Raw genomic sequence first — 60948 nt, 5'->3', positions numbered from 1 at the left:
AGACATGTGCATGGACATAAACACAATGGGCAGGCCACCAACAGATGTGCCTCCACGTCTAGTCGACGAATATGCCTGGTAGTATGCAACCTTGGGTATTTGCTGACTGTGAAAGCTTGGAGAAAACTGAAAAGGCCTGTTCTCATCATCACTGAAAACCCGGATTCTAGCCACAATGAGGCCATGGCTTGAAGCTTCACGGAAAGCAGCTGAGGCTTTGAAGCCTTGAGTATGCACTCAGGGAGGAAAAGAAAACAAGGAGATAACAGGGTAGCAACAAAAAGAAGAACATGAAGACTTTAACCAGCATATCAGACCCATTTCATCATTTCATCCATGGGTCCAACATCCAGTGAGTTAAGATGAAAAAATACTTGTCAGAATAGGGCATAAAACACAACAAACTCATCCAATATTTAATCAGTAATCATCAAAACAGAACAACCCAACAAGCAGAAATGAAAAATCACTACGAATCAGACCTGGACAGTCTGAAAAAAAATGGAAAATATACAAAAAAACAAATGGTCATACCTGGAAATCTCCCTTCTCAGCTCTGTGTCCTGAACTCCCCAACAACTCCACGCTCCTATGTTCTTAGCTTCTTCTTCAAGTTCCCCCTCTACTCTTTCCCTCCAAACTCTCAGAAAAACTCCTTCTCTCCTCCTCAACAGCTGTTCTCCCTCCCATATTCACCAGTCAGCAAGCATGGCTTGCCCAACCACTCTCCCTGCTGCTGCAAGCCTACTGCAGCCAACATCGAGCCCTCCACTTCATGGCTACCCGTCCCATCTGGCCGGGATTCATGGTCAGAGAAGGGAGAGGGATGGGGGGGGGGGGGGTCCCCCTCACACCTCAAAAGAATAACCAAACTCCTCTCTAATAGCCCAAAAGCTCTTCTGAATATCCTCCAACAAGTGTCTCCACCCCATTGCATTTCCAACTCACTACCTGATTCACTAACCACCCAACCGGGAAGCAGCATCTGGCTCTTTAAGAGCCCTCCACTTGGCAAGAAGTGTGACCTGCAGCAAATGAAAAAAACAAGCCCCATATGGGGGTCTACAGAGGGCTTCTATATGGGGCTTCACCAACTGCAATAAGAGAAGAAACCATTGACGGGGGAGATGAAGATTGCAGATTGAGAAAAATGACAATTTTGCCTTCAATCACGTGAAGATCATATGTCATTTCATAAAAAAATGTAATGTCATGACTCAAAAAATATACAATACATACCATTATAAAACATGATTGGTACATTGCTCGATTTTAAATTTGAGGGGATAATATGCAAAACATGGTATATGTTCGTGAGGGGATAAAGTATAATAAACCCTATAAAAAATCATATTAAAATATAATGGGATCATATTTGATGCAAAGTAATAAGACTAAATATGTATACACGACATGATACAATTGATCACATTTTTTTCTAGACATAAAACATTTACAAACATATTTTAAAATTTTGAAAATATGTTAAAAGTGGGTTTTCAGATAGATTTTTATTTTATAAAATAATAGAAAACAGTCTTTAAACAGGATTTTCAATAACTATTTTTCATGTTTTAAAAAACAGTTGGCAAACATGGCTATAATTATTTTTAAAAATAAAATTTAAAATTTAAGGACATAAGATAAGTATTGTATAATAATTTTTATTTTTATATAAAAGTTTTTATTTTTGAAAGCAAAAAATAGGAAAAATATCCTAACAAATCCAAATAAAAATATTATTATTTTTTATTTTCTTAATATGAAAATACAATGTATCAAAACATTAATGGTTATGTTAGTGGATGATGCAAAATTAATATTTGTTTCATTTTTAAAGGGTACAATATTGGGAAAATTTTTCTAAGGAAATACTAATGGAAACGACACCGTTTTATGAGCATCCTCAAAACGCACCGTTTTGGGTCTCTGTCCAAACACCAAAATTTCTTGGATTCTCTCCCCGCCTCCCAGGAGTGCTGCATCCTTGGCTCTCTCGCAGAGGCCTTATCTCTCTCTCTCTCAATTAGCAACCATGCGGTCAACAGCATCATCACTGATGTCTCCTCTCACCCTCTCAACGGCTTTCTCTCCTCGTTCTTCTCAGCTGCATCCCCGTTGTCTCCATTTCCTCTCTCACTCGCTTCCCATTTTCTACAAATTCAAGAGTCCCCACAGTTTCTGCCCAAAATCCCAGAACCGCCCTATTTTCCTTGTTCGAAACTGCGCTTCCATCACCGCAAAACCCTCTTCTCAGTTTCGGAAGAAATCTGCCGATTCCGAGCAGGATGAGAAGCTTCGCTCTCTGCGTGAGCTGTTCTCGAAGCCCGGAATTGGAATTGATGCGTATATTATCCCTTCCCAGGACGCCCACCAGGTTCAGTTCATGTTTTCTCGGTAGTTTGTTTTGCGGGTTCTGTGGTTTTGATGGCGATTTCATGTTGATTTTTTGGTGGGGTTTGTTTGGTTGCCCGGAAAATGTTGGCAAAGAAATAAAAAAATTAACACTTTGGATTTTGCATCACGATTTTTATTGAATGGTTTAAGTTATTGTGTAATTGTAGTGTTTTTTTATGGCGTGTTGGTGTCGATTTTCAATTCGGGTTTGTCTGGTTTCTGAGACGAGGTGGGAAAAAAAAAGGTACTGTAAAATTTTCAGAGAGGGGAACCTCCTCTAATCAGGTTCAACTCGCGCGTGTGTGCTTTTTCATTTTTTTTTTAATTGTGGGTTTTATGATTGAAATGGTATTTTTTTTTTAATTGAATTTGGAGTGGGGTGTTTGGTTGTTTAGAAAATGAAGGAAAAGCGAATAAAATTAAAATTTTGAATTGTACTTGTTGATCTTTATTGACTAAAAACTTTTAAGTTATTATGAAGTTTTAGTTTTTACTGTGCTATACTCATGTTGAGTTGTATTGGGGTTTGTTTGGTTTATAAGGAAAGGTGGGAAAAGAAAAAGATTGTTTGAGAAAAGGTAGGAAAAGGAAGAAATTGTCTTGAGAAAAGTTGAGGAAAAAGAAAAGAAATAATAATAGAACAGGAAGCTTCAGTCATCAGGTTCATCATGCTTTTTTCCCCTTATTTTCCCAAAGAAGAAGAGGAAGAAGAAGAGAATGTTTTTGTGTGTTTTATAGTTTTATTGGTGCTTTAATGTTGAACTTTGTGTGGCATTCACTTGGTTTCTTAGAAAAGATTGAAAAAAAATAAGAAATCACTGTTTCTGAATTTTAGTTTGCGATTTTATTGATTATGTTGGTGCTTATCAATTTTATTGTTTATTTTTTATTTATTTTTATTGATTATGTCTGTGAATTAGTGTTAAAATTCAATTGGGAGTTTTTGGCTTATGAAAAAAGATGGGAATAGGACATAATTGTAATTTTGAAACACCTTCACTTGTTAGGTACAACTTTATGATTTTGCTTCATAATCTTTTGTTTGTCTTGTTTTACTGTCTGTAGGTTTTCTAATAAGAAACAAACATATTCATTTATTCAATGGTAAATACAGAGAAGGATAAACAATCCTTCCAAGATGTAGAATTGCTGCTCCAAAGCTAAAATCATCCACATAAACAAAAGAAAAGACAGTGTATATATACTAAAGAAACTTTATTCACTCAAGGGGTAGGAAATCTCCAACACAGGAGACCAAGTGCTTTGCTTCTTGCCTGGATGATTCATTAGTTGAACAAGAAACCTAAGAGAAGGAGCATCCCACCTCATTAGTAATATGTATGATTTTGTGGATCCAGTTTAGCCTCTCTCCTTTTTAGACACCAAAGAAATTACCATATTAAATCTCCCTCTATAGTTAGATTGGATCGGCACAAAGCTTTGACATGCACCAGGGCCTCAAATAATGCTAATATCTTCACTTCAATAGCTGAACCCATTCCTGCAGGGTTAGAGCACACTTTTAGTACTGTTCCTGAATGATCTTTTATGACTCCTCTGATACCTAATGGCCTAGGATTTCCCAAAAAACACCTATCAAACTTTAACTTTAATGAACCTATAGGAGAGGGTACCAACCAATCATAAGTCTTCATATTCGATCTCTTTGAGTTGCAGACATTCTTCCAATCTAGCTATATAAGATACAAAGGAATACCAACAAAAGGCTTAGTGATTGAGGCTCACAGGGAATGGAAAGAGTAAATCGAACCCTAAATAGCCTCCACAAATCTCCATCAATCCTTAAATATCCTAGCACTCCTCTCCAACCATAAAAACCACATCAAGGATAAGATAGCCAATTGCCAAAGAATCTGATAGGCCTCGTATATGTTATGTGTATTCCAGAAAAGGGAAGAGAAGTGTACTGCAAACTGGCAGTTAGTGTTAACAGTCCTTGTACAGGCTGTGTAACACTCTTGGTACAGGCTGGAATAGCTTAAATAGGAAAATATGGAATTGGTTAGGATAGCTGGCTGTTCTGGGAGTTTGGGGGGAGAGTGATAGCATCTCGAATAGCTATCTTGTATCAGTCTGGCCCTGTTCTTGAAATTCTTGAAATTCAATAATATCACTAATAAATTTTTCCTTCATTAGATACCTATCAGAATCTTCCCTTTTGGCAGGCTACCAAAGACTTTAAAAGAGATTCCTAATGTCTTTGCTATGTCTCCAGGAGGTACCCAATCAATCATAGCAATATGGAACAATCCATGCCAAAATTCCAATGCTATGGGACAATGAAGAAATAGATGATCAAATGATTTATTACTCTTCAAACACATAAGTCATAAGATATTGGTCCAGGTTGAGAGCTTTGTAGGGCCTCCTCAATTGAAGCAAGCAGTTGGTATCAACCTTTTTAGTAGCTTCAAGTCATGCAAAAACCTTAACCAGGATATGTTGATTTGGCATGTCTACCATCTTTTAAGTGTTTTGAGCCATTATTTTGAACTTTTTGATTTTGGGGGTCCATCAATATATTTTTTCTGTTCTTTTCTTGGTGGTTTGGAGCTACTTGACTTTTAGTAAAAAAACTATATGAGGAGAAGAAATTAAAGCCTGTAATCTTTACCGCTTTCTTCCTTGGGATCTGAAAAGAGAAAATTTCACTTATTAGGTTTAATTTATTATTATTTTTAATTAACTTACCAGTTTGTCTGGGTTTTTAATGGTCTGTTATTGCTGAATTATAATTGGGTTTAACTATTTTGAGCAATTGTTTTTAAATTTGGTGTTTTGGAGTTTCTAATAATGGTAGATTTTGAAAAGGCTTGTGTCAATGTCTTATAGAATTACAGGATGTCTGTTTTTATATTTATTTTTCCACATACCCTTTTAAATTTTTCATGGAGTTCTTGTTTGATAAATTTATGAATGCAACAATGACACAATCCAATAATTTAATAACATGGGAATTTTATCCAAATAGTTCTTTAAGTTGAGCGTTGCGTGGCCAATGATAGATCTGGTCTATCCCTCATTTGACTTCTATTTTAAGCCTAACCTCAGATTAGTGCAAATCAAGCTTGGGGCATGCATCCTAATCCTGAATCCTTTTCATTTTCAGGATTCTAAGAAATAACATTAAAAATGCTTGTCTTACTTTTTACCATTATACTGTTAATTGCATCTCTGTTTAGTGATATTTTTACCTTCAATTGCTAAGGGAACAAATTAAGCCTCCAGTTCCACTTGGAGGTTTATCTGGATTCATGTTCTTTGGTTCCATTTACCACATAGTACTTGTGGTCGTTGAGTCAACTGGATATTTAATTCTGAAGCACTTCTATTTTGGCTTCTAGAGTGAGTTCATTGCTGAATGTTATATGAGGAGGGCCTACATATCAGGGTTTACTGGCAGTGCTGGTACTGCTGTTGTCACAAAGGATAAAGCAGCTCTTTGGACAGATGGGCGTTATTTTCTCCAGGTTTGGGAAAAAAGAACTATAAATTTACTTTTTAGACATTCTGCTGAGTTAGCTATATATATCATGGTCTCAAAGCTTTATTTATTTCTATTTTACTTTTGGGAGGTCTGTCAAATTTTTGTAGTTTCTATTTATTTTTCTCTTATTAACATTTTGATATCTTGTAGCTTGAGGGATATTAATTTTATTGGTAATTTTCTCTCTTGGTTATGACTAGGCAGAGAAGCAGTTAAGCTCTAATTGGATTCTTATGCGGGCTGGTAACTATGGAGTTCCTACAACCAGTGAATGGCTTAATGATGTTTTGGCTCCTGGTTGCAGAATTGGCATTGATCCTGTGAGTAACATTCAGACCTCCTAAAAATGGTGCTCCTTGTTATTATGTGCTTCTGATTGAAGTACATGTTTTATTTTTTATTTTTATTTTTAACTATCTTTACCTTGAAAATGTGGATTTTAACCCTTACTTTTCATCAATAAGATGAAGCCTGTGTTAGATGTATCATTTACATATGTCAGGATTTGGTAAAAAGCATTCAGAAGCATGCTTTATGCGTCTCATTATTTCCTTTTGCACCAAATAGTGTTGATCAAGGTTCATTGTAGGCCCCTCTTGTGTCACCAGCTAGTTTCCTAGGAATTTGGCATACCTTGATCAGCTGTGCTTTGATTGATATGGCTGATCCCAAATAGTTGGGACAAACCTTGCTGGTCCCAGTGGAGGTCAATTAGTTAATGGAAAAATTCTCATCTCTGCCTTCTTGATAACTGGCACTATTTGTTAGTATACCTTCATTTTTGTTAGCTCTAACATAGTTTCAAAACCTTGATTATTGGGAAGCCATGAGTTCAAACCGGCTGCTTGTTTATTTTCCCTATTTATTGAACCTACAAGCAAGCTTAAAGAGGTTGCCTGTGTAGTGGAGTGTTAGTGCTTTAACCCTAGTTGGCTTAACATACATTATAGGCCCACTATCTTATGGCTTTGGCTTTTGAGTCAAATAGATGGCTTAAAATTATTCATTCATTTTTCTTCTCTCTTATGCATCTATTTTTATCCTTTTTTCTTTTTTTAAAAAAAAATTATTAGCTGTAAAGTAATTTATTTTTTATTTTTATTCTTTACTTGCTTCTGTCTGATGCCACCTTCTCTTTGATTTTGTGAAGGGAGCAGTTTCTTTTTTCTTCTGATGCTGCAGAGGAATTGAAAGAGGCCATTGCTAAGAAGAATCATGAATTGGTTTACCTATATGATTTAAATCTTGTGGATGAAATATGGAAAGAATCAAGGCCGGAGCCTCCAAGAAAACCAATTAGAGTGCATGAGCTGACATATGCTGGTTTAGATGTCTCATCAAAATTGTCTTCCCTGAGGTCTGAACTCATTGATGCTGGTTGTTCTGCTATTGTTGTTTCTATGCTTGATGAAGTTTCTTGGCTGTTAAACTTGGTAATCCTTCTGACCAACTTTCTTAGATATGTTATAATAACCCTGACTTCTATCCCTGGGATGGTTTCAAATTCTGTTTAACAAAGTTCAAAGCTGGCTGCTTGAGAAATAGTCTAGGATACAGGACCGCCTTTATGGCATACGGGATTTCATTTTTTTAAATCCGGTCTATTCATTAAAGGCAAATTTTATGAGTTATTATTCAGAAGTGGTTTGTGTTTTGATCCTTTAATCTTTAATTTAAATAATACTCTCAATTTTGTTTGCAGAGAGGAAATGATGTTCCAAACTCACCTGTTATGTATGCATACTTAATTGTGGAGATTGATGGGGCAAAATTATTTATTGATGATTCTAAAGTCAGCCCAGAAGTGATGGATCACTTGAAGAATGCAGGCGTAGAGTTGAGACCATATGAATCCATTCTAGCTGAAATAAAGAAGTAAGTTTGGGAGCTCAAAACTTTTTGTCAGTGTCAAAATTTGTGCAGTGTTGATGAACACTTGCATATTGTTATGCTCAAGTGATTATTCTACTTCGGTACCTATGAAAGTAGCTTATTTTCCATATATAGTGGATACCTCAGAGTCTCACCGGACTCTAACTTTGGATGTGCTCTAGAGGTTTGTAACTGTGGCTAGGACACTACCATTGGTGTAAAATTTCTGAGGCTGATACAAGGTGTTGGACTGCAACTTAGTGGCTGTGAATAAAACTAGCAACAAGTATATTTGTGCATGAAAGATGCTAATTGCATTTGTGTCTTGTGTATAACACCAAGGATTTGCCGTCATTGGGTTATTTTTTTCAGAGAGGCCTGATATCTAACATATAGTGGGTTGGACAGATTTCATAGTTTCATTAACTAAAACATGATTTTCTTCTTCAGTTTGGCAGCGAAAGGGGCACACCTCTGGTTGGATACGTCTTCTGTTAATGCTGCTATTGTCAACACCTACGAGGCTGCTTGTGACCAGTATTCTGGGAGCCTTGATAATAAGAGGAAAAATAAGTCTGAGGCCTATGGAGTCGCCAATGGTCAATCTGGGGTGCCCACTGGAGTTTATAAGATTTCACCTATTTTGCTGGCGAAGGCTGTGAAAAATCAGGCTGAATTAGAAGGGATGCGCAATTCTCATCTAAGGTGAATCAAATATTCCCCCAGAACATGATTTCTTTGTGTTGAATTTCTCCGGCTATTTGGAAACTTATTTATGCTATCAACTTCTAGCCATTAAGTTTCTAAGCTCAGGAATGAGTGTCAGACTGTAAACGATAATGCCCCTTAAATTAAAGTTTAAAAAGCATAGTTGTTGGTAGTTCTGGATATCGAACATGTAAATAAGCTAGGCTTTATTTTGTAATCCCCTTTATGGCAAATCAGAAAGGATTGATTTATTGTTGCTTAATGGCATAATTCATGTTTTTGTTTAAACAGTATGTTGGTCATACTGTACCTTAAATTTAAGTTTTAAAAATGGAGTTGATATGGTAGTTTTGGATAATAAATATGGAAACTATCAAGGATTTATGCATTTAGTAAGGATTAATTTACTGGTTCAATTTATTGTTTTTCTCAATTAGTCCTTTGGAGCAGAACATCAATGAAATTTTTTTCTTGCAGATATGAATTATTTTGTTAGTAGTTATCATCAATACTGCATGAGCTACTATAGAGTTAAGCTTATTGCTTTTCATTGTAGCTTTAATTCCAGTCGACTTTTTTATCACAGAAAATGTTTTCTGGTTTATTCTTAATTCTCTGGTCCTCTTTGTGTAATCTCCTTGGGATGCATTTTGTAAGGAGATCCTTTTTCCTATCAGAGTTTCTAAGGAGATTTTTAGATACTCATTGGCCATTAGACAGGTCAAAATCTCATCAGCCTTTCAGGAGCCTTCCATTAAATCCCTGTTTAGGGAAAGGAAAGCCCTAGCAAGGACTTGATGGGAGCTGGAAATCTTTCTTCACTCATGAATTTTGTCTCCTTCAGTGAGTATTTGGGTTTGCCTGTGGATGGGTTTGAGAAGGAATTTGCCTCTCTTTTGATGAAGTTAGAAGGCAGAAAAATGGTCTTACACAGGGGGGGATGTAGAGGGGTGGGCTTTAGGTACTAAGGGGGACCCTTGTCTACATCTCGTTTTGATAGGGAGCTTCAGAAGTTGGAGAGCTTGATTAACTACTCCCAGTGAAGTGGCAAAGAGAGAAAGAGCCGGAAAGTGGTTTCCGAGGGTTCAAGCTAGAGTTGGGAAAAGTGGTTCGAAGGATGGGTCAAGACTAACTCTGTTTTCCCCTGGTGTTAGCAGTTATGTTTTGGCTGCATGTTGGTTGGTCACTTGGGTGCCATTTGTTTTTCTTGTCTTCAGGCCATGCCTTTGTATTGGGTAGTGTCTGTATGTTTTTCCTTCTCTTACCTCTCAGCTGTTTTGTATACTCCATGTGCACTTGATGCGCCTTTTCCATGCGCTTTTTAATATATTTTGCCTTTTTACGTATATATATATATAACAAAAAAAAAAAACTCAGGAAGTACACGTCGTGTGATGTCTTCTCTTCAGGGATGCAGCTGCTCTTGCACAGTTTTGGTCCTGGCTGGAAGAAGAAATCCTTAAGGGTGTGCTATTGACAGAGGTAGATGTTGCAGACAAACTTCTTCAATTCCGTTCTATGCAGGCTGGTTTCTTGGATACAAGCTTTGATACTATAAGTGGTACGCTAACTTCTATATTCATTATATTTTTTACCCTTGTTGAAGAATCCAATTTCAATATCAGAGATTCTTCATCATTGGTAAAGGATCTTGTAACTTTCAACCAAGTTTCCAAACGAATGATAACAAATCAAAGCTTTCTACTGGAAATAGAATATCTTACTCTACATATAGATACATACATATTATTGTTATTTTCATCTTTCAAGAGTTGGATTTTAGAATTTGATTTATGGAAATGTGTCAATAGAACTTGCAAAATGTATGATCTATATGAGGGATGCTATATCAAACCTTTCTTCAGCTATTGCCTCGTTGGTCCTGTCATGGAAATGCTAGATCCCTGCATCATGGCATACTGGCTTAGGATATGATTTCATTTTTGAGACATTTGGCTGTTCTCTTTTGTGTTCCCTTTAATTAGGGGAGGGGAAGGGATGAGAAGGAAGGGAGGGGACAAAATTTTTGATATTTTCTTAGTTCTTTTGGTTGGTCTATGAGTTAGAAGAGCACAAAGTGAAATACGGGGGCCACCCAAATTGTCCTCATGCAACAGGTTTGATTTAAGGGAAAATTTTACTCGGCAAGATGTTTACAATATTCTTACTCATGTTACAAGAGCTTTACAAAACAAAAATGTCATTTTAAAAAGAAAATTGTTCTTGTTCCTTTTTTTCCTTATTTCATTTTCCATTCCTTTCTCCTTTTCAGTGATGAACCAAAAAGATTGTTCATCCTTTCTTGGAATTATTGTTCTAAAATGTACTTGCCCTTGTAATATTGGGTTAGATTGCATTGATGAATTTGTACTTCCCAAACAAAAAGTTTAAATTCAAATCTTGGTTGAAATTCCATCATGATTTTAAGGCATGGTTTGGGAAATGTGGTAATTCACACCCTAGTGAACAAGGAAATTTATATTTCATGCAATTAGTGGATTAGATTGGGTTAAACCCTATGTACAAAATCTTCTTTGAGTTTACCAAACAAAGATCAGTATCCCAATTATGCTTTCACTCCTGTTGACCAATAGCCTTGCAAAAGTCTTGACTTTGAAAGGGACTTTAGATCTCTATGTGGATTGTTTGGAGAGAAATGAATTGAAGGTGATAGGTTGGACAAGGTTAAGAGGAAAATTTTTATTGTAAATTAGTTTGAAGATGAATAGAAGATTTCAGAATTAGAAGAACCGAAAAAATGGTAAGGAGCGTGAAGGTACATGTGGAGAGGAAGACTTTCTGGGTTAGGGCAGAGGATGAGGTCGGAGGAATTTGGTGTTCGATAACAGAGCACAACAGAGGCTCTGTTTTTGTCTTAGGTTTTGAGAAGGAGGAGGTTAGTTGGTTGGTAGAACCGCTAACAAAGACCATTGAGATGAAGATTTGTATGGGACTCAATAGAAAATTTAGAGGAAAAACCAGAGTACATCTTCTGGAGGTTTGTTTCAATGTTCATGGCAGGTTTATAAGATTATCAGAGTTCGCCTCTAATAGGAAGTCAACCTTTCAGGTAATACCTGAGGGAGATAATGGCAGGGGATGGGAACTTTTAAAGTTTGCGTTGAACTCAATGTTGGTGGTCCCCTCTTCGAGTTTTGTTGAAAAGGGAAGGCAGAGCAGGGAATGAAGGATATTGCACAAAAATGTGGGTCCCCTGCAACGGTCCTATGCAAAGGTTGTCAGAGACGAAGGCCCGAGGAAGGGCGGCCTCGTTCCAGTTGGGAGATGGGCGAGGGCTGTGGTGTGCGAATGTCAAGAAGGTGATGTCAATTGGACTGAGGCCGGCCGGGCCATGGCGAGAAGGCTAGGGCACAAAGGCGTGGTGACAATCGTCCCATTTGCCAGAGGAAAAGGGTTGTTTTTTGTAGAAACCTTAGAGGAAGCTGTATCACTACACGAATCAAGGTCCATCAGGATTAAGGGCGGAATTACAGTCTCGTTGAGAAGATGGTCGTCGAAGGAAAATTCAGAAGTAGAGGGGAGATTCAAGGAAGGTTGGATAGAGTTAAGGGGTTTACCATTCCATTTATGGTCTGAGGTTCACTTGAAGAAAATTATGGAGCAGTGGGGGACGGTGATAGAGATCGATTGGCGAACTCTGAAACTTTTTGATCTTAGCAAAGCAAGGGTGAAAGTGGTAATGAAAGAACGATCGGTTCTCCCGGCTTTGGTTGAGGTGGTAGACGGGGGTTGGGACTTCACTATTTCAGTCGCAGTAGCCGTGAAGAATGAAGGTTGGCAGGTTAGAGAGATGGGTGAGTCAACTCGGCAATCGGCTGAGACTCACATGGGGACAGGTGGCAGCAAGTGGGTAGAGGAAGGTAGATCAACGGCTGATAAGGGGTCCTATCTTGGGGTAGTTGACAGAACGTTGGAGTGGAGAAGTGGGCAAAAGGCGGAGAACGCTCCTGGGAGGACACGTGGGAAGAACAAGACGTTAGTGGGATACAGTTGGTCCCATCCTCCATTGCAATCGGATTCAAAAAGTCAAAGAGCTGAATCTGATGGGCCAAAGCAGGTTGGAGGGGCCAAAGCCCAGTCAAGCCTCCAGGATGGGTTTCGGGCCTCCAATGTTAAGTCTAGAGCCCATCTTTTTAGTAAGCCCAGCCTACGGTCTGAAATAGAAGTGGGCTGGAAAAAGGAAACCAATGGGGAAAGGCCCGTTTCAGTTGTTGGGCCAAGAAAAGGGAGACCATCAAGGCAGGCAGTCGAAGGGCCCTTTTCACAGTGCTCACTTCTCTGCAAAGGGGAAGGAGAAGGTGGATCGCAAGGATCCTGTAGATCAACAGAGGGAATCCGCGATGAAACACGGTTCAAGGAAGCTGTTGAATGCTCCGCTTCCATCAAGATCTGAATGTCGACAAGGGGAGCGAAGCCGAAGCGACCCACTCACGACTGAGAGATCGACGCTTCTCAGTGATAATCTTCCAATGGAAGACGACTTCGACGTGGGAACACAGCTGGTTCAAGGATGTTCCGCAGAAGGACCGACGCCAACGAAGGAACACGCGGAGCAGAGAAATCTTCTTAGGGTTCTTTGTCTGTCAAAGGGGAAGGAGAAGATGCGCAATACTGATAAAGGAGGAGACGGAGCAGGTTTTAAGGGATTTGTGGGTTGTTCTCATAGTTCAGTCATGGATCACCCTTCTAATCCCGCATCCAGAGAAAAAGGGCTCAACTTTGAGGGGAACTGTGGAATGACGGAAATGGAAATTCTTGAGGTATCTTCTCACCTTTTTTCTTAGCCTTATCTGCCTTTTCACTCTCCCCTCTCCGGTGTGACTCCTCCACACCCGAGCTCTTCTGCCATCGATCTCTCCATTCCAGCTTTTCAAGCCAGTTTCTACGAAAAACCGAGTGTTACCTGAATTTTTTTCAAAAAATGATGTCGCTATGACCTCTAGTATTGGATGTGTTGGCATCCCTAACCGTGATGTGGCGGTGCCCCAGCTGCCTAGATTGGATCTGTTGTCTGAAAGCTGTGTCAAGTCCAATCCTAGTTCGCATCTTGGGGCCCCTATTCTGGGCACAGCTAGCCAGGGAGACAATGAGTTCTCTCAGATGGATGGGTTCCAAATTGAAGGTCTTTCCCCTAGCAAAATGGCTAAAGTATGTGAGGTCTTAAACTCCTTGGATATTAAAGTGTATTCAAGGCGAAAGAACAGAGTCGCCATAGACAGTTGAGTTCTGTTGTCCTTGATTAGGTGCTATAGGGTCAGTGAGGTGGTGTTATGAAGATCATAAGTTGGAATATCAGGGGGTTGGGATCTAGGAAAAAGAGAAGGGTGGTTAAGGATTTTTTGCACCTTCAGAATCCGGATGTAGTGATGTTACAGGAAACAAAAAGAGAGGTGTGCGATAGAAGGTTTGTAGGAAGTGTCTGGTCGGTTAAGAATAAAGAGTGGGCTGCTCTCCCGGCGTGTGGGGCTTCAGGAGGGATTTTAATCATTTGGGACTCAAAGAAAATGAGCAGTGAGGATGTGGTAATTGGATCTTTTTCTGTCTCAGTCAAGTTCTTGTTGGATGGATGTGGTCCATTGTGGTTATCCGCTATTTATGGCCCAAACAGCCCCTTAATTAGGAAGGATTTTTGGATGGAGCTATCAGACCTTTATGGCCTTACTTCTCCTTCATGGTGTGTAGGTGGTGATTTCAATGTTATAAGGAGAAGTTCAGAAAAACTGGGTGGATCTAGATTCACTTCTAGCATGAGGGACTTTGATGGCTTTATAAGAGAAAGTGATTACATGATCCCCCATTACGAAATGCCTCTTTTACTTGGTCAAATATGCAAGAGTCACCAGTGTGTAAGAGATTGGATCGGTTTCTCTATTCAAATGAGTGGGAGTTCTCATTTCCTCAAAGCCTTCAAGAAGTTCTCCCTAGATGGACATCAGATCATTGGCCGATTGTATTAGATACCAACCCTTTCAAGTGGGGTCCTACACCTTTTAGGTTTGAGAATATGTGGTTGCAACATCATAGTTTCAAAGAGAGCTTTAGCAGTTGGTGGAGAGAATTTGAAGGAAATGGTTGGGAAGGTCACAAGTTCATGAGGAAGCTACAATTTGTTAAGGCAAAATTGAAAGATTGGAATAAGAATACTTTTGGAATGCTTAAGGAAAGGAAGAAAACCATATTGGATGAAATAGCTATCATTGATGCCAATGAACAAGAAGGGACTTTCTCTTTTGATCTAGCCGTTCAAAGAGCTGTAAGAAAATTGGAGCTAGAGGAAATAATAATGAGGGAAGAAATTCATTGGAGACAAAAAGCCAAGGTAAAATGGGTTAAAGACAGGGACTGCAACTCAAAGCTGTTCCACAAAGTGGCTAACGGGAGACGAAACAGGAATTTCATCAAATTATTGGAGAATGAAAGGGGTTTGGTGTTGGACAATTCCGAGAGCATCACAGAGGAGATACTACTTTATTTCAAAAAGCTATACTCGAGTCCTCCAGGTGAGTTGTGGAGTGTAGAGGGTATCGAGTGGTCCCCTATATCAGAAGAGAGCGCCTCTAGGTTGGATTCCCCTTTCTCCGAAGTAGAGATCTATAATGCCATCTTTCAGTTAGATAGGGATAAGGCGCCGAGGCCTGATGGTTTCACCATAGCAGTGTTTCAGGATTGTTGGGATGTGATCAAGGATGACTTAGTGAGGGTGTTTGCAGAGTTTCACAATAGCGGGATTATTAATCAAAACACCAATGCATCCTTCATAGTTCTGTTGCCCAAAAAGAGTCAGTCAAAGAAGATCTCGGATTTTAGACCTATCAGCCTGATCACTTGTCTCTATAAGGTAATAGCAAAAGTCTTGTCAGGGCGTCTAAGAGGAGTACTACAGGAGACCATCCACTACACTCAAGGTGCTTTTGTTAAAGGGAGGCAAATTCTGGATGCAGTTCTTATAGCCAATGAGATTGTGGATGAGAAAAGGCGATCATGGGAGGAAGGAGTTGTATTCAAGATAGACTTCGAAAAGGCTTATGACCATGTTAAATGGGATTTTTTGGATCATGTGTTGGAGAAGAAGGGATTTAGTCCTAAATGGAGGAAATGGATGAGAGGTTGTTTGTCGTCGGTCTCTTATGCTATTCTAGTGAATGGTAATGCTAAAGGGTGGGTCAAGGCATCTAGAGGTTTAAGGCAAGGTGACCCTTTATCCTCTTTCCTGTTCACTATTGTTGCAGATGTGTTGAGTAGAATGTTGTTGAAAGCTGAAGAAAGAAGTTTGCTGGAGGGCTTCTGGGTAGGTAGAAATAGGTGTAGGGTGTCTCATCTGCAATTCGCAGACGATACCATCTTCTTTGCTAACTCTAGTGAGGAAGAATTGCAAACTCTTAAGAGTTTATTGTTAGCATTTGGTCAAGTTTCTGGGCTTAAAGTCAATCTTGATAAGAGTAATCTATTTGGTATCAACCTGGATCAGGATCATCTTTCTAGGTTAGCATTGTTGCTTGATTGCAAGGCTTCAGATTGGCCTATACTTTATCTGGGTCTTCCTTTGGGAGGGAATCCAACTGCTTGTGGTTTCTGGGACCCAGTGATTGAGAGAATTTCTAGGAGATTAGACGGGTGGCAAAAGGCTTACTTATCTTTCGGTGGTAGGATTACTCTCCTACACTCATGTCTTTCCCATATCCCTAGCTACTTTCTTTCTCTGTTTAAGATTCCTGCTTCAGTGGCTGCAAAAATTGAGAGGATGCAAATGAACTTTCTTTGGTCAGGGATTGGGGAAGGCAAAAGAGACCATCTTGTTAGATGGGATGTTGTGTGTAAGCTGAGGGTAAAAGGGGGTTTGGGGATTGGGAAGATTCCTTTAAGGAATCGCGCTCTTTTAGGGAAATGGTTGTGGAGGTATCCTAGGGAGAGTACAGCTCTATGGCATCAGGTCATTCTTAGCATATACGGGACACACTCAAATGGTTGGGATGCCAACACTTTAGTCAGGTGGTCACATCGTTGCCTTGGAAGGCCATTGCACAAGTCTTTCAGGATTTTTCCAAGTATACTCGGTTGGTCGTAGGAAACGGGGAAAGAATTCGCTTTTGGGAAAATTTATGGTGGGGGGACCAAATCTTCAAAGACCAATATCCAAGACTATTTAGAGTAGTAATGGATAAAAGTGTTCCCATATTTTCAATTCTTGGTTCAGATCGCCCTTTCTCATGGAACTTTAATTTTCGTCGTAGTCTAACCGATTATGAGATAGAAGATCTAGAACGCCTCATGTGTTCTATTGATTGTATGAATTTATCCACCTTCGCTTCAGATGCGAGATCTTGGTCCTTATTGTCTTCAGGACTGTTTACAGTCAAGTCCTTCTTTACAGCCTTATCCCAATCATCTGATTCATCTCCTTTGATCCCTTATAAGTTTGTATGGAAATCTCAAGTTCCCTTCAAAGTTAAGGCCTTTGTCTGGCTTGTGGCACACAAGAAGGTAAATACCAACGACTTGCTACAATTGAGGAGACCCCACAAAGCTCTTAGCCCTGACATCTGTAAGTTGTGTATGGGGCAAGGAGAATTTGCAGATCACCTATTCCTTCATTGTTCTGTGACTTTGGGGTTGTGGCACAGACTTTTTCAGCTAGCCAAGATGGATTGGGTCCCTCCGAAAAGCATATTAGACATGATGTTCATCAATTATAAAGGCTTTGGCAAATCCAAGAGAGGGTTGGTTTTGTGGCAAAATGCGTGCATAGCTTTAATTTGGGTTGTGTGGCGGGAAATGAATGCTAGGATATTTGAGGACAAAGTTAGGAATTCAGAGAATCTTTGGGACTCCATTCATTTCATCGCTTCGTTTTGGGCTTTTTGCTCAACGGGGTTTAAGGGCATTCCCCTTAACATTTTACAACTAGATTGGCTAGCAGTGTGTAGGTCCAATGAGACGGTGTAGTGTCATGTTATCTTATTGTGTTGTTTAGTTTTTAATTCTGGCGGGAGGATTTCTCATCCTCCTTATGTACTATTTTATCTTATCAATATATTCATGTGTGGTTTCCTATCAAAAAAAAAAAAAAATATGCTTTCACTCCTTGCAGAAAATGTGATTGGATATCGGCATAAATCCATTGTTCTTACCTTTGATGTAGAAGATAATGCTATGATTCTATGATATATCTCTTGCAGTCATGCAAAAGCATGTTGGCTACAACTTTTAATAGAGAAATCTTTTCCACTACAGAATCTGCATTAAGAATTCATAAATGATGATGCTTAATCACCATATTTTGGACTCTAATTTGATAAATGTTGTACTGGTTCTTCCTTTCAACTTCACCGGTCATGGATAGAATGATTTTTGCAGCTTCGGGTGCAAATGGTGCCATCATACATTACAAACCAAATCCAGATAGTTGTAGCATTGTGGATGTGAAGAAAATGTTCCTATTAGACAGTGGAGCTCAATATATTGATGGAACAACTGATATAACCAGGACAGTGCATTTTGGCGAACCTACTCCACGGCAAAAAGAATGCTTCACCCGAGTTTTACAGGTGCCGCATCTTCTAAAACTTTCTTAAATGTATAATATGGACACATACTATTTAATAAAAGATGAAGTCTTATGGTTGCTCATGGTACATTTCTTAAATAAAAAAAAGGAAAATGGATGATGTTGAATTGTTGGTTAAGAAATTTCAAGTATTAAGCCCTCCATGTGCATGTGGGAGATGTGCTTATATGCATGTTCATGTATTTAAAATTATGTTATTTGTTTAATACTTTACAGGAAATCACTCTTGTTGTCCCACTAGTTTGTATATAGAATATTTTATTAGTTTTAAAATTGTTTTTTTTTTTTGGTTAATTTCTTTTGACCAAAAAAAAAAAGACCGGTCACTGGACAATTCAGACAAATGGCCGTCAGGTATCTTATGGCTTTGTGATATTCTAGCATCATGTCATGGATTGAATATACTATTAGTGCTTTTTCATTTTGAGATTACTCCAACCCAGCAGTGATCCATAAGTGGGACCTTTTAAACGGTTCAATCACAGTATATGATCATCCTATTTGTGCTGCTATGTCATTTGAAGTCACTATATGACAGTGTTCTGTGAACAATTTTGGCGTTTAAGAATTTAGTTAGTTTGATGGTTTCTGATGGTGTCAATTGCAGGGTCATATAGCTCTTGATCAGGCAGTATTCCCTGAAAATACTCCTGGTTTTGTATTGGATGCATTTGCCCGGTCCTTTCTGTGGAAGATTGGACTTGATTACCGGCATGGTACTTCTCATTTCAGTTTACTTGTGCAGTTGAAATATTTTTCCCTGTCAGTAGTTTGTATTCAATTGAAATTTGTGCTTATTTATTGTTTCTGTTTTAATCTTGTGTGGTAGGGACTGGGCATGGTGTAGGAGCTGCATTGAATGTTCATGAAGGCCCTCAAAGTATTAGCTTTCGATTTGGAAATATGACTCCTTTACAGAAAGGCATGATTGTTAGCAATGAACCTGGCTATTATGAAGACCATGCCTTTGGTATTCGGATCGAGGTATGCAAATAAATTTCTCTTCAGTTGTTGCTTCTATTTTCCATCCTGGTAATTGGTGTTCTTTACCTTGTTTTTTTGGCATTCTGTTATAATTCTGTGATCTAAGTTTTCCTTGTAATGCAGAATCTCCTTTGTGTTAAAGAGATGGACACCCCAAATCGTTTTGGAGGAATCGGATATTTGGGATTTGAAAAGCTCACATTTGTTCCAATTCAGGTATGATCAATGTCCTTACAAGAAAACTGGTAAAACATTGATTTGCTAGTAAACACCTTGTAAATTTTGGTCTGGTTGAGAATCAAAGAACTTTGCAGGCCTGCAGATTTGTACTAGGACCAATTCCCAGTTCATTTTAAGATCATTTCTCAAACATATTGGGTGCTTATGCTCTATGAATCCGAATAACATTTTATGGTTCTGTCATGCAGAATGAATTGGTCGAGTTATCTCTACTCTCCAACGCCGAGATTGATTGGCTCAACGATTACCATTCAGAAGTCTGGGAGAAGGTAAGTGGCCATCAAGTTTTCAGCCACTATTCATCCTGTAGGGTATTAGTACCTCCTCTGATTTTATCAGAAAGGAATTCTCAAAACACTACATAAACTTTTATAGATGGGTTTTCTATGGATCTTCAGAAAATATGATCTCTTCCTCACAGTGCAAAATCCCTTATTTTGTGTCATAGGTATCACCATTACTGGATGGTTCTGCACGTCAATGGCTTTGGGACAACACACGGCCACTTGCCAAACAGTAATCGAATCTGGTCTTCATCCCTTTCTTGAACTTCTGCAAACTCATGGCAGGTTTCTGCCATATCAAACTGTTGGTATAGATAATGTGGAAGGATGGAATGAACAATAATAGGCTATGGCAATCAAGTCTGTACAGACCATTGCATTGCAGGAATTATCTGATCTGAAATTTGTATGAAAAACCATGGTGGGGGTAGGTAAAATTATTCTAATATTAATAATTACTTGTATTGGAAACTAGAGGAATCCTTCTTCTAGCTTTTTCATTATCCACTAGTAGGGTTTTTTTTTAACAGTCTTGCAAAATATGTTAGATGTGGTGGAGAGAGAGAGAGAGAGAGAGAGAGGTTTAACTTCATCTTGTGTTTATGGGTTCTTGAAATGGGTTCTTCTGGGTACTTTACCCACCTAGAAATCCCAGGACTAGGAATATTTCCCCTGAAAGAAGGGGTCAGAGCTGTTGAGTTAATGCTTTTGAAGAAAGATGAAGCTTCTCTTGAATGTTGGAGTTAAGGCCCTGTTTGGGATGGTTTCATGTTTTTGGTTTTAATTGGAAGCTGAGACTCAAGTCAAAGTCACTATTTTTAAAAGACAATATAAGAACTTTTTATACCAGTCAAAATAGGTTTTTACAAGAAGTAATGTTATTGTGCTTTTCATATTAAACTATATTTTTTAAGCCATAGGTTTTGTTTGGCATGGAAGTTCTTATTAAACTTAGAAAAGTAACTTTTTAATTTCTTGGAAGTCACATTCAAATGGGGTCTTAGATCATTTTGAGAATGATAATAGAACATGGTTGCAGTATATAATATGGAAAAGAATTAGAATTAATTGATTGGTTAAAGGGGATGAAATAATTTTTAAATTTATTAAGTATAATATTTTTTATGTTTTTATTCCATGAGATACCGAATCTTAACATAAATATCTTTAACCATTTCAAGAGTTCTTATGCGTAGGTTTAAAAAAGAAAGTGGTTATTTTTATAAGTTTGAAAATGTTCTTATTCAAAGTGTTTTTAATAAAAGTGTTTTTTCATCAAATGTTTTTAGAAAAATCACTAACAGAATATTTCTCTAAAAAAACATTGCTATTAACTTTCAACATTATGATTGATTTTTAAAAATTTTAGAAGTGTTTTTAAAATTTTACTAAATACCCCCATAATTTTTTAAAAGCAATTTTTAGGTTGAAGAGATTGCTAAAATGCCTGGCAAACGGAGTCTAAAGAGACTGGTATTCACAAGATTAAGAATCCAGTAATGCCTACAACTCAGAGTGGAGAAGAGTGAGGAGCACAAAGCAGAGATGTGACTGTGTCACTGTGATCCATTCTCTGCGCCGTCTCTATCAATCCCTAACCCTAATTCTGAAATCTGAAGAAACAAAATGGCACCCAAGAGACAGTTTCTTCCTCTCCTTCTCCTCCTTTCTCTCTCAGCTTTCTTCCTCTACTCTCATTACCACTCCTCTCTCCACCTCTACCTCTCTTCCCACTCCTTAAACCCTAATCCTCACCTCAATCTTCCCTCAAATCTCAATCCACCGCTAAACTCAATTCCCAGTCCCTCTAATTTCTCTTTCATTCTCAAAGTCCTCACCTTCGACCGCCTCTCCTCCCTTTCCCGCTGCCTCCGCTCTCTTGCCGCCGCCCACTACGGCCGCGACACCGTCCACCTCCACATCTATGTTGACCATTTTCCTCACGCGGACAATGTCGGCAAGTCTGAGCTGTTGTTGGATCAGAAGCTGGACGAATCGCGCCGGATTCTGGAGTTCATTGACGGGTTCGATTGGAAATTTGGGCAGAAGGTGGTGCATTACCGGACTGGGAATGTGGGGTTGCAGGCGCAATGGTTGGAGGCGTGGTGGCCCAGCTCCGATCACGAGTTTGCCTTCGTTGTGGAGGATGATTTGGAGGTCTCGCCTCTTTATTACAAGTTTTTGAAGGCTTTGATTCAGAATTATTACTACAATTCCTCCAATTTCAGTCCTTCGATTTATGGGGCTTCGCTGCAACGACCAAGGTTTGTTCCAGGTACCATTTTATGTAGAAAATTGAGGAAAAACGAGCGGAATATTTCAATTTTTTTTGGATGCCTGGAAATTCAAGCGTTTGTTTGTGAGTTTTGTTCTTCATTGGGTGGAATTGAATTCATTGATGATTTGCTGTGTAGCTTGTTAGATCCTAGATAATTTCAAGATTAAAGAAAAGGAAAGGAAATCAACATTTTGATCTGGAATAGTGAACGTTTTCAGCTGTAAATGGGGGAAAGGAATTTCATAGATCAAGCAGTCTCTGGGTTGGGGCTCTTATGTCAATAGTCTCTAGTAACAACCTCTTGGTCTGGGAAAAATTCATGTGGTAGGGGTAGTCAATAACGTGAAATTATAAAAGAAACTCTGTTAATTATGAAGGGAGGAAAAATCAGATGGAAGTAAGGATGCTGAGGAGGTGAGAGAGGAGCAATTTAGTTTTCCATGCATCCTGAACCACAAATAGTTGCTTCTAGAAGAGCTCATGATCTCTAATTTGAGCTACAATGGTGGTTAAAGAAAATACAGAGAGAAGCTCACAATCTCAATATGAGCTAGGAAAGTAGAGGGAAGCTCACTATTGCTAAACTGAGCTAGGATAGCGGAGGGAAACTCAATGGTCTCTAAAGTAAGCGGTAGAAGAACAGACCCACCAAGTTAGCTCAATTGGTCTGGGTGAACACTGGGAAGTGTGGTTCTAGTAAGTGATATATAGTCTTTAGGTTGAATCCTGCCAATGATGATATCCCAAATTTACTTAGTATTAGTTGTTGCGGGGTGGATTGCACCCCGAGGTTTGGGTCCCCATAGAAAGTCCTAAGGGCTTGGCCATGGAAGGATCCTCGGTTATCAAAATATAAAAAGTGGTAGAAGAACAGGAAGAAGAAGGCCATGATGTAATCTCGTAGGCCTCTTGGAACACAGAATTGTGCAGAGGCTCCACATAAGAAGGGCCAGTTGGCCTTAATTCATCCTCGGTTATCAAAATATAAAAAGTGGTAGAAGAACAGGAAGAAGAAAGCTATGATGTAATCTCGTAGGCCTCTTGGAACACAGAATTGTGCAGAGGTTCCACATAAGAAGGGCCAGTTGGCCTTAATTCTTCAAAACAATCTCCTGAACAGAGCAGAACCCAGGAAGCCTAATAGAAAATTTTTGCTTTTTCTTTCTTATTTTGGTGCCTAATGTACACCACCTGTGTACATAGGATGCACCCTTTTTTGTTAGGTGCTGCTTAATATATCTCCTGTTTGCCTATTTATTAAAAAAGAAAAAAAGGAAAGAAACAATAGCAACAACCACCCTGGAAGCCCAGTTTGAGGTTACAACCTTTGGATTGCCTAGTTCTGTGCTGCAAGAACAGTCTTGTTATCTGTCAATTATGTGATGACTAATGTGAGGCTGTATCGAATGGAAAATCCAACTAATAATTTTATATAATAAAAAGTATTTCAAACAAATCAAAATATTGTTTCTTGGCCAAACAGAACTTGTTCCTGGAAAGGGAGGTCCTAGAGTAGAAAGGAGTAAACATCAATTGCATTCTTGATTTTCCCAAACCATTGAAGTGCAGGGCAGGGTATTCATGTACATGCATGTTGGCCAGAATCATTGGAAACATTTATGATATTATGAGTTCAGTAGATAATTCTTTTTTTTTTTTTTTCTTTTTAAAACCATAGAGTTTTTCCATCTTACCATATGATTGTGTCATATTCTTGTTGAGGAGGGAATGCAATTGTATCAAATATACCATTGCTGTTATGATTATATCAAGGCATAGTTGGATCAGCTCTTTCTGGTAGCAATGCTCTGTACGGTATGCTTTCATTGTTCATTTGATCCTTGGCCTCATTGATTGTCTTTCTTTTCCCCGTTTCTATTTCGTGTATAAATGTGCCAGCTGGATTTCATTTTTTGATGAAACAAATTCTTATCTTTTTATGCTTCCCTTTCCTACTCTATTCGCAGGAAATCATTTTTCCTACCAGCCTTACACTTTGTATGTCTGATTTTTGATATTAAAGCTTTTTTTTTCCTGTTGCCTGTAATTGATTAAAATGGTTGCTGACTACAGGTAAGCACGGAAACAAAATTCAATTGGATGATGAAACACATATTTTCTTGTACCAGCTGGTTGGCACTTGGGGTCAGCTTCTCTTTCCAAAACCTTGGAAAGAGTTCCGTTTATGGTATGATATACACAAGGCCAAGGGCATCAAGCCATTTCTGCAGGGGATGGTAATTTTTTTTGTCTTTCTCATTGTATTCTTATTTAGTTAATTTTTATTTTTTCATGAAGTGAAGATAAAAAAATCCAAGCATATTTATCAATTTGAATCACAATTTTCTGATAAGAACTGAAATTTATATACAGGTAACAACAGGATGGTACAAGAAGATGGGTGAGAGAATTTGGACTCCTTGGTTTATTAGTTTTATTCATTCTCGTGGTTATTTTAACATCTACACAAACTTTCTACATGAAAGAGCACTCAGTGTCTCTCATAGAGATGCTGGTGTCAACTATGGGAAAACAGCTGGTCCAGATTCATATTTACTCGACGAAAGTTCACTTGATATTGATCTTCTGGAGATGCAACCTCTGACTAAGCTAAAGTGGTATGATTTCTGTTTCAAAGAAGTACATCCTGGAACAGTTGTAAGGAGTTTTGAAGAACTCGGATCTGTTCTTCACTCTCTGCAAAAACAGGATACCATTATACTTGTGAGCCTGTTTGGAGCATCTGAAAGAGTCATAAGGAATTTGCTGTGCCACTTTGAGAGTTTCAATATTCAGAACTACATTTTTATGGGCCCGAATTCGGACTTCCTTCTTGATCTTGCTAGAAGGGGTCATCCTGTGATTGATGTGGACCAATTTCTCAGCAGTGTCAGAGCTCATAAAATGAAGACTCTCCAAGATTCTGATATGGAGGTCAAGAAGTATATCTTAGTAAAGGCGTATGTAATCCAGAAGTGTCTGGAGTCTGGGTACAATTCTTGGGTGGTTGATGGGAACATGCTTTTTCTCAGCAGTGCCCCGTTTCTTGATTTCATTGATGCTACCTATGACTTCCATGCTGGGAAGACCCCAGAAATTTTATTTGTCCGGAGCTCATCTTCTGCCCGGAAGATTTGGGTCGATGATTTTATTCACAAAGTGGCACTAATGGTGGATTCTGTTCTGGGAATGGGAAGAGGTCGAATACCAACAACAGAAGGTAAAACATTTGTGTATATAGTGGGAGAGTTGTTCAAACAGGAGGGCATGAGGATTAAATGGGTCGATGAGGGAACACTGGGTTTAGAGATTGATTCCAGAAATGCTAATCAGACCTCTCAGGGGAATGGAAAAAAGATGGTTTTCTGGTCCCCGGAAATAGGCTCAGATATGATTCAGAAACGGCTTGAAGAATTGGGTCTGTGGATCATAGATAGTGACTCTTCTTGTACGGCTGTTGTATGTCACCAATCATAGCATCTGGTTAAAGTTGTAATTTTGAAGCCCCACTATTTTTTTTGGTTCGTAGAAGCATGAATATTGTTCATATTCTTTTCACGCCCCCATTTGAAGTTATTGAATCTTTTTGGTAACTGTTGAGAGAGAGAAAGAAGAAAGACCTTAATTCTCATTAATGTAATCATCTACTTACAATTAAGAAATATATATATATATATATATATATATATATATATATATATATATATATATATATATATATATATACAAGGCTAGGAGTCCTAACTACCATACATGTGTCCTATATTAACAAGAAATGTTATACACTATAAATACATTATATTCAACACTCCCCCTCAAGTTGGAGCATATACGTCATATGCACCAAGTTTGTTACAAATATATTTAATCTTAGGACCTCTGAGAGATTTAGTGAAGATGTCAGCTAGTCGATTATTTGAATTAACAAAACTTGTAGCAACACATCCTGATGCGATCTTCTCTCTAATGAAATGACAGTCAACTTCAATATGTTTAGTCCTTTCATGAAAGACTGGATTGGATGCAAAATGTAATGCGGCCTAGTTATCACATATGAGTTTCATCTGTTCATCCTTTCCAAATCTCAACTCTCGAAGAAGATGTCTCAACCATATGAGTTCACATGTTGCCAAAGCCATAGCTCGATACTCGGCTTTAGCGTTAGATCTGGCCACTACATCTTGTTTCTTACTCTTCCAAGATATTAGATTACCTCTAATAAAAACACAGTACCCTGAAGTGGAACGTCTATCTGTGGGTGAGCCAGCCCAATTTGCATCTGTGTAACCAACAACCTGAGTATGACCTCTGTTCTCGTACAACACACCTTGGCCTGGTGTACTTTTGATATATCGAAGAATGCGGATTACGGCATCCCAATGGCTATCACATGGTGACTGTAGGAATTGACTAACAACACTCACAGGAAAAGAAATGTCTGGACGAGTAATGGTGAGATAGTTCAATTTACCCACGAGCCGTCGATATCTCCCGGGGTCTCCTAAAGGCTCCCCCTGTCCTGGTACAAGTTTGACATTCGGATCCATAGGTGTGTCTATCGGTTTACAGTCTAACATACCGATTTCTTCCAGGATGTCTAAAGCATACTTCCTTTGGGAAAGGACCACAACAGAACTGGATTGAGCTATCTCAATTCCTAAGAAATACTTGAGTTTCCCCAAGTTTTTGGTATGAAAGTGGGTAAAAAGGTGTTGCTTTAGTTTCTAAATACCATCCTGATCACTACCAGATAAATACACTGCCCCAAAGAGTTATGATGATAGAAAACTGAATGGTCTGCTGTACTGCGAAGCATGCCAAACTCTTGAACAACAGAACTAAAACGGCCAAACCATGCTTGACGAGATTGTTTCAAGCCATATAGAGAACGGCGTAACCTGCATACTAAACCAGACTCCCCCTGAGCAACAAAATTAGGAGGTTGCTCCATATAAACTTCCTCGGCAAGATCACCATAAAGGAAGACATTTTTAATATCCAATTGATAAAGAGGCCAAGAACACATGGCAGTCATGGAGAGAAGCAGACGGACAGAAGCAATCTTGGCAACAGGAGAGAATGTGTCACCATAATCAGAACCATAAACCTGAGTATAGCCTTTAGCAACTAAGCGGGCCTTAAGGCGATCAACTTGACCATCAGGACCAACCTTAACTGCGTAGACCCAACGACAGCCAACGGTAGATTTACCAGAAGGTAAAACAACAAGATCCCAAGTGCCATTAGAGTGCAGAGCAGCCATTTCATCCACCATTGCCTGTCGCCAGCTTGGATGGGAAAGAGCTTCATGGGTGCTCTTTGGAAGAGAAACAGAGGATATAGCAGAAACAAAAGCAGAATAGGGTGAAGATAATCGATGATAACTCAAAAAATTGTAAATAGGATGAGGATTACAAGTAGAGCGAGTACCTTTCCAAACAGCAATGGGCAAGTCATTAGGAGAAGGCAGAGCCGGGGCAGGTGAAGCCGAAGGGATAGGGAGTGAGTCAGCAGGTGCCTCAGCAAAAGGGAGAGGAGCAACGACATGAGGGCGACGATGATAAACTTGAAGTGGTCGAGGAGGCATAGCATCAGGTGGGGAGACAATGGGAATAGGCAAGACTTCAGAAACAGGAAGAGACTCAGAAGTGGTGGAAAAGAATGGTGAGTCCTCAAAGAAGGTGACATCAGCGGAGATAAAGTATCGATGAGTTTCAAGGGAATAACAATGATAACCCTTCTGAAGTTTGGAGTATCCCAAGAAGAGACACTTCATGGCTTTGGCGGAAAGCTTGTCCTGTCCAGGAGTGAGAATATGAACAAAACAAGTACAACCAAAGACACGAGGAGGAAGGAAATAAAGTGGTTGGTCAGGGAAGAGAAAGGAGTGAGGAATCTGATCATGTAAGACAGAGGAGGGCATACGATTAATCAAATAACAAGCGGTAAGAACAGCGTCCCCCCAAAAACGAAAAGGAACATTACTATGGAGGAGGAGAGTACGAGCTGTCTCAACAAGATGTCGATTCTTGCGTTCAGCTACCCCATTTTGTTGAGGAGTATGAGCACAAGAAGACTGATGAAGAATCCCATGATGAGACATAAACGAAGTAAATGGGCTGAAAAATATTCCTTGGCATTGTCACTGTGTAACACACGAATAGAAATATTGAACTGGGTTTGGATTTCAGCATAAAATTTTTGGAAAATAGAGAATAATTCAGTTCGATTTTTCATTAAAAATAACCAAGTACATCGAGAATAGTCATCAATGAAAGTGACAAAATACTGAAATCCTAAAGTAAACGCAGTCCGACAAGGACCCCAAACATCAGTGTGGACAAGCTCAAAAGGAGACTTTGCCCGATTATTCAAACGCTTTGGGAACGAGACACGAGTATGTTTCCCAAGCTGACATGACTCACACGGAAGCGACGATAAAGTGGAAAAACGAGGGACCATCTTCTGGAACTTGGAGAGACTAGGGTGGCCCAGACGATTGTGAATGAGGAGAGGAGCATCAGTGGAAATGCAAACTGCAGGAGATGAATCTGAGGTGAGGTGATAGAGGCCTTGAGACTCACGTCCTATGCCAATCGTCTTCCCCGTACTCCGATCCTGCAAGGTCACAAATTTATCAGAAAAGGTAATAGAGCAATTAAGAGTACGAGTGATTTTGCTGATGGAAATAAGATTAAAAGGACATTCAGGAGTATAAAGGACAGAAGTGAGAGGTAGAGAGGGCAGAGGAAGGGCCAAACCAATACCTTTAGCCACAGTTTGAGAACCATTAGCTAAGGTAACAGTAGGTAAAGCAGAGGTAGTAGTAATAGAGGAGAAAAGATCCTTATTACCAGATAAGTGATCAGAAGCTCCAGAATCTAGAATCCAGGGTCCAAGAGAAGATGTGTGGGTAAGGCAGGCAGAGGCATTACCAGGCTGGGCAAAAGAGGCAACAGAAGCCTGAGATGCGGAAGAGCTCGGAGGCTGAGGCAGCGGAGAATCAGAGGACTGGGCCACATGGGCAGTGCGAGGAGGTCGTCCATGTAACTGATAGCAACGATCGCGAGTGTGGCCAAGTTTATGGCAATAGGTGCAATGAGGACGTTGACCTCTACCTCGGGTACCATTGCGGCCTCCTCGAGAGCTAGTTTGAGAAACTAATACAGAAGAATCTGAAGTGCTATCAAATGGCAAAGTTTGAGTGGAGGAGATACGGAGGAGGCGAGCAAACACATTATCCAAGGACGGAACTGATGAACTACCAAGAATCTGATCGCGGACAGGCTCAAGATCTGGACGGAGGCCAATAAGAGTAAGAACCATGAAGAACTTGTCAAGCTGTGTTTGTTGAGCCTCAACATCAGGAGTAAGAGGCATCACAATCAAGAACTCCTCCTTAAGAGAGGCAATCTGGCCAATATAAGTAGATAGATCCAAGTCCTGTTGGTTGATATGGACAATAGTAGAAGCCACCTTATAAAGACGCTGGATATCATTCGTATATAATCCTTTGGCTTGAGTCCAAAATTTAAAACAAGTTTTGTAGGCCCGAAGATGAAGAAGAATCTTGGGATCAACCGATTGCCATAATACACTACATAACTGTGCATCTATCTTCCTCCACTGTACACGGTCAACCTCAGGGATATTTGCCTCCCGTGTAATCAAGTGATCCTCATATCCTTGACCCATAAACCAAAGTTCAACAGAGGCAAACCAGGAAAGATAATTGTCACTGCCAACCAATTTCTCCGAAGTAATCATAGGAGATCCAGATATAACAACGGAAAAAAATGGAATTTTTAGTAGTCATATCTACTTATCTGGAGAATGAAGTATGTTTGGATCGAAGAGAGCCCTAATACGGCTTTAGATTGCGGTGTGGCACCACCGAAAAAGGGAAACGGCCTCAGATCGCGGCGTGGTACCACCAGAAAGGTAGAAGAACACTTCCCAAGGCACGTGCAGGGATTGGAGTGGAGAAAAAGTAGTCGGAGCTTCGCCGGAAAGATTGTTTGGAGGGTCGACGGAGACAAAAATCCCCAAAAGAGGTACGTGCAGGGCTCGAATGGGAGAACCAGGGAGGTAGGGAGGCTGGTCGGCGTTAGGCGAAGCTGGAGGAGGAGGCGCGTCGCCGGAAAAGGCCTCACGCGCCCTCATGCGCCGGCGCGTGAGATGTAGCTACCGGTCGGAAAATTGCGCGTGGACAGCGCGTGGATGCTCTTTTGGTGCCGGTGCCTTCACAAAAGTTGGAGATCTCGTCCAGGCGCTCCTTCTGGTATGGTCAGTGTCGGAAAAATACGTCGCCGGAAAGTTCGCCGGAAAAGTTCGCCGGCGATGAGTGGTTTCTGTCGTCGATCCGACTGACCGGAAAGTATTGGGAGATGAGGAAGGTGACCGGAATGAAACACGGTCACCGAAAGGTTTCCCAGAGTTGATGACACAGGAAACAGGAAAGAATTAGGTTTTCTTCCTTGGCTCTGATACCATGTTGAGAGAGAGAGAAAGAAGAAAGACCTTAATTCTCATTAATGTAATCATCTACTTACAATTGAGAAATATATATATATACAAGGCTAGCAGTCCTAACTACCATACATGTGTCCTATATTAATAAGGAAATGTTATACACTATAAATACATTATATTCAACAGTAACAATTACCGCTCGTGATCGATGTGTTATAATTCTGCATTGCTATCTTCTTTGGGGTATAAGTCAATAGACAGTTTTATGTATTATAATGGATGAGATAATATTATTTATAAAGTTGATTCATGAAAGTTAAATATGAAAATTAAGTTTTTTAAGCTTATGATTCATTAAGGTACCATGCAACCACATTGAATAGAAAAGCTTGTTTTATTTCTGTCATATCAAACTGCTGGTATAGATCATGTGGAGCTATTGAATGAACAGTAGGCTATGGCAATCAAGTCTCTGCAGAACACTCCATTGCAGGAATTATGTGATATGAAAGTTGTATGAGAAACCATGGGGGGGTGGGGGAAGGGGGGTGGTAGGTCAAATTATTCCAATATTCATAATTATTTGTTTTGGAAACCGGAGAAATCCTTCTTCTAGCTTTTCCATTCTCCACTTGTAGGAATTCTTTTTACAGCCTTGTCAAATATGTTGGATGGTGGAGGAGAGAGAGGTCGATTCAACTTCATCTTCTGTTTGTGGAGCTGGTCTTATTGAAATGGGTTCTTCTGGGTAGCTAGAGTCGGTTCCCTTCAGTTCTTGCCTACCTAGAAATCCCTGCACTGGGTCAGAACTGTTGAGTTAATGCTCCACATAAAGAAGAGTACGAGTCATTACGAAGTTTTAGGCTTAGAAAACAAATTTGGTAGAGATTGTTGTATTTGATCCTTGTGCTGAAAAATTGAGAGCATAGGTGATTCTAATTATGTCTCAGGTGTTCTTTTCATTTCATTTCGGTAAGACCCAACTCAGTTTCCGTACTTTTTATTAATGAAATCTCTTTGGTGAAGGATTTGGCATAAAAAGGGTAACCAGTTTCAATCTGATATTTTCAGCCTTCTAACTATTCAATGGAAAGTTGGATGAAGATCGACATTCTACAATGTCAAAAGCTATTAAAAGTTGCTCTTCTGATCAAACAAATGGTGCTTTACTGTAAGGAAGTGGAATCACCATTAGAGGTTACCTTGCATGTGCTCGGCTTTCTTTCCCCCTTCCTGAATCAAGATCATCATAACATTTTCTGTGGATTTGTGTCGGATGTAGAAATTTCTGCATACATGTTTGATATTGCAGCAGAGAAGTAAGCCTTTGCCTGGGGCCTCTTGATCTGGAAAAATATGTAGGCAAAGCTCAAAACACTTTTTATTTTCACCTGATACTCTATTTCACTGCCAAGAAAATGGAAGAAAGGAAAAAAACCATTTGAAGAATGATGAAGCTTGCCTTGAATGTTGGGGTCAGGAGGTCATTCTCCATGGTGAATGGTTCAACCACCAAAGTTACAGATTTTGCAAATTCAAAACCTCTCAACTGCATGGCAATGGTAGAAGGGCTAGGGAAAATTAAATATCCTGACTGAGTAGAAGGGCTAGAGAGTGGAAACATTTCAACATATTACCTGAGCTTCCCTTCCTATTGCATCCATTTCTGTGAGAACAGCTGCCCTTGCTCTTGGATCATTGCACAGATGGCCTAGATTTTCATACTGCAGAAATGCATTTCAAAACAATCACAAAACATTAGAAAATCTTTCCCAAACACAAGGACACAAAGAAGTAAAAAAAATTTATTCTGTCATCTCACACAGACAAAACTGCATTCAGTTTCTCCATGACACATAATACAGAGAATGAAACACCTTGGACATTGTAGGATTTGTAATCCAATGGTTCTTCCCCCATAAGAATGAGTTGTCAGTTGATGGGTGCTTTAAACAACGAAAATACCTTTCAATATTGCCACAAACCAACTACAGGTTTTGGGCCGACAAGAACAAGGGTATTTGAAAATGCAGGAAAATCCAAGTGAGAAATATGTGTGGTACAGAGGAGACCCCAGTAAGCAATAAAATGATAACCACATTTCAGTGCATCATTTTGTTAATAGAGAAAGCAGCCACCTACAACTTTGGTGCAACATCAAGGCTCAAACAATATCAAGAAGAATTCCTGGAGCAAGAGATCAATCTCAAAGTGCAAGCATTTTCAAAAGGGTGTAGTATAAGAAAGAAATCACCTTGATGGCTTCAGATGTGGCCCAATCTTTCAACACATCTGGGTCAACTGAGACTATGGCTACTAAACAGGAGTTCAAGCTATCACCTAAAATCAATTAAGCAGTCAGCAAAGAGAACTTAGCTGGGGAGGGCCCGATCTGCAAGTAAACTCCATCTGCCTTACCATAGATAAAACATTGGGAAACAAATTTGCACTTGGCATATACATTCTCAATTTTCTCTGGTGCTATATATTCACCCTGTGCCAGCTTGAAGATGTTCTTTTTCCTGTCATAAGTTGGCCATCAATTTTCGCTAAGAGGCTAAAATTTCATAACTTAAAGTTGGCATGTTCCTGCTCTTCACAAAGTTTCTTTTGTAAGCACTAGTGTGGTTATTTGATTGCACCACAATAATACTTCAACAGTAATACATTAATATGATACTTTACACACTATTACCAACTCAAAAAAAATATCAGTGTCATTAATTTGATCAGTGTTTTATGTTTCACAAACCAAACCATACCCAGAAATAGGTTTAGAAAACTCTTGAGTCTTTCATGTTGAAGTTGCTCTGAGGGAAAACATAATTTAGATAGGTAAGAACTAGAAACTATGTAGTTAAATTTCTCATCTAAAACAAGCAGTATTGGTATCAAGTCCTTTAAATGTGATAGATTGTAAAATCTCACCTATCAATAATCTTAAGGCGACCTCCAGGCAACCATAACCCAATGTCTCCTGTATGCAGCCAACCATCTCCATCAATTACTTCCTTCCTGTCAAAGTAACTGGAGTCAGGTAGATCCATTATTTACACATGAGTGACAATTGCAAGAAATATGTGTATTTGATAAGCAATACAAGAAATAGAAATATAAGAAAGTTGAGTACGTCTGGACTTCATCTTTGTAGTAGCCTTGGAAGAGAACGGGACCCCTGACACATATTTCACCGCGAGGATAGGGCTGATCCTCAGAGGTGTAATTCATTTCAGGAACATCCACAAGCTTTATTTCTGAAAGAGGAAAAGGGCAGGGAGCAACCAGAATCCACACAACTCAGTGAATAAGTTCATTAGTTGTGAATACCATTTTCTTAAAGACATCCAGCAATTAGATTCAAATTACATCCCAATTTAAAGTGGGGGTTTGGATGCTGTTTGAAATTGCAATCTTTACATTTTTTTCCCCTATAGCATTTGAAGTAAACCTATTGAATCCGTTGGTTTGCAATTGAGTCTCTTTGCTTTTTCTCCAACCACAGTCTCTGCTTTTTCGTCAACCTCATTTAACAGTAAGTTTATTTAGGTTTCTATGAAATGATAATCCCATTTTTCTTGTTAGAATAATGGTGATTATTCCACTTGAATAACAAATTAACATAGATGCCATGAAAAATAGAAAATGGACCATTTCATATGCATATATGCAGTATCCATATGCCCCTCAAGGAACATCATGTTGTTTCTCATGGACTATGCACTATATTTTGTTCCTTTTTTTATATTCTTAAGACATAGGTTGACAGCTCACCACAAGCAGGATTAGGAGATCCAACATGACCAGATAAGTTGTCACCCTTATCCATACAGCTTATGAGACAAGAGGTCTCGGTCATTCCATAGCCTTCAATTACTTGGCAACCAAAGCATCTGTATGGGTACATTCATTATGGAACAATAAAACATAATTAGTCACTACTGATATTTTGTTTTTCCTTCTAGAAAACAAGAAACAATAACAATAACTTTTAAACAGGTAACTGTGGAATAATGGATTTATCACAACTTTTAAACAAGCAACCATGCAATAATTCATTATCCTCAGAAGAATAATCAACTTACACTCTCAGAAAGTCCATGACATCAGGAGACAAAGGTGAAGCACCTGAACCCAAAAAATGGACTCTTCCTCCAAGCATTCCCTTTATTTTGCTGAATACCAATCTGTCCCACATGGGTGATGGGTTTCGGCCTAAGACAGTGGTGTAACATATTAGTAGCAAAAGCAGCAATACCACATGCTACACATGCATGACAGCTTAGAAATGCTTATCACATGGTATATCTATATATGGTGTGGACATTCTGATTATTTGTATAGGTATCAGCACATTGGTTGGAAGATTTGCTCAGACTTTACATATAGCAACTAACAGAGATTAACAAGAATATCTCTGGCCTCCAGAACATTTCAAGGAGAGTAGAAAGGGGAAAAATACAAATCGTAAGCAGAAGGCACCTTGTATCCAAATTAGCTTGAAGCATTCCTTTCTTAAAATTCAATTGATGGTATGAATTTTCCGAATCCAGTTTGTGTTGAATTCAGCCAAAAGTCCCATCCAATGAAGATATAATGCCTTTTGCCTTAAAGCTGCCACTCCTCTACTATTATGAGCATTCCCCTTTCAATCTTTAAATTGTGATATTTCAAAATTTAAGACCTCATACTCCAATCAAAGAGATTTATTTTGATAAATTGACAATTCTGGACAGGGATCATATTGTTGATCTCAAAAAATTGGGACAAGGCACCATAAATATTCCCTCTAATAAATTTAATATCATCGACACTTTGTAAGCCACCAATATAGAGACCATAAGACCCAAATATCCCAAACAAAAATATTATATACATCTCTCTATTTGTGAATTTAGTTTGCAATTACAGCAACAAATTAAGAAATAAACCCAATACTTTCCACCCATGTTCTAGAGCTATTTAAAACTTTATTTCCCAATGCACTCTGTTTGAACCCTAAATTCATCACAGCTGTCTGGGAGAAAGAAACTACACATAGTAGGTCATACCTACTGCCACTGCCCACTACTGAAATTAAGAATCCTTACCTCTTCTAGAGGGAATTATCCAGATTTCCCATCCAAGACTTTGTAGGTGCCAGGTTACTTGACCTTGGTTTTGCCACTTGAGAACACTACACTGGGGGACCTAAATATGAGTTCTTGGAGGAATTTCTTGATGAAAAACACAACAAATCAACACTAATGGTGCAATCCTTGGAGGGATTGGAAGAGTCCAGGGGTTACAATCTCCTTCACTTAAATTATATACCCTACAGTGTTTTTGGATATTACGATCATAGCAAAAAAGAGGAGACAACTAGGCTGTTGATAAAGTCTAGGGGATCGTACCAGAAACCTGGGTGATGAAGATAAAGATGTTCACTTATGCATTTATGTAAGTGTAAATATAAGAAGTCATAATGTTTTATTTTGTTATCTACTTTAGGGTTCTCAGTGATCTTAAACATTTTAAACTTTTGATTTATAATATTCATAATTATTTGGAATTTCTCTCTTCTACTTCTATTTCTCTGCTCAAAATTCTTCTCTACTGTCTTACATCAATTGGTATCAAGGCAAGGTTGATTTTGGATGCCTTTTGTGATGGTTATACTCACAACTATACTGCAACAATTTGGAATTCTTGGCATTAAACCATAGGCAATAAACAATTGCTCAGGTCTAGTTTGTGCATGTTTTGCACCAAGGAATTTTCACAACTAAACTACAAGTATTAAATAACCTATAACCAAGGTTGATTTTGGATATGTTTTAGCTGTTTGAATCTTCGCACCAATCTAAGGGTTCAATTACTCCATTAAGTCTCATGGGGTAATTTTCCTACTACTTAGAAACTTGTGCTTTTAGTTTAGTTCTTTGGTCTAACAAATAACGTGTTAGGATTCTTACCTTTATTTTCTTACTTCTTTTTACCTATTACCTTACTTAAAAGAAAAAAAAAATTATTTACCCTTAGTTATTTCATACCTATTTTGTATCTTGTGTCCTTTTGAGAGTCATTGCATAGTCCTCTATTTGAGTTTAATTCCAATTGTGTGCATCCAGTCTAGACATAATTTATTATTAATTTAATTCACATATATTTCAATATTACTTTATTTTTCTTTGTTCTCATTTTTTTCCTCACCTTTGTTTTCAGCAAACATGAAGGTCACTGAATTAGAACAATCCCATTTGACCATTCAGGGGGATGTTCAAAATCTCACAACTATTGTGACAACCTTACAAGTCAATATAGAAGAGATGAAGATATTTTGACCAAACTTGTTGTGGCCTAAGTCATTTGTTAAAAGATCCTGGAAAGCGTTATGAGGAGAAAACAATAAATGAGTCTACAATGAGACAACTCTAATCAATCCCCAAATCAAAGAAGATTTAGGGATTCCCTAGCAGGTTTGCTAACCACAAGAAAAGCCACCCACAAACAAAAATCTAGTTTAGAGCCCTAGACGAGGATGATATGATGATGTTTATGAGGATGAAGCTTTTGGTGCCCCAATACCTATTAATGAAGATAGGAGAGAGTCTTGGTCACAATTTGTCAATTAAGGTCCTAGGAATACCCTTAGGCACTGGGAACCTCAAGTTAGATACCATTGTCAACAATTTTGCATTTACCTCCACAATACCATTATGACCAATCTAGATTATATCCACAATTAGGTAGGTGATATCACCAAGGAGGTCAAGGTAGAGGTGCTAGAGTTTGATGGTAGGTTAGATCCTGATGTGTTTCTTAGTTGGTCAGCAATCTTGAAGACAATTTTGATTGCACGGCATGACCAACACTCAACATGTTGGTTCTGCTAAGATGAAATTGGTACGGTCTGCTAAGCATTATTGGCAATCAGTCTTACATGACATCAACCATTTAGATCAAGAGCCTATTACTGTGTGGAAAGAAATGAAGTTAAGATCAACAGAGAAGTCCTCTTATCCTACATCACTGAGATTTGAATCTTGCCTTCATCATGTTGAGATTTTATAGTTATGAAGGAGGGCTCCCTCTTTCTTTTTAGCCCATTATCACCTTTTCACCAAAAAAATGATAAAATAAAATAAAAGACAAAGGAGAAAATAAGCAGCTTTATGCTATAATATGAAATGGCTTCAGATATCAATGCACATACCACTTATTATGACTTGCTTTTTGGAATTATAGGCAGCATTAAATAGCGTCTTCCTTAGAACCCCAGAAGTTTGCACAGCATTCATGATCCTATGACAATCAACAGAATTAGATACAGATGAATGACCATGCAAAATGCAACCAAGTAAATAATTTAAGCAGTAATCAGCCATGATCTCACCCAGAATATATCCTGTTGTATAATCGAGGAACACTACAAAATATTGTTGGTCTCAAAGCAGCTAAATCATCCATTAATTTTAAATTGTCCTGCACACAAAAGCAACTGATCATACATAAAGTTTGCACAAAGACTAAACCAAAACATTTTAAACTCTAGTGAAGCAATTAAATATGTATTTAACTATGTGATTACGAGTTGTGTTTACTTGGGATCAATTTTTAGATTTACAGTCTGCCACCTCACAACTCTTTGGGTGTGAATTACTAAAGAATTCCTTGGTGTTCTATGATTATGTCAGATCACAAGCAATGTCCAGTTCACAACCATATGGACACCCCCTCAAGTTTGAAGGCTGCTCTCTAGGTAACCTAAGGCAGATGAGGATTTGTATCTCATTTAGAGATCATAGGGACAGTATGGTCAAAGCTTTCTCCAATCCAGCTAGTTTTGGTTTGGTCATTGATATGGATATCCTTGCTTCACTGGTAGGTTTAAATTTTAATCAAAGTGTCCTTCTTGGGTGTTAGATACCTTCAGGTAGAGTGGGATTCATCTATCATTCTATCTTGGGTGTCATAGGATAGGAAAGGACCTTAGAATTTTGATTCTTGGATTTGCAAGATTACAAACCTTCAAGAGGTCCAGGGTGCTTCTTTGATTCATAGCCTAGGTATAAAAATGCAGTGGATTGCTAGGCTAAGAAAAGAGCCACCTCAAAGGAACTTGCAGGGGACTCCTCCCCCTAAAGTATATCATCATCTATTGGTGATTCTGTAGGTTTTAGGGCGTCTTATTTTCACTTAGGAAGTTTTTTATTTTTTGTCCTTTTCCTTGTCTGGCTTGAAAAAACAGCTTATCCTTCTTTGTAATAATTGTCCCTTCTCTTTTTTTATTCCTTGTGTCAACAAAAGCTTTAACAAATTGATGCAATGACATAAAAACAAAACTATCCACAAATAGAGGCACAAGGTCTTAGAATGGTTTGGCTAACCATTCCTATATCTATAGATGAAAGATAATAAATCCACTTTGTCATAAAGAACTTTATAGAGGAAAGGGAGGATAGATACAAACCCTTAGTCACAAAACAATTTAATGTTTTCTACTCCTAGCATCTATACTCTAAATTTAAGCCCCAAAACATCTCATGTTTTCCCACTCCATTGGGTATCTTTTATCACTTCTTTACATATTTACCTACTAGTATAGAATCTTTATATACAAGTTTCCATCTCATAACTTTTTCCCTCAATGATTTAAAATGTTTATAAAGATACTTGTTTTCTTTATCCAATAAACACACTTATTTCCATAAGGAAATATCAAAATAAGAAATATTCTATACAATATCCTCCACTAAAAGGAATTGTCAACAGAATAGGAATTTGAGAAAATTTCCATCTTTTCATAATACATGCCTACATTTGTCTCTTCTATACATGCCTTTTCCCTTGACTCGTTCCATGTCAATAAAAATTCGAAATGCCTTTACCTTTTTAGAACAGGTCTAAGTCAAATAGCAATGATTTGAAGCACTTCTTTTGATCCTATTTCGAAAGGCCAAAGCCTCAATTACATTGATATGCAAAATGCTCAATGTAAAGTGAGCAGCATACTTTGACTCATTCAATATGTTGTCATTGAGTAATTAATCAATGCACTCCATTTAGAAACTTGTTTGAACCACATGCATTACAAACTTAACTTTTGAGAAAAGAAATAACAAACAAGATTACTTCATCTCCAGTTGTAGGTCCATGGAACTTAATCTTCCGAATTCTTAGTCCATGTCACAAATCCCTTATGTGCCATAAACACTCCTTGTTTGCCTTTTACTAGATATCCATGGATCCAAACACTTCAGACATTCATTGTTTCCACCTTGTATAATCAAATAAGAATATAAAAGGCTACACTTACTCTAAATTCAATGAGTATATGATCCATTTATCACGTGCCAATAAGAAAACAACAAATTCCGACTTTATTTTTCATTCTATTATGAATTTTGGATATTATTGTACCATCTTTATGTTCAAATTAGCAAAGCTAAATCCCAAGTCTTAGATCTTCCCCTTAGCTATTCTAGAAATCTTCACCATAGCTCTAATTGTGTTAGTGGAAGCTTTAATGCCTCGTATTAGTGCAACAACATAAAGATAAAATAATCCACACACATTACAAACACATGGCTTTAATGTGGTTTGGCTAACTATGATTACATCAATAGATGAGAGATAAAATCCACTCTACTATAGAGAATGTTAAATAGGAAAGAAAAAACAAATACAAAACTCAATTTCAAAACACACACATATTTTCTTATTCCTACTATCTACACCTTGAACTTGAGTCCCAAAACATCATTTGTCTTCTTGCTTTACAAGGTGTCTCCTATCTATTCTTCACATTCCTATGGTCTTTACATGCACATTTTCATCTTATAACTTTTTCCTTTATTTTTTTTTGATAAGTAAGCACAGAATATATTATCAGGAGGCAAAATAGCCGCAAAGCATACAGGGAGTATACGAGGCGACTAAGGCCTCCCAACCAAAAAAGAACAAAACACCCCAACCCCTAAGTGGAGGCTAACCACTCCAAGAAGCCTATAAAGGAGATCAACTCCACACCAATGTACAATTTAACCCAACCCCAAACATTACACACAAACGAAGTTTTTAACTTCTGAACTACTAACAACCCCCCCCCCCCCCCCCCCCCTTCTCCCCCTAAAAAAGCTAGTCTATTCATTTCCTTCCAAATTGTCCAAAAAATGTACAGCGGGATGGACTTCCACAGTTTTTTCCTCTTTTTTCCCACAAAAGAGCCCTTCCAGCTAAATAAAACCTCCTTTACAGATTCTGGAAAGGCCCACTGAACACCAAACAACCCAAGAATGATATCCCACAAAACTCTGACAATTGTACAATTAATTAAAATATGATTTATCGTTTCCTCTTCACAACCACACAAAAAACAGCAGTTAGGGAACTGCCACCCTCTTCTCTGAAGCCTATCAAGAGTGAGAACCTTCCCCTAAGCGGCTTCCCATGCAAAAAAAGCAATTTTGGTTAGAACTCTATCCACCCATATATTGCTATTCGGGAACTCGGCGACAATATGGCTTGCCAACTGTACGCTCTCTTGACTCTAAAAGGTCCGTCTCTTCCTTCCTTCCAAATCACCTAATCTTCCTCCAACGTAACTCTATGCTCCCTCAACACAACTAGCAAGTTGCCCACCGTATCCAACTCCCAGTCATTAAAGGCCCTTAAAAACCTTAAATTCCACCCGCCTTGGCCAAAATTCTGATCCCACATTTCCTCCACCGTGGCATTCCTTTGGGCAGCCATGGCAAAGAGATTCGGGAAACTTTGGGATAGCACATTATTCCCACACCAAGGATCTGTCCAAAATCTGATTTTATTGCCTTTTCCCACCTTGAACACCATATTTTCCCAACACCAATCAGATTCCTTCAAAATCTCCTTCCAAACCCCTACTCCAAACACCCCATTTGCCTTCCTTGTCCTCCATCCAAAGTCCTCTTGCCCATACTTTGCCTCAAGCACCTTCTTCCAAAGATCCTCCTTAGCACGAGCAAACCTCCAAATCCATTTGCCTAGCAAGGCTTTGTTCAAACAAGCAAGCTTCCTTAATCCCAACCCTTCCTTTTCTTTATCCACACACACCACCTCCCACTTGACTAAGTGTGCTTTTTTTTCCCCATTGGCCCCTCCCCACAAAAAGTCTCTTTGTAACTTTTCAAGCCTCCTTGCCGCTGATTTTGGCATACAGAACAAAGACATTTGATACAAGGGCATGCTGGCCAACGTGCTCTTTATAAGAGTGATTCTCCCACCTTTGGAAATATATTGGCGTTTCCAAAGGGCAAGTCTTCTCCTCACCTTCTCCTCCACCCCATCCCACACGGAAGTGGCCTTATTAGGCACCCCTAAAGGTAGCCCCCCAAGTAGACGGCAAGCAGCTGTCCCACCCTAGACCTTATTTCAACAACCATCTCATTCACCTCTTCCACATCCCCTATCGGAATAACCTTACTTTTGTCCAAATTAATCTTTAACCCTGAAGCCGCTTCAAAGCAAAAAAGTATCTAGCTCAAATGCGTTAAGTACTCTTTCCTTGCCTCACAAAAAACTACTGTATCATCCGCAAAAAGTAAATGAGATATATTGACAGCCTACCCTTTACCTCGCCAAATGCTACACCCAGAGATAAAACCCCCTTCATCAGCCCTCGTTATAAGCACACTTAGCACTCCCATTCCCATGACGAACAAGTAGGGGGATAGAGGGTCCCCTTGACGCAACCCCTTCGAACTTGAGAAAAATCCAACTGGCACACCGTTCACCAACACTGAGAATTTGGCAGTAGATATGCAACTCCACATCCATCCCAGCCACTTTGGCCCAAATCCCATTTTTTGCATAACCTTCAACAAAAAATTGCCAATTGATGTTGTTGTACGCCTTCTCTATGTCCAATTTACAAATTAGGCCTTTCTCTCCTTTTTTTGCCATGAATCTATTACCTCATTTGCGATTAAGGAGACGTCAAGAATTTGTCTCCCCTTAATAAATGCATTCTGATTGGGTGACACCACCTTTCCTATCACTTTTTTAAGCCTGTTGGCCAGCACCTTAGCCAACAATTTGTATAATCCTCCCAGCAAGCTGATGGGCCTATAGTCGCCCAGGTCCTCCGCCCCTCCTTTCTTCGATAACAAAACCAAAAACGTATTATTTAGGCTCTTAATGAAGGAGTTCTGCTCATGGAACTCCTTGAACATATCCAAAACTACCTCCTTAACAGTCTCCCAGTAGCTTTGCCAAAAAGCCACCGTGAACCTGTCCGGACCTAGGGCTTTGTCCCCATTCATCCTCATTAAGGCTGCATGAATCTCAAGCTCAGAAAATGGGAGCTCCAGGACTTCCGCTTCTGACTGACTGATCTGCTTCAGCAGCAGACCCCCTATATCCGCCTTCCAACCGAAACTATCAGAGAGCAACAATTGATAAGCGTTTGCAATCCCTTCCCTCACTTCTTGTTCCTCTGAAAGCCTCACCCCATTCATCTTTATTTTATCCAAGAAATTAACTCTTCTATGGGCATTAGCCATACGGTGAAAATACCCCATGTTTCTATCCCCTTCCCTTAGCCATAATCCCCTTGATAACTGCCTCCAATGGGTTTCTTCCAGTGACACCCACTTAGCATAACCCTTATTTGCTTTCTTTTTGCGGCTTAATTCCTCCTCTGTTAAGCTTCTCTCCTCTTCCACTAAATCCCAAAGCTCCACTTGTTGGAGAGCTTCAGGTTTATTTCTCTCCAAACTTCCGAGCACCTTCCTGTTCCAAATTTTTAGATTTTGTTTCAACTCCTTCAACTTAACAGCCAATCTGTAGCTAGGACTGCCTCTAACCACAATCCCTTGCCACCAACCCCCAATCAGGTCTTTGAACCCCTCAACTTTGAGCCACATATTTTCAAATCTGAATGAGGAAGGACCTCTTCTTAGCCCACCCCCCTCAAGAAGAACAGGAAAGTGATCTGAGGTAGGGCGAGGTAGTCTTCTTTGAGAGACCCTACTGTACTAGTCAAACCAACTGGGGGTCGCAAGGAATCTATCCAACCTAGCCCATGACTGATTATTGAGCCCCCCACTCCAGGTAAAAGATCCTCCTTGTAATGGGATATCAACTAGCCTTAAATCATTTATGATCTGGGCAAATCTTCTCATAGCTGAGGTGATTCTCCCATTTCTACTCCTTTCAAATTGGTAAAGGATTGTATTAAAATCGTCCCCTAAGCACCAAGGTTCCTCCCACAATCCTCTGATTGCCCCATTCTCCTCCCACAGACACTCCCTTTCTTCTCTGGAGAAAGGGCCATAGACCCCCTTAAACACCCAGACCACACCATCTCCCACATTCTTGAATCTGCAGGAGATGGAGAATTGGCCCTCTTCCCAATCCAAAATCTCCAGCGACCTTTTATCCCAGCATATCAAGACACCCCCTGCCGATCCCATAGCATTCAAGGCCCTCCAGTCTAGAAATCTCCCCGGGCCTAAGCTTCTCACCACCCTTTCAGACATTACTTGCATCTTTGTCTCTTGAATACAAAACAAATCCACCTTTTGTTTTCTTACAACGGACTTAATTAATTTCCTTTTGGAACTGTCATTCACTCCCCTCACATTCCAACTCAATATTTTTAGGTTCATTGGGCAACTACAATCTGGTTCCCTCTGCCCTGAATAGGGCCTTTTTTCTTAACATCTCCCTCATAATTAATTGAATACTCCAGCCTCTTAAGCTCCCTTTCAAATCTTGAATTCTCCAGCAGGCCTTTACTATGTATCTTCTCCCTCATTTTCCTAATTTTGCCCAAGAAGCTCAAAATTTCCTTCTCCAATCCTTCAGTTGAGAAGCCTAAAAAATGACTAAACTTAACCAGACTACTTTCCTCCCAATTAAGCTGTTTTTCCTTCCTTCCTTCTTGGGATTCAGTCTGGCCTATAGTCTACCCCGAATTCCTTTCCAAAGGGTCGACGTTGTTGACCTCTACCAAGTCCCAACAGCCATACCCTTTCTTAGCGTGCTCATCTGCAATTGGTCTTCGTAACCCACTTCTTTCCTGAATGCCCTCCCTTAGTGCCCCAGAATAGTCGTAATACTCCCTCTCCGGAGTCCAACCAAAATAAAAGAAATTAGAAGAGGAAGACCCTGGTGCCCTTATACCCCTCGAATTTATAACTAACCCATACCTTGCGGCTTCTTCCTCTAGCACACTATTTGCCATTGTGCGGTGTAAGTCTGGCTGCTGCCTCCTCCCAACTTCTTTCTCACGGAATCTGGCGAACTCCAACTCCAAATTGCATCCCTTGCTATAGTCAGAGATATCTGGGGGACAGGCTTTTAAAAGAAGCCCACTTTCAAAAGGCTGGGCCTGAGATGGGCCAGGCCTTTCCCTATAAGAAACGGTCGGCCCAGAAGCTGCGGCCCACCCCGTGCCCATGGGACACGACGACCCAAACTCAGCCCCCTTTAAGGCTTCACCCACTGAGGGGAATGACAACCCAGCAACCCATTTCGAAACCAGGCCTGACGACGACAGCCCAGCATCCGAGAAAGGCCAGGTTAGCGGACCCACTTGAGCTTGGGGGCCCGTCACGTCGAAGCCCACTCCCTGCGCCTGCCGTCCAGTCCTATCCACTGACCGGCACTGCTCCTCGACCCCCGCACAAGCCATCTCTTCCACTCGCACCCTGGCGCGTGCATCCGCATCACCCTTGACCTCCCCGCTTGGTTGGCTTCACAGACCACGTTTCATCCCCGATTCCTTTATGACCTAGAATATTTATAAATATATTCCTCTCATCTTTCTTTATTTAATAAAGACATCTATTTTCATAAGGAAATATCAGAAATGACATATTCATAAACTATTCTCTATGAAAAAGAATTTTCATTAAATTAGGAATTGAACCAAATTAGGACTTCAAGACAATTCCAACACATCTTTTCCCCTTTATACAGCATTCTTGCTTCCTGTGCAGAAATAAATAAATATATATATATATAAAAGATACCCCTTGGTAGAAGCCAACAGCACCACCATAGTATGCCAACATAACTTGATTTGCTCGTTCATAGATATGTGCCAAAGGAAGATATGATATGTAACTGTCAAAAATAGCACGGGTATCAACAAAGATAGTTAAAAAGAAATATCTACTCCTGTTAGGTCAAACTCTATTGAAACAATTATTCCTGATATCGTACAACAATTTGAATGATAGAACTCACATGTCCGAGGGGCAGAATTTAAGGGTAAGGCTGGCACCAGCAATAGTTGCAATTAAGTTTCCATGTGTCAGTATAACTCCCTTTCCCAAAAAAGAAAAGAATGAAGAGAGAGACTAGTAAGAAATGTAGGCACCCAAATCATTAGAAGGAGGAGGCTTTAGCTTCAAGACCTGAGAAATTAAGTTCAGAAACCACAAATGCACTACCTTTGGCGTCCCTGTAGTACCACTCGTGTAGCATATGGTTGCAATGTCTTCAGGCTTGGGAGGACAAAATGGCTGAAGATCACTGTGGCCCTAAAAGAAACCATTCATACCACAATGAAACATTTAGCTTCTCAACATAAATTGACATTCAAAATCTAAAGCAACATTTTGTATCAATTACGTGCAATACTAGTTTAGGTGGGGAATAATAGTAGAATCTAAAGAAATAGGCAAGACATTTCTTCTAAAAAAACATTATAAAAATATTCAAGTGGATATAGAAAACATGCAGGAAAATAGGAATAGGTACTTGATATTGATAGCAATGTCACAAATAAGAAATATTACGCATGAAATAGTGCTACTTGGTTGTCTTCAATTTTTATATCCCAAAAATCTTGATTTACATTGCCAGTAAAACATTTAAAAGGTTAAATATTAGTAACACCATAATTATGCTATTCAACGGTAATAGAAGCTTGCATGACCTTCTAGCTGAGAAGACATCAGGATGCAAATCCATGGAGGGAGTAATGATCAGAGGTTTTTTCCTTTTACTCTCTTTCACTCATCTTTGTTGGGCATTTGATTTAAGCTTCAGGAGAATTTTATGATTGTGAACAATGTGGAAGGCAACCTTTGAAGACTTCAAAAGAAAATGGAAAAGCATTCAACAAAAATAGTTTAGTAATTTTGGCATTTCATATGTTTAGTTGAACTTTTTATTTATTTATTATTATAGTTGAGTTTAGTTGTTTATTTTTTGGTCTTTTCTAATTTGATTAGGAGTCGTCATATCCCTATGTCTAATTAGATATTGTCCTTTCTTTCCATAACCAAACTTTAGAAGAGAGCAAATCTAATTAAAATCTCCTCTTCATCCCACGTCTCAAGAGCAGATGTCCTCCTATTCTACCTGCATCCTTATATTATGCATGCTATGAGGTTACACTCCCTTGAATGAACAAGAAATCAAGAGCTAGGCATAAGTTAAAGTATTTGTAGAAGTTAAATTCTAAACTACACCTTTCTTAATTTTATGTTATTCTACACACTCAAGACATTGGTTCAGGGCAACATCCAAAATCTATCAGCAAAAAAAATATCAAGGGGAGGAAATTTTGGAAGTACCTGACTAAGAAGTTTTGCAAATGAAATAAGCTTAACCTGAGAATTTGATGGAAGGGAGGGCACGTGTTCATCAATCCCTCCCACAACCTGAACCACGCAGGAATAGGATGCAAATAAAAGAGAAAGATAACTGGGAAATTAGCATTCTGCATATTTATATATTGGTCAAGCATTTCATGATGAGGTTCTAAGATTACTTACCACTACAAGACGTACAGATGGAATCTCAGATAAGAAGCTCAATAGCTACATTTTCCAGAAGAAACACAAGCCATAAATTAGATATAGATGAGAATCAAGTATACACCTGAGTTATGTATGCATGAAGCAAGTATTATGTAATATGCATATTCATAATTTCAAATAGCAATGCATGTAAATAAAGACCAGTAAGTACATTTTATAGTCACTTTGAGTTAGAAACAATATTAATATCATATGGTCCAAAACTAGATATTACCAGCTATCCAAATAATGATATCTTCTCCATTGCATCTAATTAGAATAGGAAGAAAAGACATGACAATGTGGTTGAGGTGCTCATACTGCATTTTTTTTTTTTTTAATTTATTAGAGGTGCTCATAGCTATTATTTTGGTGACTAATCTCTACAAGATCCTTAAGAAGGTTCTCCCAAAGTGTCTTGAAGCGGTGCTCCATGATACCATTTCATTTTCAAAGGGATTTTTTTTTTTCTCTCAAAGGTAGACAAATCCTTGATGAGGTGTTCATAGCAGATGAGATTGTGAATGATAGATGGAGATCTGGCACAATTGGAGTTGCCTTTAAGGTGGATTTTGAAGGCACGATAATATGGTTGAGGTGCCTAGACCATATCCTCTATGAGATATTAGGTGGCAAAAGTGGATCTATCCCCAAATGACTTTGCAATTCTTGTTAAGGACAATGCTAAAAGTTGGACAATTGGGTTGGAAGGTATTCCTTATGGAGAACCTTTGTTTCCTTCCTTATTTGTTGTCATGGTCAATGCTCTTGGTAGATTAATTGGTAGAGTTGCGGTTTATGGTCTAGTTGAGGGTGACCAAGATAAAGTGAGAGTCTCACATTTGCAATTCCCCAATGATACCAGACTGAGACTATCACAATTGAAGTTCTTAGATGCTACTATCCTCATCTCTAGCATAAAAGAAGAGTGTGTCCACCATTTTATACTTATTATCAAACTTTAGCGTAGTATCAGACCTTTAGATCAACTTAGACAAAAGCACATTCATAGGGTAAATTTTAATCCTCATAACATAGGGAGAGTGGCCTCTCTTACAATGTGTAGACAAGCAAGTGGCCCTTGAATTATCTTTTCCCTCTAATAGGAACTCAAAAACTTCCCTATAAGTTACATGGTTTGTAATAAGGTCAATAGTAATGATTTACTTAAGCACAAAAGAACCTATAATGCCTATAGCATTGATTGTTGTATTCTCTATTGTGGGGATTTGCTAATCACCTTTTGTGTTCCTTTGCATCAAATTTATAGAGGAAGTCATTCTCTTGGATTGATGTTATCTAGGTTGTTGCAATAGGTATCAAGTAAGATAGATATGTTACACCAAGGTTTGGTTAATATTGATTTTTATAACAACAAAATAAAGTTTGTATCTAATGGTCATATTATAAGCAAGGAGATCTCCTTAGTGTCATCAAAGAAGAAGAAATATGGAGCAAAAGAGAAAATCAAAAGGATTTCAAGAAAAGGTTTATCAAGTTTATTGTTAAGATATTTTATATAAGATGATGGATGCACTAAGTTAGAATTGCATATTTTTATTAAGCACCTAAAAATTCATCCATAAGTTTATGATTGCTTTTATACTTTTATAATTTGGATGAAAGTTATTTTGAGGATAAAAAGACCTACCTAACGTAGGAGACTACCTTGAACCCAAGCTTTTCATGAAAATCTTTTAAGGTTTTTTAAAAACATTATTATCTTGACCGAAGTGCTTTAAACTTGAAAATTTCTCAAAATATTAGTTAAAGACTTTGTTAGAAGGTCGTCTACATTCATATGAGTTAGTTAAAAAAGGTGTTAACCCTAAAACATACATGAACTTTCAAAAATATTGGGTTAAAGCACATGCGAATGACCAAACGGTCATCCAGTTGTCATGTAGATGTCCATGCGGTCATCCAATTGTCATGTGGATGTCTAGGCAATTGTCCACTTACTCTGTTTTGGGACAAAATGGCTATTGGAAGCAAAGTGGATGCCCACCCAGACAACCATTTACCCTTAAAAGTGATTTTTGGAAGCCATGTGGATGCCCACTTGGATGACCACTTAGCAATGTGGACAACTACATGGATGTCCATATCTGTCTTTTGGCCTTCAACAGCTCTTTACACCTCATTAAATACTCCAAAGGTTATTATAAATGACCACATGGACATCCGATTCTAAGAGGCTTATTTCTAATAGTTAGTTTGACATTTTAACTTCCATATAAAGGCTTTATGTTTCATTTATAAAAGAGAAAAAAGTTCCTAACTATTATTCAATCACCTTTTGAGCCTTAGGAAAATATTTTGAGTGCATTAAGCTCAAACTTACATTTCATTCTTAGTGCACCTCTTAATCCTAATTTCCTTGTATTTTTGGAGCAAAACTTTGTAAACTAGGAATTTGTATTTAGAAATTCATTTCTTGTAAGGTGAGTTCAAGTGTGGGATATCACTGGAGAGAAAAATCTAAATATGAAGCATCACTTACAGAGTTCAAGAGTGAAATATCTCTTGAGGAATATTGTAAGTGCCCATTGAAGTCAGTTAATCCAAGTATAAAGCTTGAAGGGTTGGTTTGGAAGCCTCAATAAGTGGAAATCAAACTAGGATTGAAGTTAGAGGAGAGTGGATGTAGGCTGAGATTAGGTTGAACCACTATAAATCTCGAGTTTGAATTTTCTTTATTCCTTACTTTCTTTATTTATATGCAATTGTTCTTTACTGTTTTTATTATATTGTTACTTATTTGTCTCTTACATTCATCATAGTTAATTTCTCATAATTTGAAAAAAGAGGTCATCACCATATTCACCCCCAACCCCCCTTTTCTAAGGTGATTACCTTAGATTGGTATAGCTAGAATCCTAATAGGTTATCCTCTCCCTTAAATTTAGGAAAGGGATTAGGAGGGTAGCCTTGTGGAGAAGGTCTATTCTTACTTTTTAAGTTAAGTTATATAGAGGACAATTGGATTTTTTATAACAAGTGGAGATCAAGGGAAGATGCTTGAAAAAATCTTGTCACTACACAAATCTTTACATGTGTATTATTAAGGGAGTTCTTAGAATTCCTTTTAACATTCTTTCAATAGATTGCAAATCAAGTTCTTAGTTTTTTCTTGTTTTGTTTTGTGTTCTTTTTGTTGGAAGGATCTCTCATCATTCTTTGCATATTTTTAATCTCTTTATTACACTTCTTTTCTTTTTCTTTTTTCTTTTTTCTTTTTTGTTTTATTTATTTGTAAAAGAAAGGATTTGACATTAAGACTTGGAATCCAATCTTCATTGAAAAGTTTTTGAGTTTCTAACAAATGGCATAAAATGATAGCCATGGACAAAGTTTCCTTTAATCAAAATAAAAAAAATGTTACATCCATTTTTGGTAATGGATTGAAAATCTAGTTTTAGGAGGCTCTATCATGTGAGAACAACCCTTTTACTTGCTTTAACCTCATGTCTACCTCCTTTGTAGGTTACTCCTATACTTTAAAAGTAACAATCCAAGAGTCTTCTCTCGAGTCACAAGTTTTATTGGAAAGTCTAAAATTCTTTCATAAATTAGAGCCTTCACATGTTTAAGGGTTGGCAAGAAGGTGAATACCAATGAATTGCTATGAAGCTATCAGTCATAACCATTTTTTCTTTATCATAGAGATTGGGGTGACTTCTCACCTTGCTTTCCTTTTCTATCCTATAGCCTTTGATTGTGGTAGAAGTCGTTCCTTTTGATTAGTGGTTTTTGGGATCCCCCAAGATATATTACAAATATGTTGCCTATTACTTTACATGATATCAAGGGAAACATAAAAGGACAATGTTGTGGTGGAAAGTTATATTAGCCACTGTTTGGGAGATTTAGATTGAGAGAAATGTCAAGATTTTTACTCTTAGGTGTCCATCACTAAAAAGTTTTAGATCATTTCCATTAGTTTGATCATGTTGGACAATGGAGAGGTTTTTTGTCAGCCTGAAACTGCACTTTGATGGTTGTTCAAGAAAACTCAAGGCAGATGGCAATTGGTTGATTGCTCAAAGACTATACAGGGGAAAAATGAATAGTCCTATCCAAATTTAGTTGTTTGTTTTAGTGATTGAATGAAGATTCTAACTTATTGGAAGATTTGATTTGAGGCTTCCTTGTTAAGAGCTAGTCACCTTTTGGTAAAGGAAGACTCAATGACTTTTCTCTTCTTCAATGTCTTTAGGGAAGAAAGGACCTCCAAGATATGATCTCAACTATAGACGACTGTCAACCCTTTCAAATGTCTAGGGTGCTCCTTCACTTGGAAAATAAGGTTGGCTAATCAGAAAGCAAATTGCTTGATTAATTAGAGGGTTAATTTGTCAGAGGAGTTTGTTGTGAATTTTATTCTCTCTAATGTATTTTCTGTTTATCCCCTTTTTTTTTTAGTTAGGCCTTTTTGGAGGCTGGTTGTTTGTTTTCCTTCATGGTTTTTTTCTTCTTGTAGAATATCCTTTCCTTTATATGAGAGGGGATTTACTTTAGTACAAAAGGCCCCATAAAGCCAATAGCCTTGATTGTTGTATTCTTTGTATGATGAATTCAGCCAAACATGCCTTCACCCCTTGCATTGAATTTAAGAGGGCATTATTATCTCGAATTGATACAATTGTCCCAAGAGGTATATCAGATATGATGTTTACCTTCTTCCTTAGATTGAGGAAAAGCCCTAAGAGGATAGCCTAGTGGAGAAGATCTATCCTTTGTTATGGGTTATCTGACTTGGGAGGAATGCTAGAATTTCTTAGGAAAAGTGGAGAACAATGGAAGATGCTTTGAAAAGACTTGTTAACTCACTCCCCTTTAAATATGTTGCATTAAGGGAGGTCCTGGAGCTCCTTCTAGCATTCATTGGGAGGATTTATTATGGGACAATTGACCTTTTTTCCTACTTTACCCTCATCTCTACCTCCTACTGAGGTTTATACACTCCTACTCTAAAAGAGACAATCCAATAATCAAGCCAAATTTGTTTGGAAATCTAAAATTCTTCCATAGGTTAGCCTCTACATATTTCATGGATAAAAAGAAGGTTAATACTAATGAATTGTTATAAATTACAAGCCTTGTGAAGCAATCAGTCCTGCTTATTGATCATAGAGAGTGGGGAGGCTGCTTACCTTGCTTTCCTTTGCTATCCTATAGCCTTGGAATTGTGGCAAAGGTTGTTCCTTTTGGTTAGTGTTTTTTGGGATTCCCCAAACGCTTTGCTAATTTGTTGATTATTACTTCTTGGGATTTCAGAGGAAATATAAGGTGAGTTTTGTGGCAAAGGGTTGTATCAACCATTCTTTGGGTGATTTAGCTTGAAAGAAATGTCAAGATTTTTTCTCCTGGGCATCTGTTACCAAAGAGTTTTATGGCATGTCCATCAGCTTGATCATGTCAGACTAAACAGAGATTTGTTGTCACTACAGGTAGCCTCAAGCTCAATTTTGATGGTTTTTCTTAAGGAAACTCAAGGTAAATGGCAATTGGTGGATTGTTCAAAGACCATATGAGATAAGGTGATTAGAGTTCTATCCAAGTTCTGTGGTTTGTTAGAGTTCTAGACACACACACACACACACAAAATACTTCCAAAAAATTTCTCCTAACTAGCAAGGCATGATTTTCTAAATGTAAAAGGGCACTAAGGGAGCTAAAGATCAAACTCACAGTGTTCAATGTGTGTGGCAAACAGAAAATAGCTTGTACATCAGCATGATTCACAATATATTTAACAGCATCAGGACCTGGAGTTCACAACAAAATACTGCTTTATGTTCAACAGGCTAAACCAGAGAGGGAAAGATCCATTTGAATGAACCAATATATACCAAGGGTGTCATATAAAGGAACTGAGATATATGAATAAGCTGAGCAGGCATGGTCAACAATCAGCCACTCGGGTCTGTTAATAAAATAAAGTCCAATGCAAGCCCCCTGTTCCAAAAGAAACCAAGGCAATCACATTAAAATATATATAAAATGGGCTGACAACTTTTCATTTTATAATACCCAGCTGAAGATGTCCATAACAAGGCTATATATCAAGGCCAAAAAAAATGTGACTGAGAGCTTATCTCAGAATTTTACCACATATTTAATGTGAGGAAGGTCCTTAAAAATAACTTGGTTATGTAAAACCAACTCACTTCTAATAACCCATGATGACGAAGGCCAGAACCTATTGCCAACCGGACAGTGCCTGCTTCTCCATATGTCATCCATTTGTACCTTCAAGTGTAGAAGAAAAGTAACCAATTCAAGCAACTTCAGTGGAGAACTATCTGCCACTGAATCAACTTGAAATACTAAGTTCATAAGTGATAGCTAGCTTACTCTCCAACTGTTCCATCTCCCCTCACTCTAGTACCCAAGTAGTTGTAATCTTTGAAAGCTTCAATAGCATGCCTGATATTGTAAGTTGTAAGCAACAAGTTATCTCTTTTTATACTAAACAAGTCAATAGACAAATCCTCCAAGCCCATAAGTTTCAATAAGTAGAGACCACACCAGGCATCCTCCGATTACAGTAAAATGAAATAAGGTGAATCACTGTAACAGAGCAGAGAGATAAATTAACCCAGTGACTGGAGTAATGACAGAGATTCTCACATAAAGTTATCATGTAATGTGCCAATTTCGGGATGCTCAGGTAATCTACTTATAAGCTTCAAAGGAGAGCGCACAGATCTGGCATGAAATAAAATCCAACAAGTTATCCAGGAAAGGATTAGCTAGATATAGCTAACTGAAGAAAAACTGAATGTGCCCTACCTGTACACATTCCATTTTCCTGTGTTTAATTTTTCTGGAAGCACGACACTGTATCCCTGACCTGCCCAATATTTAGTTCCAGTATTTCAACATATGAAAAATGTTTCACACAGTTAATCTCTATAATGATAGATTACTCACTGTGAGTAAGAAGATTAACCCCTATATCAAAGTCAAATTCAGTAGTCAATCAAGGCAATTTTCTCTTTCTATGTGTTAACTTGATATATGTAGTTAGCACAAGGTACCATCCTATGGTTCCTGGAGGTCCCAGTGATGGGGTAAGAGATTTAAGACCAATATGCTTACCAGACTCCTTTGACAAAAAAAACTCAAAAAATGGCAAGTTCTCACAGCCCTTTAACTACTTGAGCTCAGCCAACCCTCAAGCTAAGCTCATATGCAAGTGTAAAACTTATCATCTAACGTGTACCATGGCGACTAAACCATCTTTACAGTGCTTTAAATTAAAGCTCTATTACAATTCTGTAATAAAGAAATGTGAATTTATGGATCCCGATTCAGTTCAATTTTGTATTTAGAAAAGAAGAATGTTTCTCTTTCCGTGGACTAATTCTTCAAACCACTTCAACAGTAGCAGGGAATATATATATATATATAATCTGTATGTGTAGACTCATCAGACAGTCGCAGAAAAAATATTTTCCGGGAATCTAGCATTTTTGTAAGAATTTTACATAATTTTCAAAATTCCTTTCAATCATATATTAAAGAAGTCAAATCAACATAGTTGACGACGACTGAATCAATTTCACATCTGACTAGCGCATACGACAAATTAAGGCTCATAAAATCGTGTGCAGGGGGTGGGTGAGAATTATATATTAACAAATAACAATACAGACAAAGAAAGGGTACTATGAAAAAACTCGGAGGCGGTAGTGCTGGTTTGAACATGCGAGTCGAGAACGTGCGTGATCGGAACAAGATGTCCTTGAATTGCTTTCAGGCGACGCTGAGCAGTCGACTCCATCGAACTATTTCAGGAAAAAGGAGATCACCGATCTCCAATTCCAATCCCAGATTCACGAGCCAGTGATTGTTTCCCGGAAAAGTGTTTTGGTTAAGGAACTGGAACAGGTATGATCGGTGGATTGAGAGAGAACCTAAAGAGAGAAACTAGAAAGAGAAATAGAGAGGACACGTTTGGTGTGGTGTGGTGTGGTGCGGTGGGTGTGAGTCGTGTGACCCTTTCTAACGTCCGCCGGTGGTGGTGAGCTGGAAGTGGCCTAGAATGAGCGGGATGGACGATGCGCACTGGTACCAAAATCCACGTGGAATGTACGAGGACTGTTTGAAGAGCAGGGAATAATAATTGGAATTAAAACTTTAACCAAACTTTATGATTATCTTAAAATTTATTAATTAATTATTTGATAAAATTAATTTAAAATTTATCCCCAATAATCATTAACATATTTATCCTCATAAATTATAATTAGAGTAAAGAAGATCCAATAATAGATGTTATGAAATATGAAAAAAATATCATAAAAGTAATTAAAAAAAAGATATAGACTTAAAAATAAGTTAATTATTTTTACTTATTACTTATAATTATTTTTTACTTTTAAACATACCATAAAGTTATTTTACTAAATATATTTTAATTTACTTAATGACTTAAAATAAATTATTAAATTACTTTAAGTTATTAAGTTAGTTTATCAAATATTTACTGAGAAAATATAGACTAATCTTAAATGAGAAAAACACCTAAAAAAGGGGGATGAATTGGGTTTTTAAAAAAAATTCAACACAACAAATTCAAGCTCAATAGAATCAAATATAAAGAAATAGAGTTAGAGAAATCAAACTCAGATTTTATAGTGGTTCGACATTTTCTTACCTATGTCCACTTTCTTTAAGCTCCAAACCGAATGAGGGTTCCATTAACTTGAAGCTTCAACCAAGTTTCTAATCTCCTTTACACTTAGATTCATGTTTCAATGGGCTTTTACACAATCTCTTTAAGATTCAACTCACTTGAAGGCTTTAACACTCAATTTTACAAGAATGAATCCCTCAACCTAGCTCAATGATAGTTCAAATACAAATCAAAACTAGGATGAATCACAAAGGTGCACTAAAGGATATGCAAGTGAAGATTTAATGCACAAAGAAAGAAATGAGAGCTTTTAAGACAAGAATAAGTGGGTAGACAAATAAATGCAAGTGTTCTCTATGTCATAAATGAAGTGGAGCTCTCAATTTATAGATTTCTAACCTCGGGAGCCAAGAAAAACAAAAAGCAGCTTCAACCGGTCGAGTTGGGGGTCAATCGATTCACTAGCCGTTTGAGCATTTAATGCTTTGGCAGGTTACCGTTGCTTCAACCGGACCTCAACTGGAAGTCGACAGGGAAGGAGGATACCTCAATCGGGAAGAAAAGGCTATTGGAAGAGAGAAAGTGTTTTTGCACTCCTTGACCGGACCTCGATCAGGCAAAGGTAACCAGTTGACCAATACCCTGATCAGTTGAGCCGATTAGCCCAGTGCCTCGACCAGTTAAACATTTTGGCCCCGAAAACCTATATTTTTATGTTCTTTTCTCTTTTAACACTTAAGCAAGGTCTTTAGGTAAATTAATATGTCAATTTTGAAATGTTTTGCCTAAGGTACATTTGATAAAACTCAGGTTTTTAATGAAACTTTAACTTTAAGGAATAAATCGAGTTTTCAAAAAATGCATGAAAGGATATGTAAAACCTAAGTGCACCCATGCATTCATCTTACATTTGTTTTCTATGATTAAAAGTCTTCCAAACGTCTTGATCTTGTCTCCATTAGGTCCTTTGATGAATTTCCAAATTAATACCTGAGATTTTTTACAATTCAAACCAATTAATAACTTAACCATGGTTTGTTATCATCAAAACCTAATTAGGAGAACCCTTGGGCTAATAATCTCCCCATTTTTTATGATGACAAACCTTGGTTATATAAGAGAAGAAAAATATCCCCCTCAAACCAATCATGGATCAATCAATCAAAATTCATGAAGTTAAAACCAAAATAATCAAGACATGTGAATTTTCATTAAGAAACAATGTAAGTCATGAAACATATAACATATCATATATAAGTCAAATGTACACAAAACAAATAAGCCTATCATATATACAATCAAAACAAATGATATGACAATGATATGCATGTGAGTCTCCTAGATCCTAAATATCTTCCCCTTTTGGCAACATAAAAAAAAAAAAAAAAAAACAAATGGGGTCTCTATCAAATTAAGGCTGAGGAGGTGGAGGAGGAAACACGAAGAATAGATAAGCCATCATCTCCTCATGTTGACTCTCCAGGCAACGCTCAATGCACTCAATCCTTTATTGGAGATGCCCAAACAACGTCTGATGTTGATCCATGAGAGCCTCTAGACTCTCAAGCCATGAGGTGAAGCCAGTCTGCTGTTGATCCATGCGATTCTTCATACACTCAAATATTTGTTGCAAATACTCAAATTGAGAGGTGAAACCAGTTTGATACTGATCTATGCGATCCTCCATGGAGTAGAACTGAGTATCATTGACTACTACAAGATCATCCATGCGAGTGTCGAGAAAGCTAATATGAGCAGATAGATCCATCCAAGGCGCATGATTAGGAGAGTGAGGTGCCTGATGAGGTGGTGTCTCTGTGTAAGGAGGCTCAATAAATGATGGCTAAGAAGATGGTCCCGCTGTGTAAGTCGGCTCAGACATCATCAACTCAGAAAATGTGGCATCGAACTGAACACCTCTGACTGGAGTGGAGGAATGTCAAGCTCGGACTCTCTCTACTGAAAGCCTCTCTAAGAGTCTACTCCATTATCCATCTCTCGTATCTTAGCCTCTTCCTCTACTCCGGGATGTGCCTCTCCCTGTCCTCGGGCCTGTGCTGGTGGTCTCTCTGCTCGTTTAACCCAAGAACCATCGGGGGCCTTCTCAAATTTCATCTGCCCCATCGACTTATCATCATATGTGTCATAACTACTAGGGGCCTCAAAATCTGTCTCTCGACTCAAATCAACCTCGACATCATTAAACACTCTGGTAAGGAAACGACCATATGGGAATACTCAGGTCATGCTCTCGCAACATGAGATCATGTGCATTATCATCAGGTACCCCACGTGGATCCATCTCCCCGTCAGAATAGATTCCATGAGGAATGCCTCATAATAGGAGACCTCGTCTCGATGTCCACCCCGTGGTAGCATGATAGATCAAATTAGGTGGTGTAGTACTCTGCTAATCACAGTCAAGCTATGAGCCGATGGTTTGCTCATCCCTGGGTGTCTACAAGTCCGAAAATCCTCTGAACGACCTCTTTAGGCTCAAATCCCGGCATAGTGGGCCAAATCTTGGACTCGTACACCTTGAGTCCAACTTAAGCAATATAAAAAATGCGACAGATGCTCTTCGGGTCCAAACAGATCTCAACTCCTCTAATAATGGAAATAATCGGGCCACCAATGCAGTAAGTAGCCCTCGAATAAAAAGCTCGCACCGGAGTCGAGAAAATCAGCTCTGAAACCGTCGCCACGGGCAATCAACCCATCCTAGAGAAAAGTCTCTCAAATCCGAAATGCTAGAGTTGGGAGAAATTGATATTTTTCCTTGGAACTACCTTTCTCTGAGCAAACTTTTGCTTGTATCGCTGATTATCCTCCACGAAACTGAATAGGGCGGTGTCAAACCTCGCCTTTCGGCGAGCCTCCATCTGAGGAGGCTGAGACGACTCAGCTGGGCGCTTGCCCTATGCCTTAGAGGCACCCGACTCTCTCCTTGGAGCCATGAGAAGAAGCAAAACACTGAAGAAGGGGCTAGTAGAGAGAGAAATGAGCACAACCAAAACCTTAGGCGTGTAGAAATGAAGAAGAAGCCGACTGTGACGCGCGAAAGAAAGAGAATGCACTCTAAAGTCAAAACCCTAGCCTCCAATCGTCCCAAAAATCCAATCCAAACCCTTCAATTGGTCCAAACCTTGCTCAAAACCATCTCTAGAAACCGAAATGTGAAAAACCCTGAAGAAATGGAGGAGAACAGTGGAAAAAAGGAAGCATGAGAGTCTCTTTAAATCCCCAGTCTTGACGAATTGGTCGATCGGTCCTGGTTCGATAGATCGCCTGGTCAATGCGGTCAATGGGTTTGACTTTTCATCTTTTGTGCATTTTCTTGTTTTCTGATCCTTCTCTTGCCCTTTTTAGTTGAAATCCTCAATTTTTATGCCTAATGCGAAGGGAATTTTGACTTTTGGTCAAAATTTGACCATTTATCTAAGTATATGTCTATATGATGCATATGACATAAAATTCATGCAATTTGAAGGTATATTCATCAAGAATTCATTAAGCAATCATTAGATCATAAAAAAATCACATCTAGTTGTCTTCTAATATCAACAAATTGTTCTTCACTTAGAGGTTTTGTAAAGATATCCGCAAATTGATATTTTGTGCTTACAAATTCAAGTGTTATGTCACCCTTTTGTGCATGGTCTCTAAGAAAATGATGTCTAATCTCTATATGCTTAGTCCTAGAGTGTTTCACAAGATTTTTTTTATATATTTATGGTACTAGTATTATCATATTTAATAGGAATATGCTCAAAAGATAAATCAAAATCATTAAGTGTTTGTTTCATCGAAAGAATTTGTGCACAACATAAATCAGTTGCTATGTATTCGACTTTCCCCGTTGGCAAAGCTACCGAATTTTGTTTCTTACTATGCCATGAAACAAGTGAGTGTCCTATGAAATGACAAGTGTCACTAGTGTTTTTTCTTTCAACCCTACAATCGGAAAAATCGGCATCCAAAAATCCAATTAATTCAAAGTTATCACTCTTAGGATACCATAAGCCTATGTATATTATCCCTTTCAAATATCTAAGAATTCTTTTTACGACACTTAAGTGAGATTTTTTAGGACAAGATTGAAATCTAGCACACAAGCATACACTACACATAATATCGGGTCTATTAGTGGTCAAATATAACAAATAACCTATCATGCCTTTATACATAGTTGAGTTAATGGATTTACTTTTCTCATTCTTATCAAGCTTGATGGATGAACTCATTGGAGTCTTCATTGTTTTGGCTTATTCCATGTTGAACCTTTTGAGAAGATCTCTTATATACTTTGCTTGATTGATGAAGTTTCCTTCATTTAGTTGCTTGATTTGAAGTCTAAGGAAAAAGTTGAGTTCTTCCATCATGCTCATTTCAAACTCACTATGCATGCACTTAGAAAATTCTTCACAAAGAGAGACATTAGTATCACCAAAAATGATATCATCAGCATATATTTGAACTAAGAGCATATCATTTTCTTTAGTTTTTATGAAAAGAGTTGTGTCAATTTTTCCTATTTTAAAACCCTTTTTCAAAAGAAATTTACTCAATCTTTCATACCATGCTCTAGGTGCTTGTTTCAAACCATAAAGAGCCTTTTTAAGTTTAAAAACATGGTTAGAAAAGTTAAAACTTTGAAAACTGGGTGGTTGTTCAACATATACTTCTTCATTTATGAAACCATTTAAAAAGACATTTTTCACATCCATTTGATATAAAACAAAGTTTTTAAAACATGTAAAGGCAAGTAACATCCTAATGGCTTCTAACCTAGCTATGGAGGCAAAAGTTTCTTCATAATCTATCTCTTCTTCTTGATTAAAACATTGGGCTACCAATTTTGATTTATTTCTAACAATTATGTCATTTTCATCCATTTTATTTGTAAAGACCTATCTAGTTTCAATAACACTTTGATTTAAAGGTCTTGGTATTAATTCCCACACTTCACTTCTTTCAAATTGATTTAACTCTTCTTGCATAGCAATCATCTAATTTTCATCATTTAAAACATCATTTATATTTTTAGGCTCAATTTGAGAGATAAAAGCAAGATTATTGCAAATGTTTCTAAGAGATGATCTAGTTCTTACTCCACTAGATGGATTACCTATAATTTGATCTTGTATGTAATTGATGACAAACTTTCAATCTTTAGGAAGATCTTAGCTTGATTCACTTT

General features: G+C 38.3%; 3 protein-coding genes across 6 annotated transcripts; 2 read left to right on the top strand and 1 right to left on the bottom strand.

Moving 5' to 3' along the window:
- The first annotated feature begins 1968 nt into the window (after positions 1–1968).
- Positions 1969–20314, top strand: LOC117930389 (aminopeptidase P2). Its single transcript, XM_034851026.1, has 13 exons — positions 1969–2377; positions 5763–5888; positions 6106–6225; positions 7063–7338; positions 7608–7780; positions 8228–8482; positions 9895–10046; positions 17861–18051; positions 18679–18787; positions 18901–19055; positions 19179–19271; positions 19484–19564; positions 19744–20314. The coding sequence occupies exons 1-13, from the start codon at positions 2036–2038 to the stop codon at positions 19813–19815; spliced, it is 2145 nt and encodes a 714-aa protein (XP_034706917.1). The 5' UTR covers positions 1969–2035; the 3' UTR covers positions 19816–20314.
- A 675-nt stretch (positions 20315–20989) lies between these two features.
- Positions 20990–25450, top strand: LOC117931348. The gene is made up of 3 exons (XM_034852307.1): positions 20990–21854; positions 23931–24094; positions 24231–25450. The coding sequence occupies exons 1-3, from the start codon at positions 21206–21208 to the stop codon at positions 25332–25334; spliced, it is 1917 nt and encodes a 638-aa protein (XP_034708198.1). The 5' UTR covers positions 20990–21205; the 3' UTR covers positions 25335–25450.
- A 5254-nt stretch (positions 25451–30704) lies between these two features.
- On the bottom strand, positions 30705–55173 carry LOC117930191 (long chain acyl-CoA synthetase 7, peroxisomal-like). 4 transcript variants are annotated; one of them, XM_034850696.1, is made up of 24 exons: positions 54779–55170; positions 53900–53960; positions 53738–53815; positions 53462–53533; positions 53275–53356; positions 52957–53062; positions 52796–52872; positions 47078–47122; positions 46877–46963; positions 45746–45835; positions 45540–45619; positions 45323–45416; positions 37702–37790; positions 37522–37610; positions 34412–34541; positions 34101–34219; positions 33460–33583; positions 33258–33356; positions 32748–32851; positions 32584–32669; positions 31967–32053; positions 31792–31878; positions 31532–31675; positions 30705–31127 (listed from the first exon to the last, which is right to left on the bottom strand). In XM_034850696.1, exons 1-23 carry the CDS (start codon positions 54891–54893, stop codon positions 31577–31579), a joined length of 2100 nt encoding a protein of 699 aa, XP_034706587.1. In that variant the 5' UTR covers positions 54894–55170; the 3' UTR covers positions 30705–31127; positions 31532–31576. The 4 variants fall into 4 exon arrangements, 3 of the variants coding, with proteins under 3 accessions (XP_034706587.1, XP_034706586.1, XP_034706588.1); XM_034850695.1 differs by having other exon boundaries at positions 30705–31122; positions 54779–55169; XM_034850697.1 differs by having other exon boundaries at positions 30705–31122; positions 33258–33344; positions 54779–55167.
- Positions 55174–60948: the final 5775 nt, after the last annotated feature.

Source organism: Vitis riparia, chromosome 14 (assembly GCF_004353265.1).
Source record: "Vitis riparia cultivar Riparia Gloire de Montpellier isolate 1030 chromosome 14, EGFV_Vit.rip_1.0, whole genome shotgun sequence".
Classification (NCBI taxonomy): Eukaryota; Viridiplantae; Streptophyta; class Magnoliopsida; order Vitales; family Vitaceae; genus Vitis; species Vitis riparia.
Note: the sequence above shows the minus strand (reverse complement) of the source record. Positions and strands in the feature narration are given on the sequence as shown.

Excerpts from the sequence above, each read along its gene's own strand:
- LOC117930389 (XM_034851026.1), top strand. The coding sequence starts at position 2,036 with ATGCGGTCAACAGCATCATCACTGATGTCTCCTCTCACCCTCTCAACG. Across the intron at positions 5,889-6,105 it reads ATGGGCGTTATTTTCTCCAG|GCAGAGAAGCAGTTAAGCTC; the intron begins GTTTGGGAAAAA and ends GGTTATGACTAG. Across the intron at positions 8,483-9,894 it reads ATGCGCAATTCTCATCTAAG|GGATGCAGCTGCTCTTGCAC; the intron begins GTGAATCAAATA and ends TCTTCTCTTCAG.
- LOC117931348 (XM_034852307.1), top strand. The coding sequence starts at position 21,206 with ATGGCACCCAAGAGACAGTTTCTTCCTCTCCTTCTCCTCCTTTCTCTC. Across the intron at positions 21,855-23,930 it reads ACGACCAAGGTTTGTTCCAG|GTAAGCACGGAAACAAAATT; the intron begins GTACCATTTTAT and ends TGCTGACTACAG. Across the intron at positions 24,095-24,230 it reads AGCCATTTCTGCAGGGGATG|GTAACAACAGGATGGTACAA; the intron begins GTAATTTTTTTT and ends ATTTATATACAG.
- LOC117930191 (XM_034850696.1), bottom strand. The coding sequence starts at position 54,893 with ATGGAGTCGACTGCTCAGCGTCGCCTGAAAGCAATTCAAGGACATCTT. Across the intron at positions 45,836-46,876 it reads TTGCAAAACTTCTTAGTCAG|GGCCACAGTGATCTTCAGCC; the intron begins GTACTTCCAAAA and ends GGTTTCTTTTAG. Across the intron at positions 37,611-37,701 it reads TACAACAGGATATATTCTGG|GATCATGAATGCTGTGCAAA; the intron begins GTGAGATCATGG and ends TGATTGTCATAG.